This window comes from Microcebus murinus, chromosome 14, assembly GCF_040939455.1.
Source record: "Microcebus murinus isolate Inina chromosome 14, M.murinus_Inina_mat1.0, whole genome shotgun sequence".
Classification (NCBI taxonomy): Eukaryota; Metazoa; Chordata; class Mammalia; order Primates; family Cheirogaleidae; genus Microcebus; species Microcebus murinus.
The window spans coordinates 74,625,622-74,696,310 of NC_134117.1; the positions used below are offsets into that span (position 1 = coordinate 74,625,622).

At 59.5% G+C, this 70,689-nt stretch overlaps 1 non-coding gene and 2 pseudogenes across 1 annotated transcript; all 3 read left to right on the plus strand.

The window, feature by feature from the left end:
• The first annotated feature begins 28,691 nt into the window (after window positions 1-28,691).
• On the plus strand, window positions 28,692-28,810 carry LOC142875919 (5S ribosomal RNA). Its single transcript, XR_012923157.1, has one exon. It is a non-coding gene; the product is annotated as a 5S ribosomal RNA (ribosomal RNA).
• Window positions 28,811-40,524: 11,714 nt separating this feature from the next.
• On the plus strand, window positions 40,525-40,643 carry LOC142875874 (uncharacterized; annotated as a pseudogene).
• Window positions 40,644-42,759: 2,116 nt separating this feature from the next.
• On the plus strand, window positions 42,760-42,879 carry LOC142875699 (uncharacterized; annotated as a pseudogene).
• The last annotated feature ends 27,810 nt before the right edge of the window (window positions 42,880-70,689 follow it).

Consider the following 70,689-nt stretch of genomic DNA (forward strand, 5'->3'; position numbering starts at 1 on the left):
CTCCCGTGGGTGAGTGGACACAGCCAGATCCGCACTGCGCCCTGCCTGCCCGTCTTCCGGGGGTCAGTGGACACAGCCAGATCCGCACTGCGCCCTGCCTGCCCGTCTTCCGGGGGTCAGTGGACACAGACAGATCCACACTGTGCCTTGCCTGCCCGTCTGCCGTGGGTGAGTGGACACAGCCAGATCCACACTGCGTCCTCACTGCCCGTCTCCTGTGGGTGAGTGGACACAGCCAGATCCACACTGCGCCCTCACTGCCCGTCTCCCGTTTGAGTGTGGACACAGCCAGATCCACACTGCGCCTTGCCTGCCCGTCTTCCGTGGGTGTGTGGACACAGCCAGATCCGCACTGCACCCTGCCTGCCCGTCAGCCATGGGTGAGTGGACACAGCCAGATCCGCACTTCGCCCAGCCTCTCCGTCAGCCGTGGTTCAGTGGACATATTCAGATCCACACAGCACTCTCTCTGCCCGTCTCCCGTGGGTGAGTGGACACAGCCAGATCCGTACTGCGCCCTTCCTGCCCGTATACCGTGGTTCAGTGGACATAGCCAGATCCACACAGCACCCTCTCTGCCCGTCTCCCGTGGGTGAGTGGACACAGCCAGATCCACAGTGCGCATTGCCTGCCCGTCTCCCGTTGGTGAGTGGACACAGCCAGATCTGCACTGCGCCCTGCCTGCCTGTCTGCCGTGGGTGTGTGGACACAGCCAGATCTGCACTGCGCCCTGCCTACCCGTCTTCCGTGGGTCAGTGGACATAGCCAGATCCAGACAGCACCCTCTCTCCCCGTCTCCCGTTGGTGAGTGGACACAGCCAGATCCACAGTGCGCATTGCCTGCCCGTCTCCTGTTGGTGAGTGGACACAGCCAGATCTGCACTGTGCCCTGCCTGCCCGTCTGCCGTGGGTGTGTGGACACAGCCACATCCGCACTGCGCCCTGCCTGCCCGTCTCCCGTGGGTGAGTGGACACAGCCATATCCACACTGTGCCCTGCCTGCCCGTCTCCCGTGGGTGAGTGGACACAGCCATATCCACACTGTGCCCTGCCTGCCCGTCTTCCGTGGGTGAGTGGACACAGCCAGATCCACACTGTGCCCTGCCTGCCCGTCTCCCGTGGGTGAGTGGACACAGCCAGATCCACACTGCGCCTTGCCTGCCTGTCTCCCGTGGGTGAGTGGACACAGCCAGATCCCCACAGCGCCCTGACTGCCCGTCTGCCGTGAGTGAGTGGACACAGCCAGATCCACACTGCGCCCTCACTACCTGTCTCCCGTGGGAGTGTGGACACAGCCAGATCCACACTGTGCCCTGCCTGCCCTTCTCCCGTGGGTGAGTGGACACAGCCAATTCCGCACTGTGCCCTGCCTGCCTGTCTGTCGTGGGTGAGTGGACACAGCCAGATCCGCACTGCACCCTGCCTGCCAGTCTGCCGTGGGTCAGGGGACATATTCAGATCCACACAGCACCCTCTCTGCCCGTCTCCCGTGGGTGAGTGGTCACAGCCAGATCCACACTGCGCCTTGCCTGCCCGTCTCCCGTTGGAGAGTGGACACACCCAGATCCGCAATGCGCCCCGCCAGCCCGTTTTCCGTGGCTGAGTGTACACAGCCAGATCCGCACTGCGCCCTGCCTGCCCGTCTGCCGTGGGTCAGTGGACACAGCCAGATCCACACAGCGCCCTGCCTGCCCGTCTCCCATGGGTGAGTGGACACAGCAAAACCACACTGCACCCTGCCTGCCCGTCTCCCGTTGGTGTGTGGACACAGCCAGATCCACACAGCGCCCTGCCTGCCCATCTCCCGTGGGTGAGTGGACACAGCCAAAACCACACAGCACCCTGCCTGCCCGTCACCCGTGGGTCAGTGGACACAGCCAGTTCCACACAGCGCCCTACTTGCCCATCAGCCGTAGGTGAGTGGACACTGCCAGTTCCACACAGCGCCCTACCTGCCTGTCACCCGTGGGTCAGGGGACATAGCCAGTTCCACACAGCGCCCAACCTGCCTCTCTACCACGGGTTAGTGGACAGCGCCAGTTCCACACCGTGCCCTGCCTCCCCGTATCCCGTGGGTGAGTGGACACTTCCAGTTCTACACAGTGCCCTACCTGCCCGTCAACCATCGGTGATTGGACACTGCCAGTTCCACACAGCACCCTACCTGCCTGTCACCCGTGGGTCAGGGGACACAGCCAGTTCCACACAGCGCCCAACCTGCCTCTCTACCATGGATGAGTGAACAGTTCCAGTTCCACACCGTGCCCTGCCTGCCCGTCTCCCGTGGGTGAATGGACACTGCCAGTTCCACACAGCGCCCTACCTGCCCGTCACCCGTGGGTCTGTGGACACAGCCAGTTCCCCACAGTCCCCTACCTGCCCGTCAACCGTCTTTGTGTGGACATTGCCAGTTCCACACTGCGCCATGACAGCCCGTGTCCCGTGTGTGAGTGGACTCAGCCAGTTCAACACAGTGACCTGCCTGCCTGTGTCCCGTGGGTGAGTGGACACTGCTAGTTCCACACAGCGCCCTACTAGCCTGTCACCCATGGGTCAGTGGACAGAACCAATTCCACACAGCGCCCTACCTGCCATCATCCGTGGGTGAGTGGACACTGCCAGTTCAACACAGCCCCCTGCCTGCCCGTCCCGCGTGGGTGAGTGGACGAAGCCAGTTCCACACAGTGCCTTACCTACCCATCACCCGTGGGTCAGTGGACACAGCCCGTCCCACAGAGCGCCCTACCTTCCTCTCTACAATGGGTGAGTGGACAGCGCCACTTTCACACCCCACCCTGCCTGCCCGTCTCCCGTGGGTGAGTGGACACTGCCAGTTCCATACAGTGCCCTACCTGCCCATAACCGGTGTGTCAGTAGACACAGCGAGTTCCACACAGCGCCCTACCTGCCCGTCAGCCATGGGTGAGTGGACACTGCCAGTTCCACAGCGCACCCTGCCTGCCCGTGTCCTGTGGGTAGTGGACACTGCTAGTACAAAACAGCGCCCTGCCTGCCCGTCTCCCGTGGGTGAGTGGACACAGCCAGTTCCACACAGTGCCTTACCTACCTGTCACCCGTGGGTCAATGGACACAGCCCGGCCCACAGCGAGCCCTACCTGCCTCTCTACCACGTGAGTGGACAGCGCCTCTTCCACATAGTGCCCTGCTTGTCCGTTTCCCGTCGTTGATTGGACACTGCCAGTACAAAACAGCGCCCTGCCTGCCCGTCTCCCGTGGGTGAGTGGACACTGCCAGTTCCACACAGCGCCCTACCTGCCCGTCACCCATGGGTCAGTGGACACAGCCAGTTCCACACAGCGCCCCACCTGCCCGTCACACGTGGGAGTGTGGACACTGCCAGATCCACACCACGCCCTGCCTGCCCGTGTCTCGTGGGTGAGTGGACACTGCCAGAACAAAACAGCGCCCTGCCTGCCCGTCCCCCGTGGGTGAGTGGACAAAGCCAGTTCCACACAGTGCTTTACCTACCCGTCACCCGTGTGTCCGTGGACACAGCCCGTCCCACAGAGCGCCCTACCTGCCACTCTATCATGGGTGAGTGGACAGCGCCAGTTCCACACCGAGCCCTGCCTGCCCGTCTCCCGTGGGTGATTGGACACTGCCAGTTGAACACAGCACCCTGCCTGCCCGTCTCCCGTGTGTGAATGGACACTGCTACTTCCACAGAGCGCCCTACCTGCCTGTCACCCGTGGGTCAGTGGACACAGCCAGTTCCACACAGCGCCCTACCTGCCCGTCAGCCGTGGGTGAGTGGACACTGCCAGTTCCACACCGCGCCCTGCCTGCCCGTGTCCCATTGGTGAGTGGACACTGCCAGTAAAAAACAGCGCCCTGCCTGCCCGTCTCCCGTGTGTGAGTGGACACAGCCAGTTCAACACAGCGATCTGCCTGCCCGTCTCCCATGGGTGAGTGGACACTGCCAGTTCCACACCGCGCCCTACCGGCCTGTCACCCGTGGGTCAGTGGACAGAGCCAGTTCCACACAGCGCCCTACCTGCCCGTCACCCGTGGGTCAGTGGACTCAGCCTGTCCCACAGAGCGCCCCACCTGCCTCTCTACCATTTGTGAGTGGACAGCGCCTGTTCCATATTGCGCCCTGCCTGCCCGTCTCCCATCGGTGAGTGGACACAGCCAGGTCAACACAGTGACTTGCCTGCCCGTCTCCCGTGGGTGAGTGGACACTGCCAGTTCAACACATCGCCCTGCCTGCCCGTCTCCCGTGTGTGAGTGGACACAGCCAGTTCAACACAGCGACCTGCCTGCCTGTCTCCCGTGGGTCAGTGGACACAGCCCGTCCCACAGGGCGCACTACCTGCCTCTCTACCATGGGTGAGTGGACAGCGCCACTTCCACACCGCGCCCTGCCTGCCCGTTTCCCGTGGGTGAGTGGACACTGCCAGTTCCACACAGCGCCCTACCTGCCCGTCACCCGTGGGTCAGTGGACACAGCCAGTTCCACACAGCGCCCTACCTGCCCAGCAACCGTGGGTGAGTGGACACTGCCAGTTCCACACAGCGCCCTACCTGCCTGTCACCCGTGGGTCCGGGGACACAGCCAGTTCCACACAGCGCCCAACCTGCCTCTCTACCATGGGTGAGTGGACAGCGCCAGTTCCACACCGTGCCCTGCCTGCCCATCTCCCGTGGGTGAGTAGACACTGCCAGTTCCACACAGCGCCCTACCTGCCCGTCACCCGTGGGTCTGTGGACACAGCCAGTTCCCCACAGTGCCCTACCTGCCCGTCAACTGTCTTTGAGTGTACATCGCCAGTTCCATACCGCGCCCTGACTGCCTGTGTCCCGTGTGTGAGTGGACACAGCCAGGTGAACACAGTGACCTGCCTGCCCGTCTCCCGTGGGTGAGTGGACTCTGCCAGTTCAACACAGCGCCCTGCCTGCCCGTCTCCCATGTGTGAGCGGACACAGCCAGTTCAACACAACGACCTGCCTGCCCGTCTCCCGTCGGTGAGTGGACAAAGCCAGTTCCACACAGTGCCTTACCTACCCGTCACCTGTGGGTCAGTGGACACAGCCCATCCCACAGGGCGCACTACCTGCCTCTCTACCATGGGTGAGTGGACAGCGCCAGTTCCACACTGCGCCCTGCCTGCCCCTCTCCCGTGGGTGAGTGGACACTGCCAGTTCCACACAGCGCCCTACCTGCCCGTCACCTGTGGGTCATTGGACACAGCCAGTTCCACACAGCGCCCTACCTTCCTGTCACCTGAGGGTCAGTGGACATGGCCAGTTCCACATAGCACCCTACATGCCCGTCAGCCGTGGGTGAGTGGAAACTGCCAGTTCCACACCACGCCCTGCCTGCCCGTGTCCCGTGGGTGAGTGGACACTGCCAGTACAAAACAGCGCCCTGCCTGCCCGTCCCCTGTGTGTGAGTGGACAAAGCCAGTTCCACACAGTGACTTACCTACCCATCACCCGTGGGTCAATGGACACAGCCCGTCCTACAGAGTGCCCTACCTGCCCCTCTACCATGGGTGAGTGGAAAGCGCCAGTTCCACACCGCGCCCTGCCTGCCCGTCTCCCGTGAGTGAGTGGACACAGCCAGTTCCACACAGCGCCCTACCTGCCCGTCACCCGTGGGTCATTGGACACAGCCCGTCCCACAGACAACCGTACCTGCCTCTCTACCATGAGTGAGTGGATAGCGCCTGTTCCACATTGCGGCCTGCCTGCCCGTCTCCCGTCGGTGAGTGGACACAGCCAGTTCCACACAGCTCCCTATATGCCCGTCTCCCGTGGGTCACTGGACACAGCAAGGTCAACCCAGTGACCTGCCTGCCCGTCTCCCGTGTGTGAGTGGACACTGGCATTTCAACACAGCGCCTTGCCTGCCCATCTCCCCTGTGTGAGTGGACACAGCCTGTTCAACACAGCCCCCTGCCTGCCCGTCCCCCGTGGGTGAGTGGACAAAGCCAGTTCCACACTGTGCCTTACCTACCTGTCTCCCATGGGACATTGGACACAGCCCGTCCCACAGAGCGCCCTACCTGCCTCTCTATCATGGGTGATAGGACAGCGCCAGTTCCACACCGCGCCCTTCTTACCCGTGTCCCGTGTGTGAGTGGACACAGCCAGTTAAACACAGCGACTTGCCTGCCCGTCTCCCATGGGTGAGTGGACACTGGCAGTTCCACACAGTGCCTTACCTACCCATCACCCGTGGGTCAGTGGACACAGCCCGTCCCACAGGGCGCACTGCCTGCCTCTCTACCATGGGTGAGTGGACAGCGCCAGTTCCACACAGCGCCCTACCTGCCCGTCACCCGTGGGTCAGTGGACACAGCCAGTTCCACACAGCGCCCTACCTGCCCGTCAACCGTGGGTGAGTGGACACTGCCAGATCCACACTGCGCACCACCTGCCCATCAGCCGTGGGTGAGTGGACACTGCCAGTTCCACACTGCGCCCTACCTGTCCGTCAACTGTGGGTGAGTGGACACTGCCAGTTCCACACCGCGCTCTGCCTGCCCGTGACCCGTCGGTGAGTGGACACAGCCAGGTCAACACAGTGACCTGCCTGCCCGTCTCCCATGGGTGAGTGGACACTGCCAGTTCCACACAGTGCCTTAGCTACCTGTCACGTGTGGGGCAGTGGACACCGCCGGTCCCACAGAGCGCCCTACCTGCCTCTCTACCATGGGTGAGTGTACATCGCCTGTTCCATATTGCGCCCTCCCTGTCTGTTTCCCGTCGGGCAGTAGACACTGCCAGTTCAACACAGCACCCTGCCTGCACGTCTCCCATGGGTGAGTGGACACAGGCAGTTCCACACAGCGCCCGACCTGCCCGACTCCCGTGGGTGAGTGGACACAGCCAGGTCAACACAGTGACCTGCATGCCCGTCTCCCGTGGGTGACAGGACATTGCCAGTTCAACACAGCGCCCTGCCTGCTTGTCTCCCGTGGGTGAGTGGACACTGTCAGTTCCACACAGCGCCCTACCTGCCCGTCACCCGTGGGTGAGTGGACACAGCCAGTTCCACACAGAGCCCTACCTGCCCGTCAACCGTGGGTGAGTGGACACTGCCACTTCCACACAGCGCCCTACCTGCCCGTCAGCCATGGGTGAGTGGACACTGCCAGTTCCACACCATGTCCTGTCTGCCCGTGTCCTGTGGCTGAGTGGACACTGCCAGTACAAAACAGCGCCCTGCCTGCCCATCCCCCATGGGTGAGTGGACAAAGCCAGTTCCACACAGTGCCTTACCTACCCGTCACCCGTGGGTCAGTGGACACATCCCGTACCACAGAGCACCCTACCTGCCTCTCTACGATGGGTGAGTGGACAACGCCAGTTCCACACCGCGCCCTGCCTGCCTGTCTCCCGTGGGTGAGTGGACACAGCCAGTTCCAGACAGCGCCCTACCTGCCCGTCACCCGTGGGTCAGTGGACACAGCCAGTTCCACACAGCGCCTTACCAGCCCATCAACCGTGGGTGAGTGGACACTGCCAGTTACACACAGAGCCCTACCTGCCAGTCACACGTGGGTCAGTGGACATAGCCAGTTCCACATAGTTCCCTACCTGCCCATCAGCCTTCGGTGAGTGGACACTGCCAGTTCAACACCGCGCACTGCCTGCCCTTCTCCCGTGGGTGAGAGGACACTGCCAGTTCCACACAGCGCCCTACATACCCATCACCTGTGGGTCAGTGTACACAGACAGTCCACACAGCGCCCTACTTGCCCATCAGCCGTGGGTGAGTGGACACTGCCAGTTCCACACCACGCCCTGCCTGCCCGTGTCCCGTGGGTGAGTGGACACTGCCAGTGCAAAACTGCGCCCTGCCTGCTTGTCCCTCGTGGGTGAGTGGACAAAGCAAGTTCCACACAGTGCCTTACCTACCTCACCGGTTTGTCAGTGGACACAGCCCGTCCCACAGAGCGCCCTACCTGCCTCTCTACCATGGGTGAGTGGACAGCGCCAGTTCCTCACCGTGCCCTGCCTGCCCGTCTCCCGTGGGTGAGTGGACACTGCCAGTTCCACACAGCGCCCTACCTGCCCGTCACCCGTGCGACTCTGGACACAGCCAGTTCCACACAGCACACTACCTGCCATCAACCGTGGGTGACTGGACATTGCCAGTTCAACACAGCGCCCTGCCTGCCCGTCTCCCGTGTGTGAGTGAACACAGCCAGTTCAACACAGCGACTTGCCTGCCCTTCTCCCGTGGGTGAGTGGACACTGCCAGTTCCACACAGCTCTCTACCTGCCTGTCACCCGTGGGTCAGTGGACAGAGCCAGTTCCAAACAGCGCCCTACCTGCCCGTCAACCGTGGGTCAGTGGACACAGCCTGTCCCACAGAGCGCCCTACCTGCCTCTCTACCATGGGTGAGTGGGCAGCGCCTGTTCCACATTGCGCCCTGCCTGCCCATCTCCCGTGGGTGAGTGGACACAGCCAGATCAACACAGCGCCCTATCTGCCCGTCTCCCGAGGGTGTGTGGACACAGCCAGTTCCACATTGCGCCCTGCCTGCCCGTCACCCATGGGTGAGTGGACACAGCCAGATCCACAATGCTCCCTGCTTGCCCATCTCCCTTTGGTGTGTGCACACAGCCTGTTTCACACTGCGCCCTACCTGCCGGTCTCCCGTGGGTGAGTGGACACAGCCACATCCACACTGCACCCGGCCTGCCCGTCTCACTTGGGTCATTGGACACAGCCAGTTCCACACTGCGCCCTGCCTTCCGGTCTACCGGGGTGAGTGGACACAGTCACATCCACACTGTGCCCTACCTGCCCGTCTCCCTTGGGTGTGTGGACTCAGCCCGATCCACTAGGCGCCCAGCCTGCCCGTCCCCCGTGGGTGTGTGGACAAGCCACATCCACACAGCATTCTGCCTGACCGTCTCCCATGGGTGTGTGGATACAGCCACATCCACACTGCGCCCTGCCTGCCCATCTCCCGTGGGGGAGTGGACACAGCCAGATCCACACGGTACCCTGCCTGCCCGTCTCCGAAGGATGTGTGGACACAGCCATTTCCACTCTGCGCCCTGCCTGCCCTTCACCCATGGGTGAGTGGACACGGCCACATCCACACTGCGCCCTGCCTGCTCATCTCCCGTGGGTGAGTGGACACAGCCAGATCCACACAGCGCCCGGCCTGCCCGTCTCCCGTGGGTGTGTGGACACGGCCACATCCACACTGCGCCCTGCCTGCCCGTCTCTCGTGGGTGTGTGGACACAGCCAGATCTACATAGCGCCCTGCCTGACCGTCCCCCATGGGCTGTGGACACAGCCAGTTCCACACTGCGCCCTGCCTGCCCATCTCCTGTGGGTGAGTGGACAAGCCAGATCCACAGAGCGCCCTGCCTGCCCGTCTACCGTGAGTGGCCACAGCCAGTTCCACACAGCGCCCTGCCTGACCGTATCCCTTGGGTGTTTGGAGAGAGCCAGATCCACACAGCGCCCAACCTGCCCATCTCCGGTGGTTGTGTGGACACAATCAGATCCACACAGAGCTCTGCCTGCCCGTAACCCATGGGTGAGTGGAAACAGTCAGATCCAAACTGCACCCTGCCTGCCCATCTCCTGTGGGTGAGTAGACATAGTCAGATCCACACTGCGCCCTGCCTGCCCGTCTACAGTGGGTGTGTGGACACGGCCACATCCAGACTGCCCCCTGCCTGACCGTCTCCTGAGGGTGTGTGGACAAGCCAGATCCACACTGCGCCCTGCCTGTCCATTTCCCGTGGGTGTTTGGACACGACAAATCTACACTGCGTCCTGCCAGATCATCTCCCGTGGGTGAGTGGACACAGCCAGATCCACACTGCGCCCTGCGTGCCCGTCTCCCGTGGGAGTGTGGACACGACAAGATCCACACTGCGCTCTGCCAGCCCATCTCCCGTGGGTGAGTGGACACAGCCAGTTCCACACTGCGCCCTACCTGCCTGTCACCCGTCGGTCAGTGGTCACAGTCAGTTCCACACAGCGCCCTAGCTGCCGGTCACCCGTGGGTCAGTGGACACAGCCCGTTCCACAGAGCGCCCTACCTGCCTCTCTACCATGGGTGAGTGGACAGGGCCTGCTCCACATTGCGCCCTGCCTGCCCGTCTCCCGTCGGTGAGTGGACACAGCCAGTTCCACACAGCGCCCTATCTGCCCGTCTCCCTTGGGTCAGTGGACACAGCCAGTTCAACTCAGTGACCTGCCTGCCCGTCTCCCGTGGGTAAGTGGACACTGGCATTTCCAAACAGCGCCCTGCCTGCCCGTGTCCCATGGGTGAGTGGACACTGCCAGTACAAAACGGCGCCCTGCCTGCCCGTTCCCCGTGGGTGAGTGGACAAAGCCAGTTCCACACAGTGCCTTACCGACCGGTCACCCGTGGGTCAGTGGACACAGCCCGTCCCACAGAGCGCCCTACCTTCCTCTCTACCATGGGTGAGTGGACGCTGCCAGATCCACACTGCGCCCTGCCTGCCCGTCTCCCGTGGGTGAGTGGACACAGCCAGTTCCACCCAGCGCCCTATCTGCCCGTCTCCCTTGGGTCAGTGGACACAGCCAGGTCAACACAGTGACCTGCCTACCCGTCTCCTGTGGGTGAGTGGACACTGCCAGTTCCACACTGCGCCTGCCTGCCAGTATACCGTGCGTGAGTGGACACAGCCAGGTCAACACAGTGACCTGCCTGCACGGATCCCGTGGTTGAGTGGACACTGCCAGTTCCACACAGCGCCCTATCTGCCCGTCTGCCGTGGGTCAGTGGACACAGCCAGGTCAACACAGTGACCTGCCTGCCCGTCTCCTATGGGTGAGTGGACACTGCCAGTTCAGAACAGCACCCTGCCTGCCCGTATTCTGTGTGTGACTGGACACAGCCAGTTCCTAAGAGCGCCCTACGTGCCCGTCACCCGTGGGCAGTGGACACAGCCAGTTCCACACAGCGCCCTACCTGCCCGACAACCGTGGGTGAGTGGACACTGCCAGTTCCACACAGCGCCCTACCTGCCTGTCACCCGTGGGTCAGTGGACACAGCCAGTTCCACACAGCGCACTACCTGCCCGTCACCCGTGGGACAGTGGACACAGCCAGTTCCACACAGCGCCCTACCTGCCCGTCAGCCGTGGGTGAGTGGACACTGCCAGTTCTACATCACGCCCTACCTCCCCGTGTCCCGTGGGTGAGTGGACAAAGCCAGTTCCACACAGTGCCTTACCGACCCGTCACCCGTGGGTCAGTGGACACAGCCCGTCCCACAGAGCGCCCTACCTGCCTCTCTACCATGGGTGAGTGGACAGCGCCAGTTCCACACCGTGCCCTGCCTGCCCGTCTCCCGTGGGTGAGTGGACACTGCCAGTTCCACATAGCGCCCTACCTGCCCGTCACCCGTGGGTCTGTGGACACAGCCAGTTCCACATAGCGCCCTACCTGCCCGTCAACCGTCGGTGAGTGGACACTGCCAGTTCCACACTGCGCCCTAACGGCCCGTGTCCTGTGCGTGAGTGGACACAGCCAGGTCAACACAGTGACCTGCCTGCCCGTCTCCCGTGTGTGAGTGGACACAGCCAGTTCAACAGAGTGACGTGCCTGCCTGTCTCCCGTGGGTGAGTGGACACAGCCAGGTCAACACAGTGACCGGCCTGCCTGTCTCCCGTGGGTGAGTGGACACTGCCAGTACAAAACAGCGCCCTGCCTGTCCATCCCCCGTGGGTGAGTGGACAAATCCAGTTCCACACAGTGCCTTACCTCCCCGTTACCCGTGGGTCAGTGGACACAGCCCGTCCCACAGAGCGCCCTACCTGCCTCTCTACCATGGGTGAGTGGACAGCGCCTGTTCCACATTGCGCCCTGCCTGCACGTCTCCCGTGGGTGAGTGGACACAGCCAGTTCCACACAGCGCCCTATATGCCCGTCTCCCGTGCGTCAGTGGACACAGCCAGGTCAACACAGTGACCAGCCTACCCGTCTCCCGTGGGTGAGTGGACACAGCCAGTTCCACAGAGCGCCCTACCTGCCCTTCAACTGTGGGTGAGTGGACACTGCCAGTTCCACACCGTGCCCTGCCTGCCCGTGTCCCGTGGGTGAGTGGACACAGCCAGGTCAACACAGTGACCTGCCTGCCCGTCTACCGTAGGTGAGTGGACACTGCCAGTTCCACACCGCGCCCTGCCTGCCCGTGTCCCGTGGGTGAGTGGAGACTGCCAGTCCAACACAGCGCCCTGCGTGCCCGTCTTTCCTGGGTGAGTGGACACAGTAAGGTCCACTCAGCCCCCTACCTGCCCGTCACCCGTGGGTCAGTGGACACAGCTCGTCCCACAGAGCGCCCTACCTTCCTCTGTTCCATGGGTGAGTGGACAGCGCATGTTCCACAATGTGCCCTGCCTGCCCGTCTCCCGGGTGTGAGTGGACACAGCCAGTTCAACACAGTGACCTGCCTGCCCGTCCCCCGTGGGTGAGTGGACAAAGCCAGTTCCACACAGTGCCTTACCTACCCGTCACCCGTGGGTCAGTGGACACAGCCCGTCCCACAGAGCGCCCTACCTGCCTCTCTACCATGGGTGAGTGGACAGCGCCAGTTCCACACAGCGCCCTGCCTGCCCGTATCCCGTGGGTGAGTGGACACTGCCAGTACCACACAGCGCCCTACCAGCCCGTCACCCATGGGAAAGTGGACACTGCCAGTTCCACACAGCGCCCAACCTGCCCGTGAACCGTGGGTGAGTGTACCCTGCCAGTTCCACAAAGCGCCCTACCTGCCTGTCACGCATGGGTCAGGGGACACAGCCAGTTCCACACAGCGTCCTACCTGCCCGTCAACTGTGGGTGAGTGGACACTGCCAGTTCCACACCGTGCCCTGCCTGCCCGTGTCCCGTGGGTGAGTGGACACAGCCAGGTCAACACAGTGACCTGCCTGCCCGTCTCCCGTGGGTGAGTGGACACTGCCAGTTCAACACAGCGCCCTGCATGCCCGTCTCCCGTGTGTGAGTGGACACAGCCAGTCCAACACAGCGCCTTGTCTGCCCATCTTGCGTGGGTGAGTGGACAAAGCCAGTTCCACACAGTGCCTTACCTACCCGTCACCCGTGGGTCAGTGGACACAGCCCGTCCCACAGAGCGCCCTATCTGCCTCTCTACCATGGGTGAGTGGACAGCGCCTGTTCCACATTGCGCCCTGCCTGCCCGTCTCCCGTCGGTGAGTGGACACAGCCAGGTCAACACTGTGACCTGCCTGTCCGTCTTCCGTGGGTGAGTGGACATTGCCAGTTCCACACCATGCCCTGCCTGCCCATGACCCGTGGGTGAGTGGACACTGCCAGTACAAAACAGCGCCCTGCCTGTTCGTCCCCCGTGGGTGAGTGGACAAAGCCAGTTAAACACAGTGCCTTATCTACCTGTCACCCGTGGGTCAGTGGACACAGCCCATCCCACAGAGCGCCCTACCTTCCTCTCTACCATGGGTGAGTGGACAGCGCCAGCTCCACACCATGCCCTGCCGGCCCGACTCCCGTGGGTGAGTGGACACTTCCAGTACCACATAGCGCCCTACCTGCCCATCACCCGTGGGTCAGTGGACACAGCCAGTTCCACACAGCGCCCTACCTACCCGTCAACCGTGGGTGAGTGGAAACTGCCAGTTCCACACCGCGCCCTGCCTGCCTGTGTCCCGTGCGTGAGTGGACACAGCCAGATCTACACAGTGACCTGCCTGCCAGTCTCCCGTAGGTGAGTGGACACTGCCAGTTCCAGACAGCACCCTGCCTGCCCGTCACCTGTGGGTCAGTGGTCACAGCCAGTTCCACACAGTGCCCTACCTGCCCGTCAGCTGTGGGTGAGTGGACACTGCCAGTTCCACACCACGCCCTGCCTGCCCGTGTCCCGTGGGTGAGTGGACACTGCCAGTAAAAAACAGCGCCATGCCTGCCCGTTCCCCGTGGGTGTGTGGACAAAGCCACTTCCACACAGTGCCTTACCTACCCGTCACCCGTGTGTCAGTGGACACAGCCCGTCCCACAGAGCGCCCTACCTGCCTCTCTACCATGGGTGAGTGGACAGCGCCAGATCCACACCGTGCCCTGCCAGCCCGTCTCCCGTGGGTGAGTGGACAAGGCCAGTTCCACACAGCGCCCTACCTGCCCATCACCCATGGGTCTGTGGACACAGCCAGTTCCACACAGCACCCTACCTGCCCGTCAACCGTCGGTGAGTGGACACTGCCAGTTCCACACCGCGCCCTGACTGCTCGTGTCCCGTGGGTGAGTGGACACAGCCAGGTAAACACATTGACCTGCCTGCCCGTCTCTCGTGAGTGAGTGGACACTGCCAGTTCAACACAGCGCCCTGCCTGACTGTCTCCCGTGTGTGAGTGGACACAGCCAGTTCAACACAGTGACCTGCCTGCCCGTCTCCCATGGGTGAGTGGACACTGCCAGTTCCACACAGCGCCCTACCTGCCTGTCACCCGTGGGTCAGTGGACACAGCCAATTCCACACAGCGCACTGCCTGCCCGTCTCCCGTGTGTGAGTAGACTCAGCCAGTTCAAAACAGTGCCCTGCCTGCCCGTCTCCCATGTGTGAGTGGACACAGCCAGTTCCAAACAGCGCACTACCTGCCCGTCACCCGTGGGACAGTGGACACAGCCAGTTCCACACAGCGCCCTACCTGCCCGTCAACCGTGGGTGAGTGGACACTGCCAGTTCTACATCACGCCCTACCTCCCCGTGTCCCGTGGGTGAGTGGACAAAGCCAGTTCCACACAGTGCCTTACCGACCCGTCACCCGTGGGTCAGTGGACACAGCCCGACCCACAGAGCGCCCTACCTGCCTCTCTACCATGGGTGAGTGGACAGCGCCAGTTCCACACCGTGCCCTGCCTGCCCGTCTCCCGTGGGTGAGTGGACACTGCCAGTTCCACATAGCGCCCTACCTGCCCGTCACCTGTGGGTCTGTGGACACAGCCAGTTCCACATAGCGCCCTACCTGCCCGTCAACCGTCGGTGAGTGGACACTGCCAGTTCCACACCGCGCCCTAACGGCCCGTGTCCTGTGCGTGAGTGGACACAGCCAGGTCAACACAGTGACCTGCCTGCCCGTCTCCCGTGTGTGAGTGGACACAGCCAGTTCAACAGAGTGACGTGCCTGCCTGTCTCTCGTGGGTGAGTGGACACAGCCAGGTCAACACAGTGACCGGCCTGCCCGTCTCCCGTGGGTGAGTGGACACTGCCAGTACAAAACAGCGCCCTGCCTGTCCATCCCCCGTGGGTGAGTGGACAAAGCCAGTTCCACACAGTGCCTTACCTCCCCGTTACCCGTGGGTCAGTGGACACAGCCCGTCCCACAGAGCGCCCTACCTGCCTCTCTACCATGGGTGAGTGGACAGCGCCTGTTCCACATTGCGCCCTGCCTGCACGTCTCCCGTGGGTGAGTGGACACAGCCAGTTCCACACAGCACCCTATATGACCGTCTCCCGTGTGTCAGTGGACACAGCCAGGTCAACACAGTGACCAGCATGCCCGTCTCCCGTGGGTGAGTGGACACAGCCAGTTCCACACAGCACCCCACCTGCCCTTCAACTGTGGGTGAGTGGACAGCACCAGTTCCACACCGTGCCCTGCCTGCCCATCTCCCGTGGGAGAGTGGACACTGCCAGTTCCAGACAGCGCCCTACCTGCCCATCATCCGTGGTCAGTGGACACAGCAAGTTCCACACAGCGCCCTACCTGCGCATCAACCGTGGGTGAGTGGACACTGCCAGTTCCACACAGCACCCTACCTGCCTGTCAAACGTGGGTGAGTGGACATTGCCAGTTCCACACAGCGCCCTACCTGCCCGACAACCGTGGTGAGTGGACACTGCCAATTCCACACAGCGCCCTACCTGCCTGTCACCCGTGGGTCAGTGGACACAGCCAGTTCCACACAGTGCCCTACCTGCCCCTCACCCGTTCGTCAGTGGACACAGCCCGTCCCACAGAGCGCCCTATCTGCCTCTCTACCATGGGTGAGTGGACAGCGCCTGTTCCACATTGTGCCCTGCATGTCCGTTTCTCGTTGGTGAGTGGACACTGCCAGTTAAACACAGCGACCTGCCTGCCCGTCTCCCGTGGGTGAGTGGACACTGCCAGTTCCACACAGCGTCCTGCCTGCCCTTCACCCGTGGGTCAGTGGACACAGCCAGTTCCACACAGCGCCCTACCTGCCCGTCAAACGTCGGTTAGTGGACACTGCCAGTTCCACACCACGCTCTGAATGCTCGTGTCCCGTGGGTGAGTGGACACTGCCAGTTCAACACAGCGCTCTGTCTGTCCGTGTCCCGTGTGTGAGTGGACACAGCCAGTTCAACACAGCGACCTGCCTGCCTGTCTCCCGTGGGTGAGTGGACACTGCCAGTTCCACACAGCGCCCTACCTGCCCGTCACCCGTGGGTCAGTGGACACAGCCCGTCCCACAGAGTGCCCTACCTGCCTCTCTACCATGGGTGAGTGGACAGCGCCTGTTCCACATTGCGCCCTGCCTGCCCGTCTCCCGTCGGTGAGTGGACACAGCCAGTTCCACACAGCGCCCTATCTGCCCGTCTCCCGTGGGTCAGTGGACACAGCCAGGTAAACACAGTGACCTGCCTGCCCGTCTCCCCTGGGTGAGAGAACATTGCCAATTCAACACAGCACCCTGCCTGCCAGTCTCCCGTGTGTGAGTGGACACAGCCAGTTCAACACAGCGACCTGCCTGCCTGTCTCCCCGGGGTGAGTGCACAAAGCCAGTTCCACACAGTGCCTTACCTACCCGTCACCCGTGGGTCAGTGGACACAGCCCGTCCCACAGAGCGCACTACCTGCCTCTCTACCATGGGTGAGGGGACAGTGCCAGTTCCACAACGCGCCCTGCCTGCCCGTCTCCCGTGGGTGAGTGGAAACTGCCAGTTCCACACAGCGCCCCACCTGCCCGTCAGCCGTGGGTGAGTGGACACTGCCAGTTCCAAACCACGCCCTGCCTTCCTGTGTCCCGTGGGTGAGTGGACACTGCCAGTACAAAACAGCGCCCTGCCTGCCTGTCCCCCGTGGGTGAGTGGACAAAGCCAGTTCCACACAGTGCCTTACCTACCAGTCACCAGTGTGTCACTGGACACAGCCCGTCCCACAGAGCGCCCTACCTGCCTCTCTACCATGGGTGAGTGGACAGCACCAGTTCCACACCGCGCCCTGCCTGCCCTTCTCCTGTGGGTGAGTGGACACTGCCAGTTCCACACAGCGCCCTACCTGCCCGTCACCCGTGGGTCTGTGGAAGCAGGAAGGTCAACACAGTGACCTGCCTGCCCGTCTCCCGTGGGTGAGTGGACACTTCCAGTTCCACACAGCGCCCTACCTGCCCGTCACCTGTGAGTCAGTGGACACAGCACGTCCCACAGAGCGCCCAACCTGCCTCTCAACCATGGGTGAGTTGACAGCGACAGTTCCACACCGCGCCCTGCCTGCCCGTCACCCGTGGGTCAGTGGACACAGCCAATTCTACACAGCGCCCTACCTGCCCATCAACCGTGGGTGAGTGGACACTGCCAGTTCCACACAGCGCCCTGCCTGCCCGTGTTCCGTGGGTGAGTGGACACTGCCAGTACAAAAGAGCGCCCTGCCTGCCCGTCGCCCGTGGGTGATTGGAGAAAGCCACTTCCACACAGTGCCTTACCTACCCGTCACCCATGGGTCAGTGGACACAGCCCGTCCCACAGAGCGCCCTACATGCCTCTCTACCATGGGTGAGTGGACAGCGCCAGTTCCACACCGCGCCCTGCCTGCCCGTCTCCCGTGGGTTAGTGGACACTGCCAGTTCCACACAGCACCCTACTTGGCCATCACCCATGGGTCAGTGGACACTGCCAGTTCCACACACGCCCTGCCTGCCCGTGTCCCGTGGGTGAGAGGACACTGCCAGTACAAAACAGCGCCCTGCCTGCCCGTCCCCCGTGGGTGAGTGGAGAAAGCCACTTCCACACAGTGCCTTACCTACCCCTCACCCATGGGTCAGTGGACACAGCCCGTCCCACAGAGCGCCCTACCTGCCTCTCTACCATGGGTGAGTTGACAGCGCCAGTTCCACACCGTGCGCTGCCTGCCTGTCTCCCGTGGGTGAGTGGACACTGGAAGTTCCACACAGCGCCCTACCTGCCCGTCACCCGTGTGTCGGTGGACAAAGCGAGTTCCAGAGAGCACCCTACCTGCCCGTCAATAGTCGGTTAGGGGACACTGCCAGTTCCACACAGCGCCCTTTCTGCCCGTCTCCCGTGGGTCAGTGGACACAGCCAGGTAAACACAGTGACCTGCCTGCCCGTCTCCCGTGGGTGAGAGGACATTGCCAATTCAACACAGCACCCTGCCTGCCCGTCTCCCGTGTGTGAGTGGACACAGCCAGTTCAACACAGCGACCTGCCTGCCTGTCTCCCCGGGGTGAGTGTACAAAGCCATTTCCACACAGCGCCCTACCTGCCCATCAACCGTGGGTGAGTGGACACTGCCAGTTCCACACAGCGCCCTGCCTGCCCGTGTCCCGTGGGTGAGTGTACACTGCCAGTTCAACACAGCGACCTGCCTGCCTGTCTCCCGTGGGTGAGTGGACACTGCCAGTTCCACACAGCGCCCTACCTGCCCTTCACCCATGGGTCAGTGGACACAGCCAGTTCCATACAGCGCCCTACCTGCCGGTCAACCGTGGGTGAGTGGACACTACCAGTTCCACACTGCGCCCTGCCTGCCCGTGTCCCGTGGGTCAGTGGACACAGCCAGTTCCCTACAGCGCCCTACCTGCCGGTCAACCGTGGGTGAGTGGACACTACCAGTTCCACACTGCGCCCTGCCTGCCCGTGTCCCGTGGGTGAGTGGACACTGCCAGTTCCCCACCGCGCCCTGCCTGCCCGTGTCCCGTGGGTGAGTGGACACAGCCAGGTCAACACAGTGACTTGCCTGCCATCTCCCGTGGGTGAGTGGACACTGCCAGTTCAACACAGCGCCCTGCCTGCCCGTCTCCCATGTGTGAGTGGACACAGCCAGTTCAACACAGCGACCTGCATGCCCGTCTCCCGTGGGTGAGTGGACACTGACAGTTCCACACAGCGCCCTACCTGCCTGCCACTTGTGTGTCAGTGGATACAGCCAGTTCCACACAGCGCCCTACCTGACCGTCACCCGTGGGTCAGTGGACACAGCCATTTCCACACAGCGCCCTACCTGGCGTCTACCGTGGTTGAGTGGACACTGCCAGTTCCACACCGCGCCCTGCCTGCCCGTGTCCCATGGGTGAGTGGACACTGCCAGTCCAACACAGTGCCCTGCCTGCCCGCCTTTCCTAGGTGAGTGGAAACAGCCAGTTCCACACAGGGCCCTAACTGCCCGTCTACCGTGGCTCAGTGGACACAGCCAGATCCACAACGCGCCCTGCCTGTCCAACCCGTCTAGATGAGTGGAAACTGCCAGTTCCACACCGGGCCCTGCCTGCCCATTACCCGTGGGTCAGTGGACACAGCTCGTTCCACACATCGCCCTTCATGCCCATCTACCGTGTGTGAGTGGACACAACCAGTTCCACATCGCGCCCTGCCTGCCCATCTCCCGTAGGTGAGTGGACACTGCCAGTTCCACACTACGCCCTGCCTGCCTGTGTCCCGTGGGTGAGTGGACACAGCCAGTTCCACACAGCGCCCTACCTGCCCGTCACCCGTGAATCAGTGGACACAGCACGTCCCACAGAGCACCCTACCTGCCTCTGTACCATGGGTGAGTGGACAGGGCCTGTTCCACATTGTGCCCTGCTTGCCCGTCTCCCATCGGTGAGTGGACACAGGCAGTTCCACACAGCGCCCTATCTGCCCGTATCCCATCGGTCAGTGGATACAGCCAGGTCAACACAGTGACCTTCCTGCCCGTCTCCGGTGGGTGAGTTGACATTGCCAGTTCAACACAGCGCCCTGCATGCCCGTCTCCCGTGGGTGAGTGGACACTGCCAGTTCCACACCACGCCCTGCCTGCCCGTCTCACGTTGGTGAGTGGACAAAGCCAGTTCCACACAGTGCCTTACCTACCCATCACCCGTGTGTCAGTGGACACAGCCCGTTCCACAGAGCGCCCTACCTGCCTCTCTACCATGGGTGACTGGACAGGGCCTGTTCCACATTGCGCGCTGCCTGCCCGTCTCCCATGGGTGAGTGGACACTGTCAGTTCCACACAGCGCCCTGCCTGCCCGTTTACCATGCGTGAGTGGACACAGCCAGGTCAATACAGTGACCTGCCTGCCCGGTTCCCGTGGTTGAGTGGAAACTGCCAGTTCCACACAGCGCCTTATCTGCCCGTCTCCCGTGGGTCAGTGGACACAGCCAGGTCAACACAGTGACCTGCCTGCCCGTCTCCCTTGGGTGAGTGGACACTGCCAGTTCAGAACAGCGGCCTGCCTGCCCATCTCCCATGTGTGAGTGGACTCAGCAATTTCAACACAGCGCCCTGCATGCCCGTCTCCCGTGTGTGAGTGGACACAGCCAGTTCAACACAGCGACCTGCCTGCCCGTCTCCCGTGGGTGAGTGGACACTGCCAGTTCCACACAGCACCCTACCTGCCCGACACCCGTGGGTCAGTGGACAGAGCCAGTTCCACACAGCACCCTACCTGCCCGACACCCGTGGGTCTGTGGACACAGCCAGGTCAACACAGTGACCTGCCTGCCCGTCTCCCATGGGTGTTGGACACTGGCATTTCCAAACAGCGCCCTGCCTGCCCGTGTCCCGTGGGTGAGTGGACACTGCCAGTACAAAACTGCGCCCTGCCTGTCCGTCCCCCGTGGGTGAGTGGACAAAGCCAGTTGCACACAGTGCCTTACCTACCCGTCACCCGTGCGTCAGTGGACACAGCCCGTCCCAAAGAGCGCCCTACATTCCTCTCTACCATGGGTGAGTGTGCAGCACCAGCTCCACACCATGCCCTGCCTGCCCATCTCCCGTGGGTGAGTGAACATTGCCAGTTCCACACAGCGCCCTACCTGCCGGTCACCCGTGGGTCAGTGGACAAAGCCCGTTCCACAGAGCGCCCTATCTGCCTGTCTACCATCGGTGAGTGGACAGTGCCTGTTCCACATTGTGCCCTGCCTGCCCGTCTACCGTCGGTGAGTGGACACAGCCAGTTCCACACAGCACACTATCTGCCCGTCTCCCGTGGGTCAGTGGACAAAGCCAGTTCCACACAGTGCCTTACCTACCCGTCTCCCGTGGGTCAGTGGACACAGCCAGTTCCACACAGCGCCCTATCTGCCCGTATCCCGTGGGTCAGTGGACACAGCCAGGTCAACACAGTGACCTGCCTGCCCATCTCCCGTGGGTGACTGGACACTGCCAGTTCCACACAGCGACCTGCCTGCCTGTCACCCGTTGGTCAGTGGACACAGCCAGTTCCACACAGCGCCCTACCTACCCGTCACCCATGGGTCAGTGGACACAGCCCGTGCCACAGAGCGCCCTACCTGCCTCTCTACCATGGGTGAGTGGACAGCGCCTGTTCCACATAGGGCCCTGCCTGTCCGTTTCCCGTCGTTGAGTGGACACTGCCAGTTCATCACAGCGAATTGCCTGCCCGACTCCCGTGGGTGAGTGGACACTGCCAGTTCCACACAGCGCCCTACCTGCCCGTCAGCCGTGAGTGAGTGGACACTGCCAGTTCCACACCACGCCCTGCCTGCCCGTGTCCCGTGGGTGAGTGGACACTGCCAGTACAAAACAGCGCCCTACCTGCCCGTCCCAGTGGGTGAGTGGACACTGCCAGTTTCACACAGCTCCCTACCTGCCTGTCAGCCGTGGATCAGTGGACACAGCCAGTTCCACACAGCGCCCTACCTGCCCATCACCCATGGGTCAGTGGACACAGCCAGTTCCACACAGCGCCCTACCTGCCCATCAACCGTGGGTGAGTGGACACTGCCAGTTCCACACAGCGCCCTACCTGCCTGTCACCCGTGGGTCAGTGGACACAGCCAGGTCCACACTGCGCCTTACGTGCCCGTCATCCGTGGGTGAGGAGACACTGCCAGTTCCACACCACGCCCTGCCTGCCCGTGTCCCGTGGGTGAGTGGACACTGCCAGTACAATACAGCGCCCTACCTGCCCGTCCCAGTGGCTGAGTGGACATGCCAGTTCCACACAGCTGCCTACCTGCCTGTCAGCCGTGGATCAGTGGACACAGCCAGTTCCACAAAGCGCCCTACCTGCCCATCAACCGTGGGTCAGTGGACACAGCCCGTCCCACAGACCGCCGTACCTGCCTCTCTACCATGAGTGAGTGGATAGCGCCTGTTCCACATTGCGGCCTGCCTGCCCGTCTCCCGTCGGTGAGTGGACACAGCCAGTTCCACACAGCTCCCTATCTGCCAGTCTCCTGTGGGTCAGTAGACACAGCAAGGTCAACCCAGTGACCTGCCTGCCCGTCTCCCGTGGGTAAATGGACACTGCCATTTCAACACAGCGCCTTGCCTGCCCATCTCTCCTGTGTGAGTGGACACAGCATGTTCAACACAGCGCCCTGCCTGCCCGTCCCCCGTGGGTGAGTGGACAAAGCCAGTTCCCCACAGTGCCTTACCTACCCGTTACCCGTGGGACATTGGACACAGCCCGTCCCACAGAGCGCCCTACCTGCCTCTCTACCATGGGTGATTGGACAGCACCAGTTCCACACCGCGCCCTTCTTACCCGTGTCCCGTGTGTGAGTGGACACAGCCAGTTCAACACAGCGACCTGCCTGCCTGTCTCCCGTGGGTGAGTGGACACTGCCAGTTCCACACAGCTCTCTACCTGCCTGTCACCCGTGGGTCAGTGGACAGAGCCAGTTCCAAACAGCGCCCTACCGGCCCGTCAACCGTGGGTCAGTGGACACAGCCTGTCCCACAGAGCGCCCTACCTGCCTCTCTACCATGGGTGAGTGGGCAGCGCCTGTTCCACATTGCGCCCTGCCTGCCCATCTCCCGTGGGTGAGTGGACACACCCAGATCAACACAGCGCCCTATCTGCCCGTCTCCCGAGGGTGTGTGGACACAGCCAGTTCCACACTGCGCCCTGCCTGCCCGTCACCCATGGGTGAGTGGACACAGCCAGATCCACAATGCTCCCTGCTTGCCCATCTCCCTTTGGTGTGTGCACACAGCCTGTTTCACACTGCGCCCTACCTGCCGGTCTCCCGTGGGTGAGTGGACACAGCCACATCCACACTGCACCCGGCCTGCCCGTCTCACTTGGGTCATTGGACACAGCCAGTTCCACACTGTGCCCTGCCTTCCGGTCTACCGGGGTGAGTGGACACAGTCACATCCACACTGTGCCCTACCTGCCCGTCTCCCTTGGGTGTGTGGACTCAGCCCGATCCACTAGGCGCCCAGCCTGCCCGTCTCCCGTGGGTGTGTGGATACAGCCACATCCACACTGCGCCCTGCCTGCCCATCTCCCGTGGGGGAGTGGACACAGCCAGATCCACACGGTACCCTGCCTGCCCGTCTCCGAAGGATGTGTGGACACAGCCATTTCCACTCTGCGCCCTGCCTGCCCTTCACCCATGGGTGAGTGGACACGGCCACATCCACACTGCGCCCTGCCTGCTCATCTCCCATGGGTGTGTGGACACGGCCAGATCTACACAGTGCCCTGCCTGCCCGTCTCCCGTGAGTGAGTGGACACAGCCAGATCCACTCAGCGCCCTGCCTACCCATCTCCTGTGGGTGTGCGGACACAGCCAGTTCCACACAGAGCCCTGCCTGCTCGTCTCCCGTGGGTGAGTGGACACAGCCAGATCCACACAGCGCCCGGCCTGCCCGTCTCCCGTGGGTGTGTGGACACGGCCACATCCACACTGCGCCCTGCCTGCCTGTCTCCCGTGGATGTGTGGACATGGCCAGATACACACAGTGCCTGCCTACCCATCTCCTGTGGGTGTGTGGACACAGCCAGATCCAACACTGCCCTGCCTGCCCGTCTCCCATGGGTGTGTGGACAGAGCCAGATCTACACAGCGCCCTGCCTGCCCATCTCCCGTGGCTGTGTGAACACGGCAAGATCCACACAGCGCCCTGCCTGCCCGTCTCCCGTGGGTTAGTGGACACAGCCAGATCCACACTGCGCCCTGCCTGCTTGTCTCTGGTGAGTGTGTGGACACAGCAAGTTCCACACAGCGCCCTGCCTGCCCGACTCCCGTGGGTGTGTGGACAAGCCAGATTCACACACCGCCCTGCCTGACCGTCTCCCATGGGCTGTGTAGACAGCCAGTTCCACACAGAGCCCTGCTTGCCCGTCTCCCGTGGGTGAGTGGACACAGCCAGTTCCACACTGCGCCCTGCCTTCCCGTCTCACGTGGGTGAGTGGACATGCCAGATCCACAGAGCACCCTGTCTGCCCATCTACCGTGAGTGAATGGACACAGCCAGATCCACACAGTGCCCTGCCTGACCGTATCCCTTGGGTGTGTGGAAAAGCCAGATCCACACAGCGCCTGCCTGCTCGTCTCCCGTGTGTGAGTGGACTCAGGCAGATCCACACTGCGCCCTGCCTGCTTGTCTCTGGTGAGTGTGTGGACACAGCAAGTTCCACACAGCGCCCTTCCTGCCCGACTCCCGTGGGTGTGTGGACACACCCAGATCAACACAGTGCACGGCCTGCCCGTCTCCCATGGGTGTGTGGACACAGCCAGTTCCACACTGCGCCCTGCCTGCCCATCTCCCTTTGGTGTGTGCACACAGCCTGTTTCACACTGCGCCCTACCTGCCGGTCTCCCGTGGGTGAGTGGACACAGCCACATCCACACTGCGCCCTGCCTGCCTATCTCCCGTGGATGTGTGGACACGGCCACATCCACACTGCACCCTGCCTGCCCATCTCCCGTGGGTGTGTGGATACGGGCAGATCTACACAGCGCCCTGCCTGCCCGTCTCCCGTGGGTGTGTGGACACAGCCAGATCCAACACTGCCCTGCCTGACCGTCTCCCATGGGTGTGTGGACAGAGCCAGATCTACACAGCGCCCTGCCTGCCTGTCCCCCATGGGTAATTGGACACAGGCAGACCCACACAGCGCCCTGCCTGCCCAACTCCCGTGGCTGTGTGAACACAGCAAGATCCACACAGCGCCCTGCCTGCCCGTCCCCCATAGGTTATTGGACACAGCCAGACCCACACAGAGCCCTGCCTGCTCATCTCCTGTGGCTGTGTGGACACGGCAAGATCCACACAGTGCCCTGCCTGCCCATCTCCCGTGGGTTAGTGGACACAGCCAGATCCACATGCGCCCTGCCTGCTTGTCTCTGGTGAGTGTGTGGACACAGCAAGTTCCACACAGCGCCCTGCCTGCCCGACTCCCGTGGGTGACTGGACACAGCCAGTTCCACACTGCGCCCTGCCTGCCCGTCTCCCGTGGGTGTGTGGACACACCCAGATCAACACAGCGCATGGCCTGCCAGTCTCCCATGGGTGTGTGGACACACCCAGATCAACACAGCACACGGCCTGCCCGTCTCCCATGGGTGTGTGGTCACAGCCAGTTCCACACTGCGCCCTGCCTGCCCGTCACCCATGGGTGAGTGGACACAGCCAGATCCACACTGCGCCCTGAATACAAGTATTCAGGTGACATGTGTTGCCCGTGCCCCCCTCTCCCCTGTGTTCTTATTCATTTACCTCGGATGTTGTTCCAGCGTATTGTGGGGGTACCAATGTTAAGGTCGGTAACATTGCCCTCTCCCAACCTCCCCCCTCGGGTCAGAGCTTCAAGTGTGCCCAACCCCCAGTCGGTGCGCACCCACTCCATTCCTAATGGAGATGTCTGCCCATCCCCTCCCTCCACCCGCCCGACACCCACCCGATGAAGGTGATTCCTCTCTGTCCACTTAGGTGTCCATCCGTTCGTACCAATTTGCTGGTGAGCGCGCTCACGTGGTGCTCATGTGTCCATTCTTGGGATACTTGGCTTACTGGAACGGGTTCCAGCTCTGGCCAGGAGAACCACGAGAGGTGCCCTCTCACCGCTGCCCCTCACAGCCGAATAGCACTCTGTGGTGTCCACGCCCCACATTTTATTAATACACTCCGGGATGGATGGGCACTCGGGTCGCTTCCACATCTTTGCGATTGTGAATTGTGCCCTAACTGTAACCCTAACCCTTACCTAGCCCGTCTCCTCTGCCCCTGCCTGACGCGCTCCTCCCCAGCGAGGCCCGTCACTGTCCTGGGCCCCCGCCTGACCTGCTCCTTCCCACCCGGCCTGTCACCATCCTCTGCCCCTGCCTGACTCGCTCCTCCCCACCAGGCCCGTCACCCTCCTCGGCCCCTGCCTGAGCGACACATTCCCGCCCGGCCTGTCACCGTCCTCTGCCCCTGTCTGACATATTCCTTGCCGCCTGGCCTGTCACCGTCCTCGGCCCCTGCCTGACCGGCTCCTCCGTCTCCTGGGCCTTCCAAGGTCTTGGTGTGGACGCTGCTTCCAGGAAGCCCTCCAGAAACCCGGCAGCAGGGTGGCCGCAGCAGTCTCCAGCAGCCGTCCCTAAGTCGCATGCGGGGGACGTGCCCCCACTGTGCCTCGGGGACTCAGCCTGGTGTCTTCCCAGAGGCCCTACGGCTGTCAGCTGCCGCTCCCCGCAAGGGGAGAGCCTCGGAGGTGGGGACCGCCTCCTCGTGGGGACGTACACCCAGCTCTCCACGTCGGATTCCGGGGCTCTCTGTCCTGCCAGAAGGCCCAGCTGGCCTGCGGGTCCTTAGAGTGGCAAAAACATCCGAAAACTGAGATTGAGGGTCCGGTGGGTGTCTGCACTTTTGTGCTGGGCACCCCAGGGAGGCCCGGGGGCTGGCTGGACAACGCAGTCTGCTGGGCAGGGGGGGGGTTTGGAGGCGCAACTGATGCCCTTTGCACTTTGGGTAGCAAGTGTCTGAGGTGTCTCTGAGCCCTGCGCCATGTCTGGGGGGGGGGTGGGAGGCCGGGGGGGTGGAGGAGCAGGAGGAGGAGGAGGAGGAGGTGGGAAGGGCCGTGGCCTGCAGTCGTGTTCCCAGGGTGGCTTCTGTCATAGGCTGCTTGGCCTGGGCTCCCTGCACCTGGGCCTTTGGAGGACTGGCCCTGTGCTTGCCAACGCTTCCCCTGCAGGGACCCAGAGCTGGGAGGTTGCATCTCTCAGCCCTGGGTCAGGCAGAGCCCCAGCGGGCCATGCCCACAACCTCTCTCAGCACGGGTCTCCCAGAAGGCTCCTTTGGGACCAGGATTCTCTTGCGGGTGACTCTTTAAGGTCTGGCCCCTGGATGGAGGGGCACCAGGAGTAGAGGAGCAGGAAGGGGAAGGGGGTGGCCATGCGAGGGGACACTTTGAGGCCAAGTCTCAGCTTCAGCCTGATCCTCCTGGGAACCCCGGGGTGTACGTCACACCTCCTGGTTGTCCCGCTCTGAGACAAGGAGCCGGGCTTCCCATTCCCACAGCAGCCAGTCGTGGGCTGAGGACACCTGGGGCGTTGGGAACTCCCTGGCTTCTCCTTGGCTTAACATCTGGAGCTGCTTGTGAATTGTGCCGCCACACACACCCGAGTGCAGGTGTCTTCTGCACAGACTGCGGGCCTCGCTCTTCTGAATGCCGCTAGCTCGCCACCCACCCACGGGTGAACCTGGTCAGGGTACTTTCTCTCGGGGGCAGACTCTGATCCTGGCGGGCTACCGGTGTCTCTGTTTGCTCGTTTCTTTCTTCCATTTCGGGAAAGGCTTCCTTACTGGGTGTGGAAATCTCCTATGCCTTTCCTCGCCTATTCTGTCAGCTTTAAAATTCTCTTTTAGTTGCCACCCTCACAGATGGATTAGGAAACTCTTTCCGGTGCACTCATTAGTGAAATGACCTCAATGAAGCTGGAATCCAATATCTAATCGCCGATTTTTAGCGAGTCCACACGCCAGGGTGGTCGGGGTCCAATGCAGCCCCGGCCAGGCCCAGGCCCCTTGGACTGGGCCACAGGAGGACACAGAGGAGGGTCCCGGCCCCCACGGTCGCGTTGCCGGCACTTCTCCACGGGCTTGGGCGTTTTCCAGAGGTAGGAGATGGAGGGGACTGATTTCTTCAGCGCCCCACAAACCACGCCACCCCACCCATGGGACACATCCCTAGAGAGAGAGAGAGACGCCCCATACACTCGCTCCCCTCCCCCATGCGCTGTGCCCCAGCCCGGGACCTAGGGAATAGGCGGCAGCCCACCCACAGGGTGGGGGGCGCAGCTGAAAGGGGTTGTCGGGGAGGGCGGCCCCTGCCTGGGGTCAAAGGGCGGGCGGGCGGCGGCGGCAGCGGCCAGGAGCTGGGGGTGGGGGGCGGGTAGGTGAAGGAGGCCAGGCGAGGAGAGGAAGGGGGCTGGAAGGTCTCCACCTTGGCGAGTCCAGCCGTGGAGGCGCATCTTGTGTGAGTGTGAGTGAGTGAGTGTGAGTGTGAGTGTGAGTGTGTGTGTGTGTGTGTGTGTGTGTGTATAGAGAGACAGCCCCCCACCCCGGCCCGCCGCTCCCTGCCCGCCCCGCCCCACCTCGCCTGTCACCCCCGTCCCTCGGAGCCCGCCGGACCCGGCCGGTGAACTCAACAGGCCCGCCCGGTGGGGGTCAGCGCCGGCGCGGGGCCTGGGGCGGGAGGAGGCGGCGGGGAAGCGCAGAGAGGCTCGGCTTCTTGAGCGGGGCAGGGGCGCCCTCCGCCGTCTAGGGCCACACCACCCTGAACGCGCCCGATCTCGTCTGATCTCGGAAGCTAAGCAGGGTCGGGCCTGGTTAGTACTTGGATGGGAGACCGCCTGGGAATACCGGGTGCCGTAGGCTTCTTCTTTTTTTTTTTTTTTGTTTTGCCTCTTGTTCTGTCCCCTCTCTGGGAGCGAGGCGGCGGCCCGGGGTGGGGGTCACCCCCACCCTCAGCGCCCGCCGCGGTGCCTGGCGCCCCAGCCCGCACCGTGGGGCCTCCTCTTGTCCCAAGCCGCGACACCGCCGTCACGCGGCAGCATGCGTGGCTTCTGGACTGTCAGGTCTCAGACCAAAGGTCTGCTCTGTGGGAACCGACACGCTGGAGGAAACCTTGAGAGTCTGAGAGGGGAGGGAGTTCCAGAAGAAGGCCAGGATGTCATTTTGAGGGAGTATGTGACAGGAACTCGTCCCGTTGCTTTTGGGGTTCTATGGGCTACACCTAGGAATCTTTGGTGGTGGCACCTGATGTTGGGGGATCCGGAGTCACACCCAGACCTGCTCCACAGGCCTCCTTTTACTTTTCTCTTCGGATTCATTATTTTTTAAAAGTGTCTCTTATCTCTGAGGACTGAACTCTAATTTTTTGCTAAAAACTCCTTCCTAAGGAGGCCAGCTGGGTTAGGCTGGCAAATGGTAAGAAGGCCAGCAGGGTTAGGCTGACAAACAGTAAATTCCCACTAAGCGGCTTTTGTTAACCAAACGAAGCAGTGGTTTACTTCCTGACCTGATTCTGGTATGGCATTAACATCACCTAAAAAATAAGAAGCCCCTGTCTTAACTCAAGCATCCTAGCAGATGCCTATTCTTAAATTTAAACCATCTTAAAACATCCTAGCAGGCGCCTATTGTAAATTTAAAGTGTCCTCCTGTCTGGACCTCCCAGAGTGCTCATACCCTTATCTTAAAGTAAGCATATCTTTTCTGGTCTTCTAGATAAAGACTAACTCTCTCAGCCAATTGCCAGCCAAAGAATCTTTAAACCCACCTATAACCTGTAAGCCCCCGCTTCGAGATGTCCCACCTTTTTTGGGCCAAACCAATGTATGCCTCTCATGTATTGATTTGTGACTTTGCCTGTAACCCCTGCCTCTCTGAAAATGTATAAAACTGAACTGTAGCCCAGCCACAGCGAGTCCACTTGCCCAAGGCCTCTTGGCAGTGGCTCCGGGTCATGGTCCTCAAATTTGGCTCAGAATAAATCTCTTTAAAATTATTTTACAGAGTTTGGCTTTTTTCCGTCGACAATTTTGGCGTAGCCGGCAGGATCTCAGAGAAGACTCAGGACCGCCTAAGGAGCAGCGCGGACTCGGCGCCAGGTACCGGCACGGCCCTTTTAGGCCTCCGACTCCGAGCTTCTCCTTCAGCGGGACTGGTAAGTCCTCCTGAGATCCGGACCTCCCGCTTTTGGTTGATGGTCTTTGTTTATTCTGAGCTGGTTCTTTTCCTAGGAATTGTTGTTTGGGATCCTAATTTAGGTTTGGAGGTGCACTCTAAAGGGCTTTCTCCGTTGCCTTTTTTTTTCCTCTCAAAACTAGTTTCAATTGGCTTGTCTGCGCATTTGGCAAGGAACCCAACTGTCCTATTTGTAGATAGATGAGAGACTGAGTTTCTCAGCTCCGAAGAAAAGGGGCAGCTTTCTCCTCCCAGACCTAAGGCAGCTCTGGGTGACCAGGGCCCTGAATGGGAGTTGCCTGGGGCGATTCCCCAAGGCGTGAGTAGCCCCACAGGGAACCCCCCAACAAATTAATTAAAAAAAGGCTCGTTCAGGAAACGCACATAAGAGCTGATCACTCAGCGTTTTGAGCCCTCTCGGAGGTACTAGACCCCCGAGAGAGAAACTGAGACACGTAAGAGGGTGGGACCGACTCAATGGTGAAACATTGAGGAGCCCCACCCACAAGCAGCACACTGTGATCCAGGACACCAAACCCTAGACCGCAGTTCGGTTCCTTGAAGAAAAAAAAAAGAAGAGGAAGGGCAAGGAAAATGACTCTTTTGGGGGCACCCCAGTTGGTTTGTGGTACCTCTACTTGCAAGTATTTTTGTAAACAAAAAGATTCAAAGGCATGCCAGGTTTTCTAGGGCTCCAGCTGGTTATAGCTAATTCTTGTGCACAAGGTTTTAAGAAAGGGCAAAATTACATCAAGAAAAATTCAGAGCTGAAATGGTCGACCCCCCACTATTAAAATGTCTCAAGCTATCTCTCTTTCTTTCTGGCTACTCTAAAATCTGCTAACTTTTTCTAGTGATGTTAAGATAACTCATTGTTTGTGGTATTTACAATTGAAAGGCTGCCTGGAGACCTTGCAGCCAGTTCTAGCTAAAATGCTAACACAGAATACTCATTTTGCACTGAAGAAAAAAATCAAACTGCCATAGAAACTGCTTTACCCAAAACTTTGATCCACAGGTCTAATTAAGTTACCTATCAGGTCAACTAAAGTTTGCCAGGTGTACAAGTTCCAGTCTCATCAGAAGAAATTTAGATCCAGCTTTCTGTTACAGACTGGTGAGTTTGTGTTACCATTTCATGGCTAACATTCTAAGGTAAAATTTATCAGAAACTTTGTGTGTATGTATGCGTCTGAGAGAGTGTATATGTTTGGGTATGTTTTATGTCTGTCCATGTATCACATGTTTGTGCTTATAGGTTTCAGACTGTTTTAAAATTAAGGAAGCGCTCATAAATTAAACCCAAATGCTTCATGTGAATTTAGTAACTGTTGGTAAATAAGCTGTGTTATTATTAATAAATAAGGTGTTATTAGTAAAGTAATAGTAAAAATGCTTTCAAACTGTCAGCATACATTTGTTTTTGCCTGGCTTTTACTGGACATTTTTAAGTTCTTGAGGTGTAAAGGTTTGATAAAAATGTAATGGGTGATTTTTGTTAAGTAAATTTAATATTTGGTCAAATGATATTAACTGAATCTGGGTTACCAACAAAAATACTTATGTGTTTAACTTTAAGGTAAAAATGCAAATGTACCTGAGTCAACAAATTAGAATAAATAAAACACCAAGTATAGGAAAAAAAAATCCAAATTTAATTGTTAAAGGTGTATAAAAAAAAAAAACATTTTGGTTTTGGTCTTTTAATCCTAACTGCAGAAATAGTTTACCTCCACTCATTCAATGCCTGTAGAGAGGTGCACAAGGTGTGTTCAACTCATTTAACAGTACTGTTAGGAATTCAAAGTTGTCCTGAAAGTTGTAAAGAACTTAAATTGAAAGCTTTAGTTTTACCTTGGTCTTGTCCATTTTTGTCCTACTCTTTACAATCTAGCTGGTTATGATTACATTGTGTTACTGTAATAGAGTTTTTGCCTAAAAAAAATTCTAAATTATTAATTTTTATATAGCAATTTAAGATAAAAAGTGACTGATGGTTAAAATCCATGAGACTCTCAAAGTAATCTTACTCTATAAATGTGCTAAAGTTTATGCACTAAACATTGTTTTGAGATCATTTAGATAGTTTGTTTTTTTTAACAGCTTAATCTTGAACCTCATGTAAAAAGCATGTTACCACTTTGTATCATTGTTTGAGGTGCTAACAAATGGTGCTGAAAGTTTTTTTCCTCAGTCTACAGCCAGGAGATCTTATGTTGATGGGATTTAAAAAAAAAAAAAACTAGCTTAAAATAAAGGCTTCAAAAGCAAAATTTTCTGACCTTGCTCACCTCTTGTGCCAATTCTTCCCTAAAGCTAGCCATAAAACCTAAAATTATTCATGTAAAATGCCCATAAAGCAATTATCTGACCTACTTTGTTTTTACTTTGTTTTACTGTAAAACCCCATGCCAGAAAGGGCTTTGTCCTACACCCAAAAGGGAAAAATGCACACTCAAGAGGCCAAGCAAAATCTAAATATAAAATGCCTTGCTGGTTCTGCCACTAAGCCTGTTAGAATTAGCTCATATCCTTTTTGTCCAATCATCTTTCTACACAGCTGTCCATACTTTAAACATAAAAAATGGACAATTTCCCCTGCATCTTTGTGTTCATTCTAAAAACGTCCATGTATAAGTTTTAAGTCCTTCTCTTATTAATCCTATTACTTTTAATGTCAGTAGATTTTCAGCAAGCCTTTAGGAGAACAGTGGCCTTTGCTCCCAAACTTTGGGTGCCAGAGACATTCCCCTATGATGCCAATAGATTTTGTTTGGGGATGTGATGTTTTGGAAGGATCTAATTAGCAAATACCTTTAAACAAGATATTCTAAAATGACTACTATGTTTACAAAATTTAGAAGTGATGTTATATTTTGTTTAAAATAACAAGTCTTATTTAAATGCTTATTGTTTCTGATAAGATTTGAGTTTGTATTTTAATCCGTGTTCTGTTATATATATCTAATTTACAGGGTATAAAAATGGTTAATAAAGTAACTTAAACTTTTAATAGCTAGGATCTAAGTAAGCTGCTAATATAGATGAATTACGTAAATACAAATGCAATAAATACAAATAAATCTTAAAGTCATGTTAAGTTAAAAAATAATCATAAAATGTCATTATATGTCCCTTAGAAATGGGTCATTTATAAGGTAAAGTACTAGAACATCAGTTCTTAAATATAAGTTTAAGTTTATACCTTCATAGCCTTATATTTAGGAATACTAATACAATTGGTGACTAATAGTTCAAAGTTAATTTAACTTCCTAAGTTTTTCTAAGAGTTGACATTATGATTAGTACGTGTAATTAAAACTTCTAGATAAAAGAAGAACAACTCTGTACAAAAATTCTTTTAATAAAATGTTATACAGCATAAGTATTAGTTTGTTAAAAGATAATTTTGTTTATAGGCATTTATGGAAACAAACTTTCCTCTCAGGACTGCTTTAGCTGTGTCCCACAGGTTTTGACAACTTGTGTTTGATAACTTGTGTTAAAAAAAAAAAAATCTTTTGATTTCCATCTTGATTTCCTCATTTATGAAGTGATCATTTAGTAGAAGGTTGTTTAGTTTCCATGATTTTGTGTAAAAATGAGAGTTCCTGTTAGGGTCGATCTCTACATTTACTCCATTGTGATCTGAAAAAAGACACGGTATAATTTCTATTTTTAAAAAAAAAAAAATTGTTTGAGATATGCTTTGTCCTAGGATATGGTCAATCTTAGAGAATGACCTATGAGTTAATGAGAAGAATGTGTATTCAGTGGTTTTGAGGTAGAATGTCCTATAAAATGTAAGTCAGGCCCAATTGTTCTAGAGTTCTGTTTAAGTCCATTATTTTGTTTAATTGGTTTTTTGAAACTACTTATCCAATATGTAAATGATCATTAAAAATTAAGTAGATATAAAAGTTAAAGGTTATAAAAGGTTTATAAAAGTCTTATAGTCTTATAGGTTAAAATTAGATTGATTTGTTTATAAGATTTTATTAAAATTAACTTTGATGATTAGTACACTAACACAATGAAATTTGGCTTTCTCTTTTAAACTAGATTGTCATATGATATTAATAGGAATAACAAGATTTTTTATTCATCTTTTAATAAACTGCAAAAAAGACACAGATTCAGCTTCCTTATTAACTTGTACTGCAGTCTGTCTATTTAGGTCTTATACTTGTTTGAGACACTGAGTCTCCTTTCTCTAAAAAAATAGGATTTTGGCACTTAAAAAAATATATATATATTTGAATTATTAATTTGGCTATAATTTTACAGTAACCTACAATCTTGTTTCATGACAAGTGTCTTAGGATAAACAATTCATGACTTCCTACTTTTTAAAGTTTTCACTAAAATTTAAAGTTACTAAAAATAAAAATTCTAGTCATTGTATGTAATTCTACATATAAGGTGTACCAAAGAATATAAAACAGAATGTTCTTATTAAAATGTGTAACTTTGTCTAATAAGGGCTGAATCAAAATAAATTTAGAAAGAAAATACAAAATTCCACTTGTGTAAGAAAAAGATGTAAAGGGACAATGAATATAGAAATATATTTTGGTAAGAAAGGTTAAACAGAAAGAATAATGTAAAGAAAGGATCTTGCATGAAATTTTTGTCCTAAAATGAATGGTTATTTAGAAAAAGGGAATGTTAGGACAAAATCGAAAGTTTTAAGGTATGTTTTGTAAATGGTTTGTGGTACGTGCAGGTGAGGATGAAGTTTATAAAAAATTTATTAAAAAATTTTGGCTAAAACAAAGATTTCTGTCAATATTAATTTACTCTTAATGAAATAACATGATGTGTACTCATTTTGATTTTATAACATGTTTTTTTTCCTCTTAATATAAAAGGTAGTGTAGTACAAAAGGTTTTTGTTTAATTTTGGTAATTGGCATTTTATGCTTTGGTAAAACATTTTATACTTTGTCAGATAATCTCTGTGCTCTCTTTATTAGGTTTTGACTAACTAGAAAAACTAAAAAAGGGTTAAGATTTGTATCCATATAACTTTATCACCTTTAGATTTATTTGATATCTATCTCTTTGTTAAATTATTTTATAGTGGTTTGTGATTATATATGCACAAATGCTTTAAGCCTTTGATATTTGACAACCTTTCCAAAACTTAAATTCTGAATCCAGCCTTTTGACCTTAAACTAGCTTTTTACACATTAGGATCACCAAAAGTCTAAGACAGACTTTAGATTTATTTTAATGTGTCAAAACTATCCAGGGAACATTATCAAATATAAAATGGTGTTTAACTTTCTTTGGGCTGTACTTATAAGTATATTATTAATATACTAGTATTGTAAAATATTGACATGTCTTGGTATGTGTTATCAGTAATAATTATGGTTATTAGGTAAATTGCTATATGTCACAAAATAACCAATTTGGACTCTCTGTAACCATGGCTGGTCAAGTTTTATCATCTTTTAAGTTATTATTTTACTTTGATTCATCTCAGAAAATGATTCTTTCTGGCTAAGTCTAAAATTGGCTTCTTCAAGTAAAGGCCATGGAAAGGACTGACAAATCCACTTAAATACTGGTTTCTAATAACTTTGGAGATTATATATACCACTGGACTAAAAGAAAACGAAATTCCAAGACTTTAATTAAAAATCTGATATGACCATGAGTATAGCTAATTCAAACCTCATGAGACGGAACTAAATTTTCATATAAAGACTCTTTATTTAAAACATTACTAACTCTTTTATTTTGTTTTCCAGAGTCCTGACAAATTTTAAGTAATTAGCAAGTTTACCTGATCTCTGGGACCTTAAAACCATAGAAATCTGCCAAAGCCCTGTTCAAATGTCCTCCCTCTAAGCCCAGGGAATATCATGGAAGAGGGGGCGTGCCAGATTGTAAGGGCCAATTCTGAGGGATGGAATTAGTTTAGACCCTCCAGATGAAGGAGGGACACACAAAAGCCTAAAGGAATACTAAATAAGATACTCCGTCTTTTCAGGCCACATGCTGCAGATAGCCATCCCAATCATAAAAGTCTTTCTCTGCTTCCTATAGACTTAGAACTTACTAAGTATAATTTTTATCAGTTATGGATTTATCCAAAAAGAAATATAATAAGTAATTTATCAGCCACCTTACTATAAATTACTAAATTTCCTCCTTAGCTTAATTGTTAATAATGCTTATATTTTGCTACAAGTTGTAGGTAAATTAGTTTTATAACTTTGCCTTTAAAATATTAAAGATCAAATGTTTCTCAAGTTTAATTTATGCCCTCCTCAGGATGTTATACCTATGGAGACTAATTGTCCAGAGGAAAAATTAAATTTATTAGATTCTGAATTGGTATCAGTTTTGTAATCCTCAAATAAAATTTACCATAAAGTTCAATTGACTGTTGATACAGAGGGTAAACGCATTGTAAGTCTGATTAAAAAAAATATGATGATGCATGCAAAGGATTTTTTTGGCTGGTTAGGCTGCTTGTTACCTTCTGATTCTACCTATGACTCTTATTAAGTTTCCTGTAAATGCTATACCAGATACAGGAAAAGGAAAAAAATCAATCAAAGGCCCAGATCATGATAGCTCGCAAAACAGATCTGGTTCAAGATGTTTTTTTTTCAGAGTAGGCCGGAGGCCTGACTCTATCTGGCCCCCTTTAACAATTGGCTATTAAATCAAGTGGAGTCATGTCCCCCCCCTAAGATATAACACCGCCTATTTCACAACACCATGCGACCAGATAGACAACTCTAGGAATGAGCCTTCCTAGCACCGTGGGACCAGACATCTCTAGGAATGAGCCTTCCTAGCACCGTGGGACCTCATGCTAGTTATTGGCCTACATATGCATTCCATGGAGTGATCTTTGGCCAACAGGGGGAACTGAGGACTGAACTCTAATTTTTTGCTAAAAACTCCTTCCTAAGGAGGCCAGCTGGGTTAGGCTGGCAAATGGTAAGGAGGCCAGCAGGGTTAGGCTGACAAACAGTAAATTCCCACAAAGCGGCTTTTGTTAACCAAACGAAGCAGTGGTTTACTTCCTGACCTGATTCTGGTATGGCATTAACATCACCTAAAAAATAAGAAGCCCCTGTCTTAACTCAAGCATCCTAGCAGATGCCTATTCTTAAATTTAAACCATCTTAAAACATCCTAGCAGGCGCCTATTGTAAATTTAAAGTGTCCTCCTGTCTGGACCTCCCAGAGTGCTCATACCCTTATCTTAAAGTAAGCATATCTTTTCTGGTCTTCTAGATAAAGACTAACTCTCTCAGCCAATTGCCAGCCAAAGAATCTTTAAACCCACCTATAACCTGTAAGCCCCCGCTTCGAGATGTCCCACCTTTTTTGGGCCAAACCAATGTATGCCTCTCATGTATTGATTTGTGACTTTGCCTGTAACCCCTGCCTCTCTGAAAATGTATAAAACTGAACTGTAGCCCAGCCACAGCGAGTCCACTTGCCCAAGGCCTCTAGGCAGTGGCTCCGGGTCATGGTCCTCAAATTTGGCTCAGAATAAATCTCTTTAAAATTATTATACAGAGTTTGGCTTTTTTCCGTCGACATCTCTATGATTGCATTTTCTTTTCTCTCTCTTTTCAAGCAGATGATGGGAGTCCAAGTATGAAGGTGACATGTGTTGCCCGCGCCCCCCTCCCCCCTGTGTTCTTATTCATTTACCTCTGATGTTGTTCCAGCGTATTGTGGGGGTACCAATGTTAAGGTCAGGTACGTTGCCCTCTCCCAGCCTCCCCCCTCGGGTCAGAGCCTCAAGTGCGCCAATCCCCCAGTCGGTGCGCACTCACCCCATTCCTAATGGAGGTGTATGCCCATCCCCTCCCCCCACCCGCCCGACACCCACCCGATGAAGGTGATTCCTCTGTGTCCACTTAGGTGTCCATCGGTTCGTACCCATTTGCTGGTGAGCACGAGCACGTGGTGCTCGTGTGTCCATTCTTGGGCTACCTGGCTTACTGGAACGGGTTCCAGCTCTGGCCAGGAGAACCACGAGAGGTGCCCTCTCACCGCTGCTCCTCCTAGCTGAATAGCACTCCGTGGTGTCCACGCGCCACATTTCATTTACGCACTCGTGGGTCGATGGGCACTCGGGTCGCTTCCAGGTCTTTGCGATTGTGACTTGTGCCCTGAGTCTAACCCTAACCCTTACCCAGCCCGTCTCCTCCTCGGCCCCTGCCTGACTGACTCCTTCCCGCCCGGCTGTCTCCTGTCACCGTCCTCTGCCCCTGCCTGACACGCTCCTCCCCGCCCGGGCCGTCACCGTCCTCGGCCCCTGCCTGACGGGGCTCCTCCGTCGCCTGGGCCTTCCAAGGGCTTGGTGTGGACGCTGGTTCCAGGACGCCCTCCCAGGAACCCGGTAGCAGGGCGGCCGCAGCGTCTCGCGCCACCCAACCGTCCGCCGGCCGGCGGCCGTCGCTAAGTGGCCTGCGGGGGACGTGCCCCCACTTTGGGGCGGGCGCCCAGCCTGGTGTCTTCTATGAGGCCCCGTGGCTGCTTTTCCCCCCCGCAAGGGGAGCGCCGCGGAGGTGGGGACCGCCTCCTCGTGGGGACGTACACCCAGCTCTCCATGTCGGATTCCGGGGCTCTCTGTCCTGCCAGAAGGCCCAGCTGGCCTGCGGGTCCTTAGAGTGGCAAAAACATCCGAAAACTGAGATTGTGGGTCCGGTGGTTGTCTGCACTTCTGTGCTGGGCACCCCAGGGAGGCCCGGGGGCTGGCTGGACAACGCGGTCTGCTGGGCAGGGGGGGGGGTTTGGAGGAGCAACTGATGCCCTTTGCACTTTGGGTAGCAAGTGTCTGAGGTGTCTCTGAGCCCTGCGCCTTGTCGGGGGGGGGGGGGGGTGGGAGGTCGGGGGGGGGTGGAGGAGCAGGAGGAGGAGGAGGAGGAGGTGGGAAGGGCCTTGGCCTGCAGTCGTGTTCCCGGGGTGGCTTCTTCCACAGGCTGCTTGGCCTGGGCTCCCTGCACCTGGGCCTTTGGAGGACTGGCCCTGTGCTTGCCAACGCTTCCCCTGCAGGGACCCAGAGCTGGGAGGTTGCATCTCTCAGCCCTGGGTCAGGCAGAGCCCCAGCGGGCCATGCCCACAACCTCTCTCAGCACGGGTCCCCCAGAAGGCTCCTTTGGGACCAGGATTCTCTTGCGGGTGACTCTTTAAGGTCTGGCCCCTGGATGGAGGGGCACCAGGAGTAGAGGAGCAGGAAGGGGAAGGGGGTGGCCGTGCGAGGGGACACTTTCAGGCCAAGTCCCAGCTTCAGCCTGATCCTCCTGGGAACCCCGGGGTGTACGTCACACCTCCTGGTTGTCCCGCTCTGAGACAAGGAGCCGGGCTTCGCATTCCCCCAGCAGCCAGTCGTGGGCTGAGGACACCTGGGGCGTTGGGAACTCCCTGGCTTCTCCTTGGCTTAACATCTGGAGCTGCTTGTGAATCGTGCCGCCACACACACCCGAGTGCAGGTGTCTTCTGCACAGACTGCGGGCCTCGCTCTTCTGAATGCCGCTAGCTCGCCACCCACCCACGGGTGAACCTGGTCAGGGTACTTTCTCTCGGGGGCAGACTCTGATCCTGGCGGGCTACCGGTGTATCTGTTTGCTCGTTTCTTTCTTCCATTTCGGGAAAGGCTTCCTTACTGGGTGTGGAAATCTCCTATGCCTTTCTTCGCCTATTCTGTCAGCTTTTAAATTCTCTTTCAGTTGCCACCCTCACAGATGGATTAGGAAACTCTTTCCGGTGCACTCATTAGTGAAATGACCTCAACGAAGCTGAGGGGTCCAATGCAGCCCCACAAACCACGCCCCACAAACCACGCCACCCCACCCATGGGACACATCCCTAGAGAGAGAGAGAGACGTCCCATACACTCGCTCCCCTCCCCTATGTGCTGTGCCCCAGCCCTGGCCATGGAGAATAGGCGGCAGCCCACCCACAGGGTTGGGGGCGCAGCTGAAAGGGGTTGTGGGGGAGGGCGGCCCCTGCCTGGGGTCAAAGGGCGGGCGACCCGCGCGTGCGCAATTGGCGGTGGCGGCGGCCAGGAGCTGGGGGTGGGGGGCGGGTAGGTGAAGGAGGCCAGGCGAGGAGAGGAAGGGGGCTGGAAAGTCTCCACCTTGGCGAGTCCAGCCGTGGAGGCGCATCTTATGTGAGTGTGAGTGAGTGAGTGTGAGTGTGTGTGTGTGTGTGTATAGAGAGAGACAGCCCCCCACCCCGGTCCGCCGCTCCCTGCCTGCCCCGCCCCTCCCCGCCTGTCACCCCCGTCCCTCAGAGCCCGCCGGACCTGGCCTGTGAACTCAACAGACTGGCCCGGCGCGGGGCCTGGGGCGGGAGGAGGCGGCGGGGAAGCGCAGAGAGGCTCGGCTTCTTGAGCGGGGCAGGGGCGCCCTCCGCCGTCTAGGGCCACACCACCCTGAACGCGCCCGACCTCGTCTGATCTCGGGAGCTAAGCAGGGTCTGGCCTGGTTAGTACTTGGATGGGAGACCGCATGGGAATACCGGGTGCCGTAGGCTGCTTCTTTTTTGTTGTTGTTGTTTTGCCTCTTGTTCTGTCCCCTTTCTGGGAGCGAGGCGGCGGCCCGGGGTGGGGGTCACCCCCACCCTGAGGGCCCGCCGCGGTGCCTGGCGCCCCAGCCCGCACCGTGGGGCCTCCTTTTGTCCCAAGCCGCGACACCGCCGTCACGCGGCAGCACGCGTGGCTTCTGGACTGTCAGGTCTCAGACCAAAGGTCTGCTCTGTGGGAACCGACATGCTGGAGGAAACCTTGAGAGTCTGAGAGGGGAGGGAGTTCCAGAAGAAGGCCAGGATGTCATTTTGAGGGAGTATGTGACCAGAACTCGTCCCGTTGCTTTTGGGGTTCTATGGGCTACACGTAGGAATCTTTGGTGGCGGCCATGGCTAAGTGGCCTGCGGGGGACGTGCCCCCGCTGTGCCGTGGGCGCCCAGCCTGGTGTCTTCTCTGAGGCCCCGCGGCTGCTTTTCCCCCCGCAAGGGGAGAGCCGCGGAGGTGGGGACCGCCTCCTCGTGGGGACGTACACCCAGCTCTCCACATCGGATTCCGGGGCTCTCTGTCCTGCCAGAAGGCCCAGCTGGCCTGCGGGTCCTTAGAGTGGCAAAAACATCTGAAAACTGAGATTGAGGGTCCGGTGGATGTGGCTGCTTGGCCTGGGCTCCCTGCACCTGGGCCTTTGGAGGACTGGCCCTGTGCTTGCCAACGCTTCCCCTGCAGGGACCCAGAGCTGGGAGGTTGCATCTCTCAGCCCTGGGTCAGGCAGAGCCCCAGCGGGCCATGCCCACAACCTCTCTCAGCACGGGTCCCCCAGAAGGCTCTTTTGGGACCAGGATTCTCTTGCGAGTGACTCTTTAAGGTCTGGCCCCTGGATGGAGGGGCACCAGGAGTAGAGGAGCAGGAAGGGGAAGGGGGTGGCCATGCGAGGGGACACTTTCAGGCCAAGTCCCAGCTTCAGCCTGATCCTCCTGGGAACCCCGCTCTGAGACAAGGAGCCGGGCTTCGCATTCCCACAGCAGCCAGTCGTGGGCTGAGGACACCTGGGGGGTTGGGAACTCCCTGGCTTCTCCTTGGCTTAACATCTGGAGCTGCTTGTGAATTGTGCCGCCACACACACCCGAGTGCCGGTGTCTTCCGCACAGACTGCGGGCCTCGCTCTTCTGAATGCCGCCAGCTCGCGACCCACCCACAGGTGAACCTGGTCAGGGTACTTTCTCTCAGGGGCAGACTCTGATCCGGGGGGCTAACTGTGTCTCTGTTTGCTTGTTTCTTTCTTCCATTTCGGGAAAGTCTTCCTTTTTGGGTGTGGAAATCTCCTATGCCTTTCCTCGCCTATTCTGTCAGCTTTAAAATTCTCTTTCAGTTGCCACCCTCAGAGATGGATTAGGAAACTCTTTCCGGTGCACTCATTAGTGAAATGACCTCAATGAAGCTGGAATCCAATATCTAATCGCCGATTTTTAGCGAGTCCACACGCCAGGGTGGTCGGGGTCCAATGCAGCCCCGGCCAGGCCCAGGCCCCTTGGACCGGGCCACAGGAGGACACAGAGGAGGGTCCCAGCCCCCAGGAAGCGGTGCCGGCAGTTCTCCACGGGCTTGGGCGTTTTCCAGAGGTAGGAGATGGAGGGGACTGATTTCTTCAGCGCCCCACAAACCACGCCACCCCACCCCACCCCACCCATGGGACACATCCCCAGAGAGAGTCCCCATACACTGGCTCCCCTCCCCCTTGCGCTGTGCCCCAGCCCTGGCCCGGGGGAATAGGCGGCAGCCCACCCACAGGGCGAGGGGGGGGCGCAGCTGAAAGGGGTTGTGGGGGAGGGCGGCCCCTGGCTGGGGTCAAAGGGCGAGCATCTGGCGCGGCGCGCTGTGGGCAGTCAGCGGTGGCGACGGGCTGGGGGTGGGCAGCGGGTAGGTGATGGAGGCCGGGGGAGGAGACGAGGGGGGCTGGAAGGGCTCCACCTTGGCGAGTCCAGCCATGGAGGCGCATCTTGTGTTAGTGTGAGTGTGTGTGTGTGTATAGAGAGACAGCCCCCCACCCTGCCCCGCCCCGCCCATCACCCCCTTCCTTCCCTGGGAGCCCACGGGGCCTGGGGCTGGAGGAGGCGGCGGGGAAGCACAGAGGGTGGCCACACCACCCTGAATGCCCCTTATCTCATCTGGTCTTGGAAGCTAAGCAGGGTCGGGCCATCGTTAGTACCTGGATGGGAGACCGCCTGGGCATACCGGGTGCCACAGGCTTCTTCTTCTTCTTCTTCTTTTTTTTGCCTCTTGTTCTGTCCCCTTTCTGGGAGGGCGGCAGCGGCCGGGGTGGGGGTGACCCCCACCCTCGGCGCCCGCCGTGGTGCCTGGCGCGCCAGCCCTCACCGTGGGGCCTCCTCTTGTCCCAAGCCGCGACACCGCTGCCACGCGGCAGCATGCGTGGCATCTGGACTCTCAGGTCTCAGACCAAAAGTCTGGCACCCTGTCTGACCGTCCCCCATGGGTGTGTGGACACAGCCAGATCCACACCGCGCCCTGCCTGCCCGTCTCCGGTGGGTGTGTGGACACAGCCAGATCTACACAGCGCCCTGCCTGCCCGTCTCCGGTGGGTGAGTGGACACAGCCACATCCACACAGCACCCTTTCTGGCCAGATCCAAACAGCACACTCTCTGCCCATCTCCCGTGGGTGTGTTGACACAGCCACATCCACACAGCACCCTTCCTGCCCGTCTCCCATGGGTGAGTGGACACAGCCAGATCCACACCGCGCCCTGCCTGCCCGTCTCCGGTGGGTGTGTGGACACAGCCAGATCCACACCGCGCCCTGCCTGCCCGTCTCCGGTGGGTGAGTGGACACAGCCACATCCACACAGCACCCTTTCTGACCATCTCCCATGGATGTGTGGACACAGCATGTTCCACACAGCGCCCTGCCTGCCCATCTGCCGTGGGTGAGTGGACAGAGCCAGATCCACATAGCGCCCTCCCTGCCCGTCTCCCGTGAGTGTGTGTTCACGGCAACATCCACACGGCGCCCAGCCTGCCCGTCTCCCGTGCGTGAGTGGACACAGCCACATCCACACAGCGCCCTGCCTGCTCGTCTACCGTGAGTCAGTGGAAACAGCCAGATCTACACTGCGCCCTGCCTACCCATCTCCCGTGGGTGAGTGGACACAGCCACATCCACACTGCAACCTGCCATCCCGTCTCCCGTGGGTGTGTGGACACGGCAAGATCCACACTGCGCCCTGCCTCCCCATCTCCCGTGGCTGTGTGGACACGGCAAGATCGACACTGCGCCCTGCCTCCCTGTCTCCTGTGGGTGAGTGGACACAGCCAGTTCCACACAGCGCCCTGCCTGACCATATCCCATGGGTAAGTGGACACACCCAGATCCAAACAGCGCCCTGCCTTCCCGTCTCCATTGGGTGTGTGGACAAAGCCAGATCCACACAGAGCTCTGCCTGCCCATCACCCATGGGTGAGTGGACACAGTCAGATCCACACTGCGCCCTGCCTGCCCGTCTCCCGTGGTTGAGTGGAAACAGCAGGATCCACACTGCGCTCTGCCTGCCCATCTCCAGTGGGTGAGTGGACAGAGCCAGATACACACGGCGCCCAGCCTGCCCGTCTCCCATTGGTGAGTGGACACAGCCACATCCACAAAGCACCTTGCCTGACCATCTCCCATGGGTGTGTGGACACAGCAAGTTCCACACTGCGCTCTGCCTGCCCATCTCCCGTGGGTGAGTGGACACAGCCACATCAACACTGCGCCCTGCCTCCCGTTTCCCGTGGGTGTGTGGACACACCAGTTCCACACTGCACCCTGTCTGCCCGACACCCCTGGGTGAGTGGAACCAGCCAGTTCAACACTGGGCCCTGCCTGCCCGTCTCCCATGAGTGTGTGGACACGGCAAGATCCACACTGTGCCCTACCTGCCCGTCTCCTGTGGTTGAGTGGACACAGCCAGTTCCACACTGCACCCTGCCTGCCCGTCTCCCGTGGCTGAGTAGACACAGGCAGATCCACACAGCGCCCTGCCTGCCCGTCTCCCGTGGGTGAGTAGACACAGCCAGATCCACACAGCGCCGCGACCTGCCTGCCCGTCTCCCGTGGGTTAGTGGACATAGCCAGATCCACACAGTGCCCTGCCTGTCCGTCTCTCATGAGTGTGTCGACACAACCAGATCCACACGGCGCCCAGCCTGCACGTCTCCCATGGGTGTGTGGACACAGCCAGATACAGCGCCCTGTCTGCCCGTCTCCCGTGGGTGAGTGGACACAGCCAGATCCACACTGCGCCCTGCCTGCCCGTCTCCCGTGGGTGAGTGGACACAGCCAGATTGTCACGGTGCCCAGCCTGCCCATCTCGTGTGGGTGAGTGGACACAGCCACATCCACACAGCACCCTTCCTGCCAGTCTCACGTGGGTGAGTGGACACAGCCAGATCCACACTGCGCCCTGCCTTCCCGTCTCCCGTGGGTGAGTGGACACAGCCAGTTCTACACTGTGCCCTGTGTGCCCGTCACCCATGGGTGAGTGGACACAGCCAGTTCCACACTGTGCCTTGCCTGCCCGTCTCCCGTGGGTGTGAGGACACGGCAAGATCCACACTGCACCCTACCTGCCTGTATCCCGTGGGTGAGTGGACACAGCCGGTTCCACACTGCGCCCTTCCTGCCCATCTCTTGTGGGTGAGTGGACACAGACACATCCACAATGTGCCCTGCCTGTCCGTCTCCCGGGAGTGTGTGGACACAGCCAGATCCACACGGCGCCCAGCCTGCCCGTCTCCCGTGGGTGTGTGGACACAGCCACATCCACACAGCACCCTGCCTGACCGTATCCCATGGTTGTGTGGAAACATCTAGATCCACAAAGCGCCGTGCCTGCCCGTCTCCTGAGGGTGTGTAGACACAGCCAGTTCCACACTGCTCCCTGCCTGCCCGTCTCCCGTGGGTGTGTGAACACAGCCAGATCCACACAGCGCCCTGCCTGCCCGTCACCCATGGGTAATTGGACACAGCCAGATCCACACTGCGCCCTGCCTGCTTGTCTCTGGTGAGTGTGTGGACACAGCAAGTTCCACACAGCGCCCTGCCTGACCGTCTCCCATGGGCTGTGTAGACAGCCAGTTCCACACAGAGCCCTGCTTGCCCGTCTCCCGTGGGTGAGTGGACACAGCCAGTTCCACACTGTGCCCTGCCTGCCCGTCTCCCGTGGGTGTGTGGACACACCCAGATCAACACAGCGCACGGCCTGCCAATCTCCCATGGGTGTGTGGACACACCCAGATCAACACAGCGCACGGCCTGCCGTCTCCCATGGGTGTGTGGTCACAGCCAGTTCCACACTGCGCCCTGCCTGCCTGTCACCCATGGGTGAGTGGACACAGCCAGATCCACTGCGCCCTGCCTGCCCGACTCCCGTGGGTGTGTGGACACACCCAGTTCCACACTGCGCCCTTCATGCCCATCTCTAATCGGTGTGGGGACACATCCAGATCAACTCAGCGCCCAGCCTGCCCGTCTCCCGTGGGTGAGTGGACACAGCCAGATCAACACAGCGCACGGCCTGCCCGTCTCCCATGGGTGTGTGGACACAGCCAGTTCCACACTGCGCCCTGCCTGCCCATCACCCATGGGTGAGTGGACACAGCCAGATCCACACTGCACCCTGCCTGCCCGTCTCCCGTGGTTGAGTGGACACAGCCAGATCCACACTGCACCCTGCCTGCCTGTCTCCCGTGGGTATGTGGACATAGCCATTTCTATACAGAGCCCTGCCTGCCCCTCTCCGGTGGGTGTGTGGACACAGCCAGTTCCAAATTGTGCCCTGCCGGCCCATCACCCATGTTTGAGTGGACACAGCTAGTTCCACACTGCGCCCTACCTGCCCGTCTCCCATGGGTGAGTGGATACAGCCACATCCACACTGCGCCCCGACTGCCCGTCTCCCGTGGGTGTATGGACACAGCAAGATGCACACTGCGCCCTGCCTGCCCGTCTCCTGTGGGTGTGTGGACACAGCCAGATCCACACGGCACCCAGCCTGCCCGTCTCCCGTGAGTGAGTGGACACAGCCAGATCCACACTGCGCCCTGCCTGCCCGTCTCGCGTGCGTGTGTGGTCACAGCAAGTTCCACACAGAGCTCTGCCTGCCCGTCTCCTGTGCTTGTGTGGACACAGCTAGTTCACTCTGTGCCCTGCCTGCCCATCACCCATGGGTGAGTGGACACAGCCAGATCCACACGGCACCCAGCTTGCCCGTCTCCCATGGGTGAGTGGACACAGCCACATCCACACAGCGCCCTGCCTGCCCGTCTCCCATGGGTGAGTGGACACAGCCACATCCACACAGCGCCCTGCCTGCCCGTCACGCATGGGTGTGTGGACACAGCCCGATCCACACTGTTCCCTGCCTGCCCGTCAGGCATGGGTGAGTAGACACAGCCCGATCCACACTGCGCCCTGCCTGCAAGTCTCCCGTGGGTGAGTGGACATAGCCACATCCACACTGCGCCCTGTCTGCCCGTCACCCATGGGTGAGTGGACAAAGCCAGTTCCACACTGCGCCCTGCCTGCCCATCCTCGGTGGGTGTGTAGACACGGCAAGATCCACACTTTGCCCTACCTGCCCGTCGCCCATGTGTGAGTGGACATAGCAAGTTCCACACTCTGCCCTACCTTCCCGTCTCCCGTGGGTGAGTGGAAACAGCCACATCCACACTGCGCCCTGCCTGCCCGTCTCCCGTGGGTGTGTGGACACGGCAAGATCCACACTGCACACTGCCTTCCCGTCTCCCGTGGGTGAGTGGACACAGGCACATCCACACTGCGCCCTGCCTGCCTCTCTCCTTTGGGAGAGTGGACACAGCCACGTCCACAGAGCGCCCTGCCTGCCTGTCTCCCGTGGGTCAGTGGAAACAGCCATGTACACAAAGCGCCCTTCCTGCCAGTCTCCAGTGGGTATGTGGACACAGCAAGTTCCACACTGTGCCCTGACTGCTCGTCTCCCGTGGGTGTGTGGACACGGCCAGATCCACACAGCACCCTGCCAGACCGACCCCCATGGGTGCGTGGACACAGCCAGTTCCACACTGAGCCATGCCTGCCCGTCTCCTGTGGGTGAGTGGACACAGCCAGTTCCACACAGCGCCCAGCCTGCCCATCTCCCTTGGGTGTGTGGACACAGCCAGATCCACACAGCAACCTGCCTGACCGTTTTCCAAGGGTTTGTGGACACAGCCTGTTCCAACTGCGCCCTGCATGCCCGTCTCCCGTGGGTGTGTGGACTCAGCCAGATCAACACAGCGCACGGCCTGCCAGTCTCCCAAGGGTGTGTGGACACACCCAGATCAGCACAGCGCACGGCCTGCCCGTCTCTCATGGGTGTGTGGACACAGCCAGTTCCACACTGAGCCCTGCCTGCTCATCTCTCGTGAGTGTGTGGACACAGCCAGTTCCACACTGCGCCCTGCCTGCCCGTCACCCATGGGTGAGTGGACACAGCCAGGTCCACAATGCGCCCTGCTTGCCCGTCTCCCTTTGGTGTGTGCCGACAGCCAGTTTCACACTGCACCCAGCCTGCCGGTCTACCGGGGGTGAGTGGACACAGTCACATCCACACTGTGCCCTACCTGCCCGTCTCCCTTGGGTGTGTGGACTCAGCCCGATCCACTAGGCGCCCAGCCTGCCCATCTCCCGTGGGTGTGTGGACAAGCCACATCCACACAGCATTCTGCCTGACCGTCTCCCGTGGGTGTGTGGATACAGCCACATCCACACTGCGCCCTGCCTGCCCATCTCCCGTGGGTGAGTGGACACAGCCAGTTCCACTCAGAGCTCTGCCTGCCCGTCTCCCATGGGTGAGTGGACACAGCAACATCCACACTGAGTCCTGCCTGCCCGTCTCATGGGTGAGTGGACACAGCCGGATCCACACCGCGCCCGGCCTGACCGTATCCCATGGGTGTGGGGAAACAGCCAGTTCCAACTGCGCCCTGCCTGCCCGTCTCCCGTGGGTGTGTGGACACACCCAGATCCACACAGCGCCCTACCTGCCCATCTGCCGTGAATCAGTGGAAACAGCCATGTCCACACAGCGCCCTTCCTGCCCATCACCAGTGGGTGTGTGGACACAGCAAGTTCCACACTGTGCCCTGCCTGACCATCACCCATAGGTGTGTGGACACAGCCAGTTCCACACACGACCCCGCCTGACTGTCTCCCGTGGGTGTGTGGATACGGGAAGATCCTCACAGCGTCTGCTCTTTGGGAACCGACACGCTGGAGGAAACCTTGAGAGTCTGAGAGGGGACGGAGTTCCAGAAGAAGGCCAGGAGGTCATTTTGAGGGAGTATGTGACCAGAACTCGTCCCATTGGTTTTGGGGTTCTATGGGCTACACGTAGGATTCTAGAGTGGTGGCACCTGATGTTGGGGGATCCGGAGTCACACCCAGACCTGCTCCACAGGCCTCCTTTTACTTTTCTCTTCGGATTCATTATTTTTAAAAAGTGTCTCTACCTCTATCATTGATTTTCTTTTCTCTCTCTTTTCAAGCAGATGATGGGAGTACAAGTATTCAGGTGACATGTGTTGCCCGTGCCCCCCTCCCCCCTGTGTTCTTATTCATTTACCTCTGATGTCGTTCCAGCGTATTGTGGGGGTACCAATGTTAAGGTCGGGTACATTGCCCTCTCCCAACCTCCCCCCTCAGGTCAGAGCTTCAAGTGTGCCCATCCCACAGTCGGTGCACACCCACTCCATACCTAATGGAGGTGTATGCCCATCCCCTCCCCCCACCCGCCCGAAACCCACCCGATGAAGGTGATTCCCCTCTGTCCACTTAGGTGTCCATCCGTTCCTACCAATTTGCTGGTGAGCGCACTCACGTGGTGCTCGTGTGTCCATTCTTGGAATACTTGGCTTACTGGAATGGGTTCCAGCTCTGGCCAGGAGAGCACGAGAGGTGCCCTCTCACCGCTGCTCCTCCTAGCTGAATAGCACTCCGTGGTGTCCACGCGCCACATGTTATTAATGCACTCCTGGATGGATGGGCACTCGGGTCGCTTCCACATCTTTGCGATTGTGAATTGTGCCCTAACTGTAACCCTAACCCTTACCCAGCCCGTCTCCTCTGCCCCTGCCTGACGCGCTCCTCCCCGGCCAGGCCCATCACTGTCCTGGGCCCCTGACTGACCGGCTCCTTCCCGCCCGGCCTGTCACCTTCCTCTGCCCCTGCCTGACACCCTCCTCCCCGCCCGGCCCCTCACCTCGGCCCCTGCCTGACTCGCTCCTCCCCACCCGGCCGGTCACCGTCCTGGGCCCCTGCCTGACCGGCTCCTTCCCGCCCGGCCTGTCACCGTCCTCTGCCCCTGCCTGACACCCTCCTCCCCGCTCGGCCCCTCACCTCGGCCCCTGCCTGACTCGCTCCTCCCCACCCGGCCGGTCACCGTCCTGGGCCCCTGCCTGACCGGCTCCTTCCCGCCCGGCCTGTCACCGTCCTCTGCCCCTGCCTTACACGCTCCTCCCCGCCCGTCACCCTCCTAGGACCCTGCCTGACCGGCTCCTCCATCGCCTGGGCCTTCCAAGGGCTTGGTGTGGACGCTGCTTCCAGGAAGCCCTCCGGGAACCCGGCAGCAGGGCGGCCTCAGCAGTCTGGCTCAGGTGCCCCGCTGTGCCGCGGGGGCCCAGCCTGGTGTCTTCCCTGAGGCCCTGCAGCTGCTGCTCCCCGCAAGGGGAGAGCCGGGGAGGTGGGGACCGCCTCCTGATGGGGACGTACACGCAGCTCTCCACGTCGGATTCCGGGGCTCTCTGTCCTGCCCGAAGGCCCAGCTGGCCTGCGGGTCCTTAGAGTGGCAGAAACATCCTCAAACTGACATTGCGAGTCCGGTGGTTGTCTGCACTTTTGTGTGGGCACCCCAGGGAGGCCCAGGGGCTGGCTGGACAACGCGGTCTGCTCGGGTGCTTTGGAGTAGCAACCGATGCCCTGTGGACTTTGGTAGCAGCGTCTGAGGTGTCTCTGAGCCCTGCGCCATGTCGGGGGTGGGGAGGAGGAGGTGGAGGAGGAGGAGGAGGAGGAGGAGGAGGAGGAAGAGGAGTGGGGGGAGGGAGGGGCCGTGACCTGCAGTCGTGTTCCCGGGGTGGCACGGCATGTGGCTTCTTGCACAGGCTGCTTGGCCTGGGCTCCCTGCACCTGGGCCTTTGGAGGACTGGCCCAGTGCTTGCCAACACTTCCTGCAGGGACCCAGAGCTGGGAGGTTGCATCTCCCAGCCCTGGGTCGGGCAGAGCCCCAGCGGGCCATGCCCACAAGCTCTCTCAGCACGGGTCCCCCAGAGGGCTTCTTTGGGACCAGGATTCTCTTGCGGGTGATTTTTTAAGGTCTGGCCCCTGGATGGAGGGGCACCAGGGGTAGAGGAGCCGGAAGCGGAAGGGGGTGCCCATGCGAGGGGACACTTTCAGGCCAAGTCCCAGCTTCAGCCTCATCCTCCTGGGAACCCCCGGAGTGGACATCACACCTCCTGGTTGTCCCGCTCTGAGACAAGGAGCCGGGCTTCGCATTCCCACAGCAGCCAGTCGTGGGCTGCGGACACCTGGGGCGTTGGGAACTCCCTGGCTTCTCCTTGGATTACCATTTGGAGCTGCTTGGGAATTGTGCCGCCACACACACCCGAGTGCAGGTGTCTTCTGCACAGACTGCGGGCCTCGCTCTTCTGAATGCCGCTAGCTCGCCACCCACCCACGGGTGAACCTGGTCAGGGTACTTTCTCTCAGGGGCAGACTCTGATCCGGGCGGGCTACCGGTGTTTCTGTTTGCTCGTTTCTTTCTTCCGTTTCGGGAAAGGCTTCCTTACTGGGTTTGGAAATCTCCTATGCCTTTCCTCGCCTATTCTGTCAGCTTTAAAATTCTCTTTCAGTTGCCACCCTCACAGATGGATTAGGAAACTCTTTTCGGTGCATTCATTAGTGAAAAGACCTCAATGAAGCTCGAATCCAATATCTAATCGCCGACTTTTAGCAAGTCCACACCCCAGGGTGGTTGGGGTCCAATGCAGCCCCGGCCAGGCCCAGGCCCCTTGGACTGGGCCACAGGAGGACACAGAGCAGGGTCCCGGCCCCCACGGTCGCGGTGCCGGCATTCTCCAAGGGCTTGGGGGTTTTCCAGAGGTAGGAGATGGAGGGGACTGGTTTCTTCAGCGCCCCACAGGCCACGCCACCCCACCCCACCCATGGGACACATCCCGAGAGACGCCCCTACACTCGCTCGCCTCCCCCATGCGCTGTGCCGCAGCCCTGGCCCGGGGGAATAGGCGGCAGCCCACCCACAGGGCTGGGGGCGCAGGTGAAAGGGGTTGTGCGCGAGGCCGGCCCCTGGCTGGGGGCAAAGGGCGAGCGCCCCACGCGTGCGCAGTCAGCGGCGGCCGGCGCCCTGGGAGTGGGGAGCGGGTAGGTGAAGGAGGCGAGGTGAGGAGAGGAGGGGGGCTGGAAGGTCCCCACCTTGGCGGGTCCAGCCGTGGAGGCACATCGTGTGTGTGTGTGTGTGTGTGTGTCTGTGTCTGTGTGTCTGTGTGTCTGTGTGTCTGTGTGTGGAGAGACAGCCCCCCACCCCGCCCCGTCCCTCACCTCAGTCCCGCGAACTCAACAGGCCCTGTCCGACCGGCGAACTCAACAGGCCCGGCCCGGCGCGGGGCAGAGCTATGGCGGGGAAGTGCAGTGAGACTCGGCTTCTTGAGCGGGGCAGGGGCGCCCTCCGCCGTCTAAGGCCACACCACCCTGAACGCTTCCCATCTCTTCTGATCTCCGAAGCTAAGCAGCTTCCGTCCTGGTTAGTACTTGCATGGGAGACCGCCTGGGAATACCGGGTGCCGGAGGCTTTTTTTTTTCTTTACTTTTCTTTTTTTTTTGCCTCTCATTCTGTCCCCTTTCTGGGAGTGCTACTGCGGTGGCGGCGGCGGGTCCCGCGGATCGCCCCCACCCTCAGCGCCCCCCGGGGTGCCTGCCACCACAGCCCACACCGTGGGGCCTCCTCTTGTCCCGAGCCGCGGCACCGCCGCCACGCGGCAGCATGCGTGCCATCTGGACTGTCAGGTCTCAGACCAAAGGTCTGGTCTGTGGGAACCGACACGCTGGAGGAAACCTTGAGAGTCTGAGAGGGGAGGGAGTTCCGGAAGCATTCCAGGATGTAATTTGAGGGAGTATGTGACCAGAACTCGTCCCGTTGCTTTCGGGGTTCTATGGGCTACACCTAGGAATCTTTGGTGGTGGCACCAGATGTTGGGGGATCCGGAGTCACACCCAGACCTGCTCCACAGGCCTCCTTTTACTTTTCTTTTCGGATTCATTTTCTTAAAAAGTGTCTCTTATCTCTATTATTGCATTTTCTTTTCTCTCTCTTTCCAAGCAGATGATGGGAGTCCAAGCATTGAGGTGACATGTATTGCCCCTGCCCCCCAGCCCCTGTTTTCTTATTCATTTATTTCTCATTTTCTCCCAGCCTATTGTGAGGGTACCAAGGTTAAGGTCAGGTGCATTGCTCTTTCCCCGCCTCCCCCCTCGGGTCAGAGCTCCAAGCGCGCCCATCCCCCAGTTGGTGCGCACCCACCCCCTCCCTAATGGATGTGTATGTCCACCCCCTCCCCACGCCCGCCCGACACCCACCCGATGAAGGTGATTCCCCTCAGTCCACTTAGGTGTCCATCCGTTCCTACCAATTTGCTGGTGAGCGCGCTCACGTGGTGCTCGTGTGTCCATTCTTGGGATACTTGGCTTACTGGAACGGGTTCCAGCTCTGGCCAGGAGAGCACGAGAGGCGCCCTCTCACCGCTGCTCCTAAGAGCCGAATAGCACTCCGTGGTGTCCACGCGCCACATGTTATTAATGCACTCCTGGATGGATGGGCACTCGGGTCGCTTCCACATCTTTGCGATTGTGAATTGTGCCCTAACTGTAACCCTAACCCTTACCCAGCCCGTCTCCTCTGCCCCTGCCTGACGCGCTCCTCCCCGGCCAGGCCCGTCACTGTCCTGGGCCCCTGACTGACCGGCTCCTTCCCGCCTGGCCTGTCACCTTCCTCTGCCCCTGCCTGACACCCTCCTCCCCGCCCGGCCCCTCACCTCGGCCCCTGCCTGACTCGCTCCTCCCCACCCGGCCGGTCACCGTCCTGGGCCCCTGCCTGACCGGTCCTTCCCGCCCGGCCTGTCACCGTCCTCTGCCCCTGCCTGACACCCTCCTCCCCGCTCGGCCCCTCACCTCGGCCCCTGCCTGACTCGCTCCTCCCCACCCGGCCGGTCACCGTCCTGGGCCCCTGCCTGACCGGCTCCTTCCCGCCCGGCCTGTCACCGTCCTCTGCCCCTGCCTTACACGCTCCTCCCCGCCCGTCACCCTCCTAGGACCCTGCCTGACCGGCTCCTCCATCGCCTGGGCCTTCCAAGGGCTTGGTGTGGACGCTGCTTCCAGGAAGCCCTCCGGGAACCCGGCAGCAGGGCGGCCTCAGCAGTCTGGCTCAGGTGCCCCGCTGTGCCGCGGGGGCCCAGCCTGGTGTCTTCCCTGAGGCCCTGCAGCTGCCGCTCCCCGCAAGGGGAGAGCCGGGGAGGTGGGGACCGCCTCCTGATGGGGACGTACACGCAGCTCTCCACGTCGGATTCCGGGGCTCTCTGTCCTGCCCGAAGGCCCAGCTGGCCTGCGGGTCCTTAGAGTGGCAGAAACATCCTCAAACTGACATTGCGAGTCCGGTGGTTGTCTGCACTTTTGTGTGGGCACCCCAGGGAGGCCCAGGGGCTGGCTGGACAACGCGGTCTGCTCGGGTGCTTTGGAGTAGCAACCGATGCCCTGTGGACTTTGGTAGCAGCGTCTGAGGTGTCTCTGAGCCCTGCGCCATGTCGGGGGTGGGGAGGAGGAGGTGGAGGAGGAGGAGGAGGAGGAGGAGGAGGAGGAAGAGGAGTGGGGGGAGGGAGGGGCCGTGACCTGCAGTCGTGTTCCCGGGGTGGCACGGCATGTGGCTTCTTGCACAGGCTGCTTGGCCTGGGCTCCCTGCACCTGGGCCTTTGGAGGACTGGCCCAGTGCTTGCCAACACTTCCTGCAGGGACCCAGAGCTGGGAGGTTGCATCTCCCAGCCCTGGGTCGGGCAGAGCCCCAGCGGGCCATGCCCACAAGCTCTCTCTGCACGGGTCCCGCAGAGGGCTTCTTTGGGACCAGGATTCTCTTGCGGGTGATTTTTAAAGGTCTGGCCCCTGGATGGAGGGGCACCAGGGGTAGAGGAGCCGGAAGCGGAAGGGGGTGCCCATGCGAGGGGACACTTTCAGGCCAAGTCCCAGCTTCAGCCTCATCCTCCTGGGAACCCCCGGAGTGGACATCACACCTCCTGGTTGTCCCGCTCTGAGACAAGGAGCCGGGCTTCGCATTCCCACAGCAGCCAGTCGTAGGCTGCGGACACCTGGGGCGTTGGGAACTCCCTGGCTTCTCCTTGGATTACCATTTGGAGCTGCTTGGGAATTGTGCCGCCACACACACCCGAGTGCAGGTGTCTTCTGCACAGACTGCGGGCCTCGCTCTTCTGAATGCCGCTAGCTCGCCACCCACCCACGGGTGAACCTGGTCAGGGTACTTTCTCTCAGGGGCAGACTCTGATCCGGGCGGGCTACCGGTGTTTCTGTTTGCTCGTTTCTTTCTTCCGTTTCGGGAAAGGCTTCCTTACTGGGTTTGGAAATCTCCTATGCCTTTCCTCGCCTATTCTGTCAGCTTTAAAATTCTCTTTCAGTTGCCACCCTCACAGATGGATTAGGAAACTCTTTTCGGTGCATTCATTAGTGAAAAGACCTCAATGAAGCTCGAATCCAATATCTAATCGCCGACTTTTAGCAAGTCCACACCCCAGGGTGGTTGGGGTCCAATGCAGCCCCGGCCAGGCCCAGGCCCCTTGGACTGGGCCACAGGAGGACACAGAGCAGGGTCCCGGCCCCCACGGTCGCGGTGCCGGCATTCTCCAAGGGCTTGGGGGTTTTCCAGAGGTAGGAGATGGAGGGGACTGGTTTCTTCAGCGCCCCACAGGCCACGCCACCCCACCCCACCCATGGGACACATCCCGAGAGACGCCCCTACACTCGCTCGCCTCCCCCATGCGCTGTGCCGCAGCCCTGGCCCGGGGGAATAGGCGGCAGCCCACCCACAGGGCTGGGGGCGCAGGTGAAAGGGGTTGTGCGCGAGGCCGGCCCCTGGCTGGGGGCAAAGGGCGAGCGCCCCACGCGTGCGCAGTCAGCGGCGGCCGGCGCCCTGGGAGTGGGGAGCGGGTAGGTGAAGGAGGCGAGGTGAGGAGAGGAGGGGGGCTGGAAGGTCCCCACCTTGGCGGGTCCAGCCGTGGAGGCACATCGTGTGTGTGTGTGTGTGTGTGTGTGTCTGTGTCTGTGTGTCTGTGTGTCTGTGTGTGGAGAGACAGCCCCCCACCCCGCCCCGTCCCTCACCTCAGTCCCGCGAACTCAACAGGCCCTGTCCGACCGGCGAACTCAACAGGCCCGGCCCGGCGCGGGGCAGAGCTATGGTGGGGAAGTGCAGTGAGACTCGGCTTCTTGAGCGGGGCAGGGGCGCCCTCCGCCGTCTAAGGCCACACCACCCTGAACGCTTCCCATCTCTTCTGATCTCCGAAGCTAAGCAGCTTCCGTCCTGGTTAGTACTTGCATGGGAGACCGCCTGGGAATACCGGGTGCCGGAGGCTTTTTTTTTTCTTTACTTTTCTTTTTTTTTTGCCTCTCATTCTGTCCCCTTTCTGGGAGTGCTACTGCGGTGGCGGCGGCGGGTCCCGCGGATCGCCCCCACCCTCAGCGCCCCCCGGGGTGCCTGCCACCACAGCCCACACCGTGGGGCCTCCTCTTGTCCCGAGCCGCGGCACCGCCGCCACGCGGCAGCATGCGTGCCATCTGGACTGTCAGGTCTCAGACCAAAGGTCTGGTCTGTGGGAACCGACACGCTGGAGGAAACCTTGAGAGTCTGAGAGGGGAGGGAGTTCCGGAAGCATTCCAGGATGTAATTTGAGGGAGTATGTGACCAGAACTCGTCCCGTTGCTTTCGGGGTTCTATGGGCTACACCTAGGAATCTTTGGTGGTGGCACCAGATGTTGGGGGATCCGGAGTCACACCCAGACCTGCTCCACAGGCCTCCTTTTACTTTTCTTTTCGGATTCATTTTCTTAAAAAGTGTCTCTTATCTCTATTATTGCATTTTCTTTTCTCTCTCTTTCCAAGCAGATGATGGGAGTCCAAGCATTGAGGTGACATGTATTGCCCCTGCCCCCCAGCCCCTGTTTTCTTATTCATTTATTTCTCATTTTCTCCCAGCCTATTGTGAGGGTACCAAGGTTAAGGTCAGGTGCATTGCTCTTTCCCCGCCTCCCCCCTCGGGTCAGAGCTCCAAGCGCGCCCATCCCCCAGTTGGTGCGCACCCACCCCCTCCCTAATGGATGTGTATGTCCACCCCCTCCCCACGCCCGCCCGACACCCACCCGATGAAGGTGATTCCCCTCAGTCCACTTAGGTGTCCATCCGTTCCTACCAATTTGCTGGTGAGCGCGCTCACGTGGTGCTCGTGTGTCCATTCTTGGGATACTTGGCTTACTGGAACGGGTTCCAGCTCTGGCCAGGAGAGCACGAGAGGCGCCCTCTCACCGCTGCTCCTAAGAGCCGAATAGCACTCCGTGGTGTCCACGCGCCACATGTTATTAATGCACTCCTGGATGGATGGGCACTCGGGTCGCTTCCACATCTTTGCGATTGTGAATTGTGCCCTAACTGTAACCCTAACCCTTACCCAGCCCGTCTCCTCTGCCCCTGCCTGACGCGCTCCTCCCCGGCCAGGCCCGTCACTGTCCTGGGCCCCTGACTGACCGGCTCCTTCCCGCCTGGCCTGTCACCTTCCTCTGCCCCTGCCTGACACCCTCCTCCCCGCCCGGCCCCTCACCTCGGCCCCTGCCTGACTCGCTCCTCCCCACCCGGCCGGTCACCGTCCTGGGCCCCTGCCTGACCGGTCCTTCCCGCCCGGCCTGTCACCGTCCTCTGCCCCTGCCTGACACCCTCCTCCCCGCTCGGCCCCTCACCTCGGCCCCTGCCTGACTCGCTCCTCCCCACCCGGCCGGTCACCGTCCTGGGCCCCTGCCTGACCGGCTCCTTCCCGCCCGGCCTGTCACCGTCCTCTGCCCCTGCCTTACACGCTCCTCCCCGCCCGTCACCCTCCTAGGACCCTGCCTGACCGGCTCCTCCATCGCCTGGGCCTTCCAAGGGCTTGGTGTGGACGCTGCTTCCAGGAAGCCCTCCGGGAACCCGGCAGCAGGGCGGCCTCAGCAGTCTGGCTCAGGTGCCCCGCTGTGCCGCGGGGGCCCAGCCTGGTGTCTTCCCTGAGGCCCTGCAGCTGCCGCTCCCCGCAAGGGGAGAGCCGGGGAGGTGGGGACCGCCTCCTGATGGGGACGTACACGCAGCTCTCCACGTCGGATTCCGGGGCTCTCTGTCCTGCCCGAAGGCCCAGCTGGCCTGCGGGTCCTTAGAGTGGCAGAAACATCCTCAAACTGACATTGCGAGTCCGGTGGTTGTCTGCACTTTTGTGTGGGCACCCCAGGGAGGCCCAGGGGCTGGCTGGACAACGCGGTCTGCTCGGGTGCTTTGGAGTAGCAACCGATGCCCTGTGGACTTTGGTAGCAGCGTCTGAGGTGTCTCTGAGCCCTGCGCCATGTCGGGGGTGGGGAGGAGGAGGTGGAGGAGGAGGAGGAGGAGGAGGAGGAGGAGGAAGAGGAGTGGGGGGAGGGAGGGGCCGTGACCTGCAGTCGTGTTCCCGGGGTGGCACGGCATGTGGCTTCTTGCACAGGCTGCTTGGCCTGGGCTCCCTGCACCTGGGCCTTTGGAGGACTGGCCCAGTGCTTGCCAACACTTCCTGCAGGGACCCAGAGCTGGGAGGTTGCATCTCCCAGCCCTGGGTCGGGCAGAGCCCCAGCGGGCCATGCCCACAAGCTCTCTCTGCACGGGTCCCGCAGAGGGCTTCTTTGGGACCAGGATTCTCTTGCGGGTGATTTTTAAAGGTCTGGCCCCTGGATGGAGGGGCACCAGGGGTAGAGGAGCCGGAAGCGGAAGGGGGTGCCCATGCGAGGGGACACTTTCAGGCCAAGTCCCAGCTTCAGCCTCATCCTCCTGGGAACCCCCGGAGTGGACATCACACCTCCTGGTTGTCCCGCTCTGAGACAAGGAGCCGGGCTTCGCATTCCCACAGCAGCCAGTCGTGGGCTGCGGACACCTGGGGCGTTGGGAACTCCCTGGCTTCTCCTTGGATTACCATTTGGAGCTGCTTGGGAATTGTGCCGCCACACACACCCGAGTGCAGGTGTCTTCTGCACAGACTGCGGGCCTCGCTCTTCTGAATGCCGCTAGCTCGCCACCCACCCACGGGTGAACCTGGTCAGGGTACTTTCTCTCAGGGGCAGACTCTGATCCGGGCGGGCTACCGGTGTTTCTGTTTGCTCGTTTCTTTCTTCCGTTTCGGGAAAGGCTTCCTTACTGGGTTTGGAAATCTCCTATGCCTTTCCTCGCCTATTCTGTCAGCTTTAAAATTCTCTTTCAGTTGCCACCCTCACAGATGGATTAGGAAACTCTTTTCGGTGCATTCATTAGTGAAAAGACCTCAATGAAGCTCGAATCCAATATCTAATCGCCGACTTTTAGCAAGTCCACACCCCAGGGTGGTTGGGGTCCAATGCAGCCCCGGCCAGGCCCAGGCCCCTTGGACTGGGCCACAGGAGGACACAGAGCAGGGTCCCGGCCCCCACGGTCGCGGTGCCGGCATTCTCCAAGGGCTTGGGGGTTTTCCAGAGGTAGGAGATGGAGGGGACTGGTTTCTTCAGCGCCCCACAGGCCACGCCACCCCACCCCACCCATGGGACACATCCCGAGAGACGCCCCTACACTCGCTCGCCTCCCCCATGCGCTGTGCCGCAGCCCTGGCCCGGGGGAATAGGCGGCAGCCCACCCACAGGGCTGGGGGCGCAGGTGAAAGGGGTTGTGCGCGAGGCCGGCCCCTGGCTGGGGGCAAAGGGCGAGCGCCCCACGCGTGCGCAGTCAGCGGCGGCCGGCGCCCTGGGAGTGGGGAGCGGGTAGGTGAAGGAGGCGAGGTGAGGAGAGGAGGGGGGCTGGAAGGTCCCCACCTTGGCGGGTCCAGCCGTGGAGGCACATCGTGTGTGTGTGTGTGTGTGTGTGTCTGTGTCTGTGTGTCTGTGTGTCTGTGTGTCTGTGTGTGGAGAGACAGCCCCCCACCCCGCCCCGTCCCTCACCTCAGTCCCGCGAACTCAACAGGCCCTGTCCGACCGGCGAACTCAACAGGCCCGGCCCGGCGCGGGGCAGAGCTATGGTGGGGAAGTGCAGTGAGACTCGGCTTCTTGAGCGGGGCAGGGGCGCCCTCCGCCGTCTAAGGCCACACCACCCTGAACGCTTCCCATCTCTTCTGATCTCCGAAGCTAAGCAGCTTCCGTCCTGGTTAGTACTTGCATGGGAGACCGCCTGGGAATACCGGGTGCCGGAGGCTTTTTTTTTTCTTTACTTTTCTTTTTTTTTTGCCTCTCATTCTGTCCCCTTTCTGGGAGTGCTACTGCGGTGGCGGCGGCGGGTCCCGCGGATCGCCCCCACCCTCAGCGCCCCCCGGGGTGCCTGCCACCACAGCCCACACCGTGGGGCCTCCTCTTGTCCCGAGCCGCGGCACCGCCGCCACGCGGCAGCATGCGTGCCATCTGGACTGTCAGGTCTCAGACCAAAGGTCTGGTCTGTGGGAACCGACACGCTGGAGGAAACCTTGAGAGTCTGAGAGGGGAGGGAGTTCCGGAAGCATTCCAGGATGTAATTTGAGGGAGTATGTGACCAGAACTCGTCCCGTTGCTTTCGGGGTTCTATGGGCTACACCTAGGAATCTTTGGTGGTGGCACCAGATGTTGGGGGATCCGGAGTCACACCCAGACCTGCTCCACAGGCCTCCTTTTACTTTTCTTTTCGGATTCATTTTCTTAAAAAGTGTCTCTTATCTCTATTATTGCATTTTCTTTTCTCTCTCTTTCCAAGCAGATGATGGGAGTCCAAGCATTGAGGTGACATGTATTGCCCCTGCCCCCCAGCCCCTGTTTTCTTATTCATTTATTTCTCATTTTCTCCCAGCCTATTGTGAGGGTACCAAGGTTAAGGTCAGGTGCATTGCTCTTTCCCCGCCTCCCCCCTCGGGTCAGAGCTCCAAGCGCGCCCATCCCCCAGTTGGTGCGCACCCACCCCCTCCCTAATGGATGTGTATGTCCACCCCCTCCCCACGCCCGCCCGACACCCACCCGATGAAGGTGATTCCCCTCAGTCCACTTAGGTGTCCATCCGTTCCTACCAATTTGCTGGTGAGCGCGCTCACGTGGTGCTCGTGTGTCCATTCTTGGGATACTTGGCTTACTGGAACGGGTTCCAGCTCTGGCCAGGAGAGCACGAGAGGCGCCCTCTCACCGCTGCTCCTAAGAGCCGAATAGCACTCCGTGGTGTCCACGCGCCACATGTTATTAATGCACTCCTGGATGGATGGGCACTCGGGTCGCTTCCACATCTTTGCGATTGTGAATTGTGCCCTAACTGTAACCCTAACCCTTACCCAGCCCGTCTCCTCTGCCCCTGCCTGACGCGCTACTCCCCGGCCAGGCCCGTCACTGTCCTGGGCCCCTGCCTGACCGGCTCCTTCCCGCCCGGCCTGTCACTGTCCTCTGCCCCTGCCTGACACCCTCCTCCCCGCCCGGCCCCTCACCTCGGCCCCTGCCTGACTCGCTCCTCCCCACCCGGCCGGTCACCGTCCTGGGCCCCTGCCTGACTCGCTCCTCCCCACCCGGCCGGTCACCGTCCTGGGCCCCTGCCTGACCGGCTCCTTCCCGCCCGGCCTGTCACCGTCCTCTGCCCCTGCCTGACACCCTCCTCCCCGCCCGGCCCCTCACCTCGACCCCTGCCTGACTCGCTCCTCCCCACCCGGCCGGTCACCGTCCTGGGCCCCTGCCTGACCGGCTCCTTCCCGCCCGGCCTGTCACCGTCCTCTGCCCCTGCCTTACACGCTCCTCCCCGCCCGTCACCCTCCTAGGACCCTGCCTGACCGGCTCCTCCATCGCCTGGGCCTTCCAAGGGCTTGGTGTGGACGCTGCTTCCAGGAAGCCCTCCGGGAACCCGGCAGCAGGGCGGCCTCAGCAGTCTGGCTCAGGTGCCCCGCTGTGCCGCGGGGGCCCAGCCTGGTGTCTTCCCTGAGGCCCTGCAGCTGCCGCTCCCCGCAAGGGGAGAGCCGGGGAGGTGGGGACCGCCTCCTGATGGGGACGTACACGCAGCTCTCCACGTCGGATTCCGGGGCTCTCTGTCCTGCCCGAAGGCCCAGCTGGCCTGCGGGTCCTTAGAGTGGCAGAAACATCCTCAAACTGACATTGCGAGTCCGGTGGTTGTCTGCACTTTTGTGTGGGCACCCCAGGGAGGCCCAGGGGCTGGCTGGACAACGCGGTCTGCTCGGGTGCTTTGGAGTAGCAACCGATGCCCTGTGGACTTTGGTAGCAGCGTCTGAGGTGTCTCTGAGCCCTGCGCCATGTCGGGGGTGGGGAGGAGGAGGTGGAGGAGGAGGAGGAGGAGGAGGAGGAGGAGGAAGAGGAGTGGGGGGAGGGAGGGGCCGTGACCTGCAGTCGTGTTCCCGGGGTGGCACGGCATGTGGCTTCTTGCACAGGCTGCTTGGCCTGGGCTCCCTGCACCTGGGCCTTTGGAGGACTGGCCCAGTGCTTGCCAACACTTCCTGCAGGGACCCAGAGCTGGGAGGTTGCATCTCCCAGCCCTGGGTCGGGCAGAGCCCCAGCGGGCCATGCCCACAAGCTCTCTCAGCACGGGTCCCCCAGAGGGCTTCTTTGGGACCAGGATTCTCTTGCGGGTGATTTTTTAAGGTCTGGCCCCTGGATGGAGGGGCACCAGGGGTAGAGGAGCCGGAAGCGGAAGGGGGTGCCCATGCGAGGGGACACTTTCAGGCCAAGTCCCAGCTTCAGCCTCATCCTCCTGGGAACCCCCGGAGTGGACATCACACCTCCTGGTTGTCCCGCTCTGAGACAAGGAGCCGGGCTTCGCATTCCCACAGCAGCCAGTCGTGGGCTGCGGACACCTGGGGCGTTGGGAACTCCCTGGCTTCTCCTTGGATTACCATTTGGAGCTGCTTGGGAATTGTGCCGCCACACACACCCGAGTGCAGGTGTCTTCTGCACAGACTGCGGGCCTCGCTCTTCTGAATGCCGCTAGCTCGCCACCCACCCACGGGTGAACCTGGTCAGGGTACTTTCTCTCAGGGGCAGACTCTGATCCGGGCGGGCTACCGGTGTTTCTGTTTGCTCGTTTCTTTCTTCCGTTTCGGGAAAGGCTTCCTTACTGGGTTTGGAAATCTCCTATGCCTTTCCTCGCCTATTCTGTCAGCTTTAAAATTCTCTTTCAGTTGCCACCCTCACAGATGGATTAGGAAACTCTTTTCGGTGCATTCATTAGTGAAAAGACCTCAATGAAGCTCGAATCCAATATCTAATCGCCGACTTTTAGCAAGTCCACACCCCAGGGTGGTTGGGGTCCAATGCAGCCCCGGCCAGGCCCAGGCCCCTTGGACTGGGCCACAGGAGGACACAGAGCAGGGTCCCGGCCCCCACGGTCGCGGTGCCGGCATTCTCCAAGGGCTTGGGGGTTTTCCAGAGGTAGGAGATGGAGGGGACTGGTTTCTTCAGCGCCCCACAGGCCACGCCACCCCACCCCACCCATGGGACACATCCCGAGAGACGCCCCTACACTCGCTCGCCTCCCCCATGCGCTGTGCCGCAGCCCTGGCCCGGGGGAATAGGCGGCAGCCCACCCACAGGGCTGGGGGCGCAGGTGAAAGGGGTTGTGCGCGAGGCCGGCCCCTGGCTGGGGGCAAAGGGCGAGCGCCCCACGCGTGCGCAGTCAGCGGCGGCCGGCGCCCTGGGAGTGGGGAGCGGGTAGGTGAAGGAGGCGAGGTGAGGAGAGGAGGGGGGCTGGAAGGTCCCCACCTTGGCGGGTCCAGCCGTGGAGGCACATCGTGTGTGTGTGTGTGTGTGTGTGTGTCTGTGTCTGTGTGTCTGTGTGTCTGTGTGTCTGTGTGTGGAGAGACAGCCCCCCACCCCGCCCCGTCCCTCACCTCAGTCCCGCGAACTCAACAGGCCCTGTCCGACCGGCGAACTCAACAGGCCCGGCCCGGCGCGGGGCAGAGCTATGGTGGGGAAGTGCAGTGAGACTCGGCTTCTTGAGCGGGGCAGGGGCGCCCTCCGCCGTCTAAGGCCACACCACCCTGAACGCTTCCCATCTCTTCTGATCTCCGAAGCTAAGCAGCTTCCGTCCTGGTTAGTACTTGCATGGGAGACCGCCTGGGAATACCGGGTGCCGGAGGCTTTTTTTTTTCTTTACTTTTCTTTTTTTTTTGCCTCTCATTCTGTCCCCTTTCTGGGAGTGCTACTGCGGTGGCGGCGGCGGGTCCCGCGGATCGCCCCCACCCTCAGCGCCCCCCGGGGTGCCTGCCACCACAGCCCACACCGTGGGGCCTCCTCTTGTCCCGAGCCGCGGCACCGCCGCCACGCGGCAGCATGCGTGCCATCTGGACTGTCAGGTCTCAGACCAAAGGTCTGGTCTGTGGGAACCGACACGCTGGAGGAAACCTTGAGAGTCTGAGAGGGGAGGGAGTTCCGGAAGCATTCCAGGATGTAATTTGAGGGAGTATGTGACCAGAACTCGTCCCGTTGCTTTCGGGGTTCTATGGGCTACACCTAGGAATCTTTGGTGGTGGCACCAGATGTTGGGGGATCCGGAGTCACACCCAGACCTGCTCCACAGGCCTCCTTTTACTTTTCTTTTCGGATTCATTTTCTTAAAAAGTGTCTCTTATCTCTATTATTGCATTTTCTTTTCTCTCTCTTTCCAAGCAGATGATGGGAGTCCAAGCATTGAGGTGACATGTATTGCCCCTGCCCCCCAGCCCCTGTTTTCTTATTCATTTATTTCTCATTTTCTCCCAGCCTATTGTGAGGGTACCAAGGTTAAGGTCAGGTGCATTGCTCTTTCCCCGCCTCCCCCCTCGGGTCAGAGCTCCAAGCGCGCCCATCCCCCAGTTGGTGCGCACCCACCCCCTCCCTAATGGATGTGTATGTCCACCCCCTCCCCACGCCCGCCCGACACCCACCCGATGAAGGTGATTCCCCTCAGTCCACTTAGGTGTCCATCCGTTCCTACCAATTTGCTGGTGAGCGCGCTCACGTGGTGCTCGTGTGTCCATTCTTGGGATACTTGGCTTACTGGAACGGGTTCCAGCTCTGGCCAGGAGAGCACGAGAGGCGCCCTCTCACCGCTGCTCCTAAGAGCCGAATAGCACTCCGTGGTGTCCACGCGCCACATGTTATTAATGCACTCCTGGATGGATGGGCACTCGGGTCGCTTCCACATCTTTGCGATTGTGAATTGTGCCCTAACTGTAACCCTAACCCTTACCCAGCCCGTCTCCTCTGCCCCTGCCTGACGCGCTACTCCCCGGCCAGGCCCGTCACTGTCCTGGGCCCCTGCCTGACCGGCTCCTTCCCGCCCGGCCTGTCACTGTCCTCTGCCCCTGCCTGACACCCTCCTCCCCGCCCGGCCCCTCACCTCGGCCCCTGCCTGACTCGCTCCTCCCCACCCGGCCGGTCACCGTCCTGGGCCCCTGCCTGACTCGCTCCTCCCCACCCGGCCGGTCACCGTCCTGGGCCCCTGCCTGACCGGCTCCTTCCCGCCCGGCCTGTCACCGTCCTCTGCCCCTGCCTGACACCCTCCTCCCCGCCCGGCCCCTCACCTCGACCCCTGCCTGACTCGCTCCTCCCCACCCGGCCGGTCACCGTCCTGGGCCCCTGCCTGACCGGCTCCTTCCCGCCCGGCCTGTCACCGTCCTCTGCCCCTGCCTTACACGCTCCTCCCCGCCCGTCACCCTCCTAGGACCCTGCCTGACCGGCTCCTCCATCGCCTGGGCCTTCCAAGGGCTTGGTGTGGACGCTGCTTCCAGGAAGCCCTCCGGGAACCCGGCAGCAGGGCGGCCTCAGCAGTCTGGCTCAGGTGCCCCGCTGTGCCGCGGGGGCCCAGCCTGGTGTCTTCCCTGAGGCCCTGCAGCTGCCGCTCCCCGCAAGGGGAGAGCCGGGGAGGTGGGGACCGCCTCCTGATGGGGACGTACACGCAGCTCTCCACGTCGGATTCCGGGGCTCTCTGTCCTGCCCGAAGGCCCAGCTGGCCTGCGGGTCCTTAGAGTGGCAGAAACATCCTCAAACTGACATTGCGAGTCCGGTGGTTGTCTGCACTTTTGTGTGGGCACCCCAGGGAGGCCCAGGGGCTGGCTGGACAACGCGGTCTGCTCGGGTGCTTTGGAGTAGCAACCGATGCCCTGTGGACTTTGGTAGCAGCGTCTGAGGTGTCTCTGAGCCCTGCGCCATGTCGGGGGTGGGGAGGAGGAGGTGGAGGAGGAGGAGGAGGAGGAGGAGGAGGAGGAAGAGGAGTGGGGGGAGGGAGGGGCCGTGACCTGCAGTCGTGTTCCCGGGGTGGCACGGCATGTGGCTTCTTGCACAGGCTGCTTGGCCTGGGCTCCCTGCACCTGGGCCTTTGGAGGACTGGCCCAGTGCTTGCCAACACTTCCTGCAGGGACCCAGAGCTGGGAGGTTGCATCTCCCAGCCCTGGGTCGGGCAGAGCCCCAGCGGGCCATGCCCACAAGCTCTCTCAGCACGGGTCCCCCAGAGGGCTTCTTTGGGACCAGGATTCTCTTGCGGGTGATTTTTTAAGATCTGGCCCCTGGATGGAGGGGCACCAGGGGTAGAGGAGCCGGAAGCGGAAGGGGGTGCCCATGCGAGGGGACACTTTCAGGCCAAGTCCCAGCTTCAGCCTCATCCTCCTGGGAACCCCCGGAGTGGACATCACACCTCCTGGTTGTCCCGCTCTGAGACAAGGAGCCGGGCTTCGCATTCCCACAGCAGCCAGTCGTGGGCTGCGGACACCTGGGGCGTTGGGAACTCCCTGGCTTCTCTTTCGATTACCATTTGGAGCTGCTTGGGAATTGTGCCGCCACACACACCCGAGTGCAGGTGTCTTCTGCACAGACTGCGGGCCTCGCTCTTCTGAATGCCGCTAGCTCGCCACCCACCCACGGGTGAACCTGGTCAGGGTACTTTCTCTCAGGGGCAGACTCTGATCCGGGCGGGCTACCGGTGTTTCTGTTTGCTCGTTTCTGTCTTCCGTTTCGGGAAAGGCTTCCTTACTGGGTTTGGAAATCTCCTATGCCTTTCCTCGCCTATTCTGTCAGCTTTAAAATTCTCTTTCAGTTGCCACCCTCACAGATGGATTAGGAAACTCTTTTCGGTGCATTCATTAGTGAAAAGACCTCAATGAAGCTCGAATCCAATATCTAATCGCCGACTTTTAGCAAGTCCACACCCCAGGGTGGTTGGGGTCCAATGCAGCCCCGGCCAGGCCCAGGCCCCTTGGACTGGGCCACAGGAGGACACAGAGCAGGGTCCCGGCCCCCACGGTCGCGGTGCCGGCATTCTCCAAGGGCTTGGGGGTTTTCCAGAGGTAGGAGATGGAGGGGACTGGTTTCTTCAGCGCCCCACAGGCCACGCCACCCCACCCCACCCATGGGACACATCCCGAGAGACGCCCCTACACTCGCTCGCCTCCCCCATGCGCTGTGCCGCAGCCCTGGCCCGGGGGAATAGGCGGCAGCCCACCCACAGGGCTGGGGGCGCAGGTGAAAGGGGTTGTGCGCGAGGCCGGCCCCTGGCTGGGGGCAAAGGGCGAGCGCCCCACGCGTGCGCAGTCAGCGGCGGCCGGCGCCCTGGGAGTGGGGAGCGGGTAGGTGAAGGAGGCGAGGTGAGGAGAGGAGGGGGGCTGGAAGGTCCCCACCTTGGCGGGTCCAGCCGTGGAGGCACATCGTGTGTGTGTGTGTGTGTGTGTGTCTGTGTCTGTGTGTCTGTGTGTCTGTGTGTCTGTGTGTGGAGAGACAGCCCCCCACCCCGCCCCGTCCCTCACCTCAGTCCCGCGAACTCAACAGGCCCTGTCCGACCGGCGAACTCAACAGGCCCGGCCCGGCGCGGGGCAGAGCTATGGCGGGGAAGTGCAGTGAGACTCGGCTTCTTGAGCGGGGCAGGGGCGCCCTCCGCCGTCTAAGGCCACACCACCCTGAACGCTTCCCATCTCTTCTGATCTCCGAAGCTAAGCAGCTTCCGTCCTGGTTAGTACTTGCATGGGAGACCGCCTGGGAATACCGGGTGCCGGAGGCTTTTTTTTTTCTTTACTTTTCTTTTTTTTTTGCCTCTCATTCTGTCCCCTTTCTGGGAGTGCTACTGCGGTGGCGGCGGCGGGTCCCGCGGATCGCCCCCACCCTCAGCGCCCCCCGGGGTGCCTGCCACCACAGCCCACACCGTGGGGCCTCCTCTTGTCCCGAGCCGCGGCACCGCCGCCACGCGGCAGCATGCGTGCCATCTGGACTGTCAGGTCTCAGACCAAAGGTCTGGTCTGTGGGAACCGACACGCTGGAGGAAACCTTGAGAGTCTGAGAGGGGAGGGAGTTCCGGAAGCATTCCAGGATGTAATTTGAGGGAGTATGTGACCAGAACTCGTCCCGTTGCTTTCGGGGTTCTATGGGCTACACCTAGGAATCTTTGGTGGTGGCACCAGATGTTGGGGGATCCGGAGTCACACCCAGACCTGCTCCACAGGCCTCCTTTTACTTTTCTTTTCGGATTCATTTTCTTAAAAAGTGTCTCTTATCTCTATTATTGCATTTTCTTTTCTCTCTCTTTCCAAGCAGATGATGGGAGTCCAAGCATTGAGGTGACATGTATTGCCCCTGCCCCCCAGCCCCTGTTTTCTTATTCATTTATTTCTCATTTTCTCCCAGCCTATTGTGAGGGTACCAAGGTTAAGGTCAGGTGCATTGCTCTTTCCCCGCCTCCCCCCTCGGGTCAGAGCTCCAAGCGCGCCCATCCCCCAGTTGGTGCGCACCCACCCCCTCCCTAATGGATGTGTATGTCCACCCCCTCCCCACGCCCGCCCGACACCCACCCGATGAAGGTGATTCCCCTCAGTCCACTTAGGTGTCCATCCGTTCCTACCAATTTGCTGGTGAGCGCGCTCACGTGGTGCTCGTGTGTCCATTCTTGGGATACTTGGCTTACTGGAACGGGTTCCAGCTCTGGCCAGGAGAGCACGAGAGGCGCCCTCTCACCGCTGCTCCTAAGAGCCGAATAGCACTCCGTGGTGTCCACGCGCCACATGTTATTAATGCACTCCTGGATGGATGGGCACTCGGGTCGCTTCCACATCTTTGCGATTGTGAATTGTGCCCTAACTGTAACCCTAACCCTTACCCAGCCCGTCTCCTCTGCCCCTGCCTGACGCGCTACTCCCCGGCCAGGCCCGTCACTGTCCTGGGCCCCTGCCTGACCGGCTCCTTCCCGCCCGGCCTGTCACTGTCCTCTGCCCCTGCCTGACACCCTCCTCCCCGCCCGGCCCCTCACCTCGGCCCCTGCCTGACTCGCTCCTCCCCACCCGGCCGGTCACCGTCCTGGGCCCCTGCCTGACTCGCTCCTCCCCACCCGGCCGGTCACCGTCCTGGGCCCCTGCCTGACCGGCTCCTTCCCGCCCGGCCTGTCACCGTCCTCTGCCCCTGCCTGACACCCTCCTCCCCGCCCGGCCCCTCACCTCGACCCCTGCCTGACTCGCTCCTCCCCACCCGGCCGGTCACCGTCCTGGGCCCCTGCCTGACCGGCTCCTTCCCGCCCGGCCTGTCACCGTCCTCTGCCCCTGCCTTACACGCTCCTCCCCGCCCGTCACCCTCCTAGGACCCTGCCTGACCGGCTCCTCCATCGCCTGGGCCTTCCAAGGGCTTGGTGTGGACGCTGCTTCCAGGAAGCCCTCCGGGAACCCGGCAGCAGGGCGGCCTCAGCAGTCTGGCTCAGGTGCCCCGCTGTGCCGCGGGGGCCCAGCCTGGTGTCTTCCCTGAGGCCCTGCAGCTGCCGCTCCCCGCAAGGGGAGAGCCGGGGAGGTGGGGACCGCCTCCTGATGGGGACGTACACGCAGCTCTCCACGTCGGATTCCGGGGCTCTCTGTCCTGCCCGAAGGCCCAGCTGGCCTGCGGGTCCTTAGAGTGGCAGAAACATCCTCAAACTGACATTGCGAGTCCGGTGGTTGTCTGCACTTTTGTGTGGGCACCCCAGGGAGGCCCAGGGGCTGGCTGGACAACGCGGTCTGCTCGGGTGCTTTGGAGTAGCAACCGATGCCCTGTGGACTTTGGTAGCAGCGTCTGAGGTGTCTCTGAGCCCTGCGCCATGTCGGGGGTGGGGAGGAGGAGGTGGAGGAGGAGGAGGAGGAGGAGGAGGAGGAGGAAGAGGAGTGGGGGGAGGGAGGGGCCGTGACCTGCAGTCGTGTTCCCGGGGTGGCACGGCATGTGGCTTCTTGCACAGGCTGCTTGGCCTGGGCTCCCTGCACCTGGGCCTTTGGAGGACTGGCCCAGTGCTTGCCAACACTTCCTGCAGGGACCCAGAGCTGGGAGGTTGCATCTCCCAGCCCTGGGTCGGGCAGAGCCCCAGCGGGCCATGCCCACAAGCTCTCTCAGCACGGGTCCCCCAGAGGGCTTCTTTGGGACCAGGATTCTCTTGCGGGTGATTTTTTAAGGTCTGGCCCCTGGATGGAGGGGCACCAGGGGTAGAGGAGCCGGAAGCGGAAGGGGGTGCCCATGCGAGGGGACACTTTCAGGCCAAGTCCCAGCTTCAGCCTCATCCTCCTGGGAACCCCCGGAGTGGACATCACACCTCCTGGTTGTCCCGCTCTGAGACAAGGAGCCGGGCTTCGCATTCCCACAGCAGCCAGTCGTGGGCTGCGGACACCTGGGGCGTTGGGAACTCCCTGGCTTCTCTTTCGATTACCATTTGGAGCTGCTTGGGAATTGTGCCGCCACACACACCCGAGTGCAGGTGTCTTCTGCACAGACTGCGGGCCTCGCTCTTCTGAA